Consider the following 67,821-nt stretch of genomic DNA (forward strand, 5'->3'; position numbering starts at 1 on the left):
AGCTGCTCTTTCTATATTCTAGAGATTCCCACAACGTAACAGTTTATTCCAACACGTTTCATTAAAAAATTAACTATGTTTTCACCTTAGGTAAGGTATAAACATTCACAGTTGAAAAGAGTTACCTTACAAATTCCACCTTGCCAGTTGTCAACAAATAGTTGAGGAAATATTCCCAGAACCCATATATATTAATTTACCACACAGAAGCATTCCTGTTCTGAGATCAGGGACGAAGATCTTTTAAGATGCATACTCCCCTTCCCTTTCTTAGCACTTAAAGCTATTTGAATAGCATAACAATGAAGTGTTTTGCCCACTGGAGAAAACCACTGATTTTAAAGTTTGTTTCACAATTGCAAGTTTAAAAAAAATTACATAACAGGATAATTAGACATACTTACAAGTTATAGTATTTCAGTTTCAGAATGTTGTTCTGAGGTTTGTACTGCCATGCACAATATAGGCAGTGCAAAAAGCTTCAATTTCTACGGTTTTCAGGTAAAAAAAAAAGGTTTCCGGATGAGTCTTGCAGTATATACACCCTAGTATTTGCTTTGTGAAAGCCAGCAATCCAAATATGGTGTAATTCAGAGCAGAAAACGGACCACCAGTGTACTTAAGAAAAGCCAAGCGAAACTTTTTCCCCTGCAAACAGACTTAATCAAGTTCTGAAGTGGCTTTACTTTTCAATTTTGCAATTGTCTAGCATTGGGAGATTGGCAGGAGGGCTCCTAAATCATGGTTTCCGCCCAAACAGTTAAGCTTGTATGTTAAGTCGTTGAATCTCCCCAAACTGCATTCAAAATTCATGTTAGCAGCCAGTTTCAGGCAGAATTTGCGATCACCTTTTTCCCTGTCTTCCCTCATGATCAGAAAACATTTTGCTAGAATAGTTCACTGCAGAAAAGTGAATTCAAGTAGACCAAAAAAAGGGACATACAAACTGCTTTTTTGCTTTGTACATGGTAGGCTAGTGATCTACTAGTACCAACATTATGAAGTTCTAGGTCAGTGTGGAGCAGGGCTAATTAAGGTAGTTTTAGCAAGCACCAATGATTAATTTCCAGAAAATGGCAGCCAAGTTTCTTCCTCACTTCCTCCCAGAGCAATGCAACCATTACAAGATTTGTTGCATGACTGAAACAACTGTCTTCATTGAAAATAATAATAATAATAATAAATTGGGGAAAACAGGGATAAAAGATGAGCAGAGATGGAGCAAATAAATTACCCCGAGGTACAGATCTAAGGTGGCTCAGAAATAATCCTGTCTTCAAGACAGCCAACATCCAATTAGCAGCAAGGCCTCTGCTCAGGGATCAGGCTGGGAAGGCGAGGGAGATGCTCACTGCCACTTGTAGATTTTCACCATCTTCTCGGTCAAAGTAGCAAGGAAGTTGTTGCGATTCACCTCAAAAGGACAGACATCCAGCACAGGAAGATCAGCTGGCAGTTTCTGGAGCAAAGTCCCGCTTCCTGCATCCCAGATCTTCAGGATGAAGAGAAAAAAGCCGTAATTCACCGCATGTCTCACTGGGCAAGACATGGTTCCACAAACTGCAATGCTTTACAGGAATTGCCACTTCCTAATAAAGCTACCCTCCTTTCCTGTCCCCTGATAAATGGTTTTTAGAAGAGTTCAGACTACAGCAATAAAGACCAAATAAAACAGAAAAAACTAGCAACTAGCCTCCCTCTCTTCTCACCTCTAATAAAGAGTCCTGCATGTGTGCCTCACAGCTGAGTTCATCCTTTTCCTCCCAGTCTCCTATCTCTAAGGAAATAAATACAGAGGACAGGCAGCTCCAGTCCCAGCTCAGGGTTCTGCTACACAAGAGGCTCTCTAGTGGCATGGATGTATGTTGTGGCAATTGCAACACACTTGTACCCTCGGCTCTATCACTCCATGCTTTTTGTGACTTACAGTTGTGGAAGAAGAAAAACAATCAATACCTAAGACTACCAGCAAAAGGCAAAGTTCCTATCCAAAATTAAGACCATACCATGGCAGACGTTGACGCTTCATCCCCCGCACACACAAGGATGCTGCCGTCATCTTCCGGACTTTGAAAAATGGCATTTTTGGTTAAGAGTTTGCACGTTGGACCAGCAATAAGAGTTTGAATGGGGTTGCACGAACAGACCATTTCATCATCTCTGTCTGTCAGCTGAGTAGATGTCAGCTCCATCACCACACACTGCAAACAGTTGTTGTTTCTGTCTGTGAAAGGACGAAATTGAAAAAAGTTACAAAGTCGGAAAGTATCCACACGCAACACTGCAGAAGCATTTAAATGAGATTCCTGGTTGATGGATGTTTTGACTTCCTTAAAATGCTGCTTGTCTGCACACTGAGATCATTGCTTTATTCTACTCTGAATGCCAAGGTGGGGCTTAATGCCTACTACACAAGTGGCGTTAGTAACATTCTCTGTAAGTTTGCTTGCAAAGCAGGATTCCAAACTGGGGCAAAAGCACAAAGCTCTGTCTCTACTGGAGCCATAATTCTTAACATTTCCAGGCAGTGAGAAAGACATGTTGACAGGGGATTCTGGGACTGTGAAGGATGCTATGTTGGAAGAGGAAGGGATTGTGGCTGTGTCTGAGGTGGAAGCAATGGCCATGCGGAGAAAAGGAGAGCCCAGGCACGTACATTAAAGGAACTCTGAAATGAGTCTCTCCTCCATCTTCAAATCTTTTTTAACTGACAAATAGGAGGCAGCCAGAATAGTGGCCAAAATGTACTACCAGCAATGCACTGCAGTCCAAAGTCACCCTCCTCTTTATAAGTAACAGAACCCACCATGAACAAGTACTGTAAAGAGAGGGGTTACACCATCTGGTTAAATGAAAAGGGAAAGGGAGAAAAACAGAACGCTCTCCTGGGGAGGATTCTGTGTCCTGATTCTATGCATCCGCTGGGCCAATCCTAGCCCTGAGCAAAAATATCCATGGATGACAACTTACTGGGCCTGAATGTTGCAAGGCAGTGCCGTGTGTTGGCTTCTGTCTGAAGGTTAATGCAACCTCCGGATTCAAGGAGGAGATCGTGAGGTCGGTAGGAATTGCTAGACTTCTGCTCCCAAAAACAGGCTCCTTCCAGCGTTCCAGACACCAGTCCACCATATGGTAGTGAGGTTGAAGCCATTCGAGGAAGATAAGATAAGGATACCACAGGACACCTGATGGGGCGTCAAAAAACCCCCAGCAAAATCAGTATTACCAGGCCATTCTCTCTGGTTCCCTACTCATCCTAAAATGAAAATCTTTATAGGAATGTTTAAAAATGATTTCAAAGAGGGATGAAAATTAGAAACCATCTGACTTAATACAAATGTTGTTAAGACTGAAATCCTCTGCTTACTTCAGATTAAGCATTACTAAACATTGTAGAGATAAGGGTGACTTGATTCACATGACTCACAACTGCTCAGAATTGCCACAAGGCGCATTAATGCAGAACTACTACAAGCAGGATAAATGTGCTCCCCAACTGTATCCTCACTGTATTCTTTCCAATTCCCTCCCATGAGAATGCTAATCTGTGCAGTGACTTAAGAAGTGGAAATGCATCTATGGCAAGATTACTTCTGACATTAGCTCGTCTGAGGCCCTTTGCTCTCATCAGTTGGGAGTTTATATCCAGTAAGGAGTTTATATCCTGTATCCAAGTCTTCCAAGCAATTCTTTGTCAACAAACATGTTCCTAGCCTACAGCATGAAGGGTTTTTCAAATAATACACAGCCTTAGAAATGAACTTATCACAGAGATATTTTAAAATCTTCCATGGTCTCAGTTTAGTGTTTGGAAAGTAAAGTTATCTTATGAAACCCCTACCTGGACCTCGGTGGAGCCAGTTCCTGGACGTGGGCGTTTGTGTCCCGCAGATCATAGACTAGGACAGATCCATTAGCCAGCCCAGCATAGACGTAGTTGGTGTCGTCAAGACACCAGCAGCAGGACCAGATGGGGCGGCTAGTAATATAGGTCTGTACAACAGTGTTTGTGGTTAAGCTGAGAGAAAAGGAGAGAAGAACGTCTCAGTATTCTGCGCCCATTCATACCCTGTGCCTCTTCCCTTGGCCCATTCCTATTCAACAGCAATAATGGCTACCACGCAGGCTAGGAGACCATTTCCCAAAAAAGACCACAGGCCAATTCTGAGCCATGCAGGGAAAAGCCTCTTCACTACCAGTAGAATCATAGGGCTGGAAGGGAGCCTGAAGGTCTTCTAGTCTAACCCCCTGCCCAAGATAGGAGTCCTTATACCAGCGATGGCGAACCTTTTAGAGACCGAGTGCCCAAACTGCAACCCAAAACCCACTTTTGCATCGTCGGGTGCCGGGTGGGTGTGGCCCATTGGCTGGGCGTGGCCAATTGGCTGGGTGTGGCCCATTGGGTGGGTGTGGCTGCAGTGGTAACGGCAGACCGGGTGGGGCTAAAAAGTTCAATCAATCAATTCCAACTTTGCAAGATCTTTTTTTTTCCCCATGAGAAGTTGAAATTGACTGATTGAACCTTTTTTTTTTTTTGCACACGGCGGCGGAGGCCTAAAGCGAAAAGGTTTTATAAAACCCAGCTGAAGGCCTAGGACTGGGGCGACGGTGCGCGTGCCCACAGAGAGGGCTCTGAGTGCCGCCTCTGGCACCCGTGCCATAGGTTCGCGACCACTGACTTATACTATCCTGGAGAAATGACTGCCCATTTTTTTCTTAAAAACCTCCATCGATGGAGCACCACAACTCCAGGAGGCAAGCGATTCCACTGATTAATTGTTCTCACTGCCAGGAAATTCCTCCTTATTTCCAGGTTGGGTCTCTCTCTGACGAGCATCCACCGTTTCTTTCTTGTCTTGCCCTCAGGTGCTGTGGAGAATAAATCAAGCCCCTCTTCCCCTGTGACCGCCCTCCACTATTAGAAGACGGCAATCAGGCTTCCCCTAAGCCTTCTCTACATTAAGCTAAGCGTACTTAGTTCATCATGATTTAGCCTCCAGACCTCTTATCATCTTTGTTGCTCTTCTCTGCACACTTTCTACAGTATCAGCATCTTTTTTTGTACTGTGGTAACCAAAACCGGACGCAGTATCCCAAGAGTGACTTCCCTAGTGCAGTATACTGCTATCACTTCACGCAGTCTTCAAACGATCCCTCCTTTGGTGCCGCCTAGGATCCCATTGGCTTTTTTGGCAGCTGCAGCACACTGCTGGCAAATACTTCACCTGTGACCCACCAGGACACCTAGCTATGCCTTTGGTTTTTCTTCCCTAAATGCAGGACCTTACCTTGCGGGTACCGCGTTTCCCCGAAAGTAAACCCTACTCAAAAAGTAAACCCCAGCAGATTTTCGAGGGATGGGCCTAATATAAGTCCTCCCCCAAAATTAAGCTCTAGCGCAGGGCGGGGCGAGTCGGTCCAGATCTTCCGTGCAACCGCCAGAGCGCCTCCCCCCCCGCCTGCCAGGGCCCTTCGCCAGCGGCTGCCGGTGGAACCCTCTCCGTCCCACCATCTGCTTGCCTGCGGCCGCAATGAACCAAATCCTTGACAAGCCCCGGCCTCCACCGCCCTGCCTAACTTCTTCAGATCTCACGAGAAACTAGAAAGTCTGATATTTTTTTTGCCCCACAAACACACAGCGAAGGCTGAGAAGCGAACGGAGAATCGCAATGCAGCTGAAAGGCAGGTTAGTAAAAAAAAAATGCTTGGGGAGGCTAGGGTGTCTGGGCAGGGGGTTTGGTTTGTTGTGGCCGCAGGCAAGCAGACGGTGGGACGGAGACGGTGGGGCCGGCGGTAGCCAGTTCCACCGGCGGCGGCTGGTGAAGGGCCCTGGCAGGCCGGCGGGGGGGGGGGTTGCTCTGGTGGTTGCACGGAATATCTGGGCTGACTAGCCTAGCGCCAGGCACGGCACCCTTTCCGCCGCCACCCACCACGGCCACACCAGTACCGTTCCTGGTCCGCCACCATGCTCTCGCCCCCACGCTGCTTCTCCACCCCGTGCATAGCCCCCGCCCTACCACCGCACGCTCGCGGCCTACTGGTGCCAATACCGGCAAAAAAGTAAGCCCTCCGCAAAAGTAAGACCTTTGGCTTATTTCAGCGCCCGAAAGACAGGGTCTTACCTTCGGGGAAACGCGGTACTCACCTTGTGAGCCTGAGCGAGTTGTCCAAAGAAGCAGATAAGAGCAAACCATCCGCCCGGTTGCTGAAGGCCAGGCTCCGGATCTGCTTGCTGTGGATGGGGACGTACTGGTTGCTCTTCAGGTTGACGGCGCTCATCATCTTAATTCCATAACCTCAGAAGAGAAAAGGCCAGTTAGCAGAATCCTCCCTTCCCTCACTTGGTTAAGGCAGCCGCCAGGCATTCCCACCCCTCTTTCTAGCCCCAAGGCCTCGCTTTAGCTACTGACTCACCGGGAAGGAGAGTCCTTTGCGGAGAGGGCTGCGAGATCACCAGGCAGCTCAGGGGGTCACAGTAGGCCATCACCCGGCAGTTGCCCATCTGAGAGACCAGGAAGGCTTTCTCAAAATGGTACTTGTGCTGACCCTGGCTGGAGGAGAGGCAGCCGGGAAAGCAAGAGCCAGCACTGCTGGACGGCTGAGAGGAGGAGCTGGCGCCGTGCCGGACCAGCAAAGCCTTCAGCTCCTGCAGAAGGGAAGGCAGAAGGGAGCGTTAAGTCGAGCCCAGAGAGACAGCTGCCTCTGCCTCAGTCTTCCTCAACCTTGCCCAACTTCAACCCCCAAATTCTCCAGCCAGCATTCTGGGAGCTGAAGTTCATACACCTTACGGGTGGCAAGGTTGAGAAACGCAGTTCTACATAAAGGGCATGGTTAGGCCATGAGAGGGCTAGCTAAGCCCCTCCAGACATTCTTAAGATCAATTCTCAGAAACCCCATCCACTTAATATAGACTAGGTTTGTGGAAATTGCAGCCCAGGGTTTCAAAGCACTCAATTTAACAAATCTTCCAAGTTCAGGGAAAAAAAAGAAGAGAATATTAGATTAAGGTTTAGAGTGAATGGACTGAAACAGATCACGTTTAAAGGAATCCATTCCCCCCCCCAGCTCAAATCCAACAAATCTAATATTATTCACTATGTGTCAGTGAACCATCCCCCCAACTAAACAATCGTTTGCCTAAATTCAACTTCTGAAAGAACGAAAGAGAAAACGCTTCCTTGCATTCCTCTGCCTTCTCCCCCTGACCCCAACTAAGATCAAGAATCCTCAAGCTTTCTGCATAGCTACGCTTTGTGAATTTCCAGATGGATCACTTCTCCCTATTTCCCCAACTTCCATTTAAAACATAGTTGCAAATTACCAATTTAAAACAGGCTTCTTTTTTTCCCCCAACAGTAAATCCCAGATAAGGGCAATATATTTTATACATCTCTTATTTTGTAATGATCCAACTTAAAGGAGGGTTGTTTTTTTTTGCCTAGTCAGGAAAACCCTAAACAAAGGAGAGTAATTTTGTTAAGTTGTAGATGAACTTTCTTCATTAGTTAGACTAATGTTTGGGGCCAGCAGTTATAAATGTTAATGGATCGTATTTATGACCATTGCTGTGTCCCAAGGTCGCCTTTTGTGACCTTCTGACAAGCAAAGACAATGGGGAGGATTCAGCTAACAACCCTGTTATTAACGTATTTAACTACAATGACTCAATTAACTGAGGCAAGAAAGGTCATAAAATGGGGCAAAGCCCACTTAACAACAGAAATTTTGGGCTCAGTTGTGGTCATTAGTCCAGGACTTCCTGAATGACTGCAGCTAATCTTACCTGTACTTGCTGCTTCAGTTTGCTACACTCCACCGTCATGACCTGCAGCTGAAGGCGACTCTGTGCTGATTCTAGTTCTACTTTCCTTCGTAGGACTTGTTCCTTTTCTAAAGAGCTACGACAAAAAAAGGGACAGATCTGGTTAGAATTTTGGATGGGAGATCCCCAAGAATTCCCAGACTGTAGACTGGATTGAAAAACTGAGAAAACATCACAGAAGGAGGCACTGACACATTATTTTCCTATGGATTCCAAGATGACAAAGTCCCAGATCTCAGGGCCTCAGGCATCCAAAGCCATTCGGTCTTGCCAGGGTTCAGTCAAAGCCTGGTATCCCCCATCTAGGCCCCTAAAGCCTCATTGAAACGCAAGGAAACAGTCTGAGGGAGGCTGCGCTGATCTATTCTGTGCACAATACATTTCAATAAAACATTCTTTTGGCCTGATCTTCGACCATAAATGTACGTACAGTTTCCCGTAGGAGATGAAGGTAAACTAGCATCCATACCTTTTCATGTTTTCCTGTTCAGTGGTGTCCAGTGCTTTCAGAGTACGGGCATAAAGGACAACAATATCTGCGCGTTTGGCTTTCTTATTGCACTAAAACAAAACACAAAATGAAAGTGAGTCACTTTCTGGCAAATAATCTATTGCTCAGTTATGGAGGTTTGGAGTAAGAACACAGAATCAAGTTGTATGTTTACTTATCATCAGGGTAGCAGTTCTATATTTTTCTTTACGTTCCTGGATGTCCTCCTGTGTGCTACTCATATAACATCCTTCAGAATGGAACTTTTGTTACTGTGCCAACTCTGCCTATTAGTGACTAATTGGTCACAGAATTCAGGCCTTGAGAGGGCTTGGGGATATGGCTGCCACCCCAATGCATTTTTTTTCTTTATTTGGGCTCTTCTGCTAGTGTCTGTGCACTTTTAAATGACTTTGTTAAATTTACCAAGAACCTTATGTTAACTTTGCTTGTCAAAAGATTGCAAAAAGTGATAACATGACCTTGGGACACAGGAATGGCCATAAATATAAACCAGTTGCCAAGCATCTGAATTTTGATCCCATGATCATGGGGATGCTACAAAGATTGTAACTGTGAAAAAAATGGTCATAAGTCACTTTTTCAGTGTAACTTTGAACGATCACTAAATGAACTGTTGTAAGTCGAGGACTACCTGTATTTAAATGTACCATGAAAAAAATAGCTGAAGCCAAAATATTCTAACACATTTAGAATGTACCAGTAGCTGAGCTAAGACTAAAATTGTTGTTTCACTTGGCAAAAGTCACTTAAAAACCCTGCAACTGCTCTCCTTAACTTTTTATTGCCAAGTCTTTCTTGCTAAAAGACTTTTACCTGGGGGCATTTGCCCACTTGGCCCTTCAGCCACCTCTGAATGCAGCTGTAGCCAAAGAGGTGCCCACAGCGCAGTGCAGCGAGACGATGCTCCCCAGCATTGGTCCACTCTTCGAAACAGATGGCACAAGTATCCCCACTTTCCTCTTCCAAAGGAACTAGAGAGGCCACCGGATTGCTTTTCTTTAATGGAGTTGTCTGGAAAAAAGAAAATATGGAAGGTAGCTCAGGTAAATGAAGGCCCAGGTATCCAACTTCACCTTCTCTCACCTTCTTTGGCTGGGAAGCAGTGACTCTAGAATCAGGATGCTCTATCTCATTAGAATTATCTCCAGGAGGCTCCATTTGATTTGAGACAATTACTAAAAGGAAAAACAAAGGAATACTTCACATAAGGAAAGCAAAACTTATCTATATGAAAGTGCAGCCCTACCAATAAGACATTTCAATTTTAAAGAAGAGACAAAAAGAATTAGCAAGTTATTTTCATATAATTCAAAACCACAAAAAACTCAGGCATAAGCATATAGAGTTCAAGACAGACTTAATCAGACTATTTTACATACAAGTTACATACAAATATACAAATTAGTAACAGATCATTACTGCACAGTAAAGGCAATGCCAGACCCAAAATAAACTGTCTTTGCCCAAGACTTTTAATCTTAGCTCAGCCAATTTCTTAGAATTCCTGGATACAAAATATGATCCATCCTATGCAACAGGAGACCTAAAGCAAGAGCGACGTTTATTAGGTTTGGTCAAAACAGTCAAGACGGCATCCACAGCAGACTAATCAAAGTTCTACCTGTTTTTAATGTGCAACGTGAGCAGAGCTTCAATTATGCCACTGCAGCCACCGTTGATTGTTTTGAGCACGTCCTGTGGACTGAATAAATAGACTGAAGCTCATGAAAATGTCACACCAATAAACAGATTACTCTGATCAATGATGGGCAAGGTGTCCGGAGTCATTTACGTATATTTAGATTTCCAAAGATGCACAAACAATGCAAACCTTCCAAGCCAATTAGAGGTATTTCCTCTAAGCTTCTTGCCGGTTCCTCCTCGTCCTCCGTGGGGTTGCTGCTGTCACCGCTGCTCTCAGAGTCACTCAGGACCACTGTTTCATCTGAGCTGCTGTCATTGTGGATTACTAGAAGTGACGGTTCTGTTGCTTGGGTCCTATTGACCTGGAAATAACTGTCCAATGATGCTGTGGATCTAATCAACACAATGCAAATGTGTGTATTAGGGTGATATCAGGCGCCTCTGCTCTTCGGATTCTAGCCCCCCTCGCAAAACGTGAGATAAAGCATCTCCCCTGATCTCAGCGACTGAGCCCTGCAGACTCCAACTCCCAGAATTCCCCAGCCAGCCCAGCAGCGGCCTTGACGCGCCTGGACTCCAACTCCCAGAATTCCCCACACCTTCAAATTGCCGAGATCGAGAAGGGCGACGAAGTATCAGTCCCATCCCAAAACCCAACTGCGGAATTGCGCGTTCAACCCCCCCGAGGTCACCCACGGAGCGTCCCCGGGGCTCGGCCTGCCGCTTCCTCCGGGGGCGTCTCCGTAGGCCCGGCTAGCCCGCCCAGGATCCGTCGGGTGGGGACGGGAAGGCCGCCGCCAGGCGGGGGGCAGTGCGCGGGGCCCGCTGCCGCTCACCTGGCGCGGGCTGCCCGTTGGGAGGAGGAGGACGACGAGGAGGCGGCGGCGGCGGCGGAGGAAGGCGCTGCCCGAGGCAGGCCGGCCAGGTTCCTCCGGGAGCGGCGCCGCCTTCGCGACTGCGCAACCAAGGCGTCCCGAGAGGAGCGGGCACCCGCCGGACGGCGCCCCGAGGCCCCGTCGCGATCGGCCGCTGCGGACGGCTCCCCCTCGGCGGCCTCGGCCACGGGCGGCAGGTCCACCTCCATGGCCTCCTGCGCCATCGGCCTCCCTCAGAGGAGCCCCGCCACGCACGCGCCGGCCAGCCGCTCAATCCCCCCGCCTCCCGCCCGCGGGGCCCCCATTGGCCCCTAGGAGGCGCGCGAAGGCACGGTTTGATTTCTATTGGATGATATCCTACAACACAGAGACGCTGCATTGGCTCCCTCGACCGCCACTCTTCTCGGTAGGCTGGGAGCGTAGAGGGGAAGGGGAAGGAAAGGGGGGCTTGGAGGACGCGCATGCGCATTTTCAAGGCCGGCCGGGAACCGCTCGGCGGCGGCTGCTGCGGTTAAAAAAAAAAAAAAAAAGTGGGTTTTTCAGCCTGAGGTGCGGGAGTCGCCCTTGCGCGATTCAGATCCTTTGGGCATGAAACGCACCGCTAGATTTTTTTTAAAAAAAAAAGACACTGGAAATAAGATAGCATTAGGGGGGGAAACCGCCTGTTTCAAACAGCAACATTGAATTATTAGGGCAGTGATAGCGAACCTTTTAGAGACCGAGTGTCCAAACTGCAACCCAAAACCCACTTATGCATCATCGGGTGCCAGGTGGGCGTGGCCCATTGGGTGGGCGTGGCCAGTTGGCTGGGTGTGGCCCATTGGGTGGGTGTGGCCTATTGGGTGGGCGTGGCTGCAATGGTAACGGCAGACAAGGTGGGACTAAAAAGTTCAATCAATCAATTCCAACTTTGCGAGATCATTTTTTTCCTGAGAAGTTGAAATTGACTGATTGAACCTTTTTTTTTTTTTTGCACATGGCGGCAGAGGCCTAAAGCAAAAAGGTTTTATAAAACCCAGCTAAAGGCCTAGGACTGGAGCGACGGCGCACGTGCCCACAGAGAGGGCTCTGAGTGCCGCCTCTGGCACCCGTGCCGTAGGTTCGCCACCACTGTATTAGGGCATTACAAGACAGAAGACAGAGAGCAACGTGTAACAAGAAAGGAACTGTTATTTTATAGTAGTGAAGGAAGACACACACACACACACACACCCCTCTGATAGAAGACATCTGGAGGAAGGAAGAAAATTTAATCACAACAGTTTAAATCTTTCCAAAGTAGAAATAAGCCCTCCCCCCCAAAAAAGAATTAATTAAATCACCAGTCCTTTTTAAATTAAAACAAACACTCTGTCGACTCTAGCTCATTTTCAGAACCCACAACCTCAAACAACCCAAGTGCAAACAAACAGCTACACAACTTGAACAAACATTGAAGATAAGCTTAACTACAGGAATGCAGGACCGCCTACCTGCAATTAAGACTGATAGGATTAGAACAGAAACACAGAAAAATACATAAAATTGTTTAAGTGTTGTAGAAACATTTGTGAAGATAAAAATATTTGAAGCTGCATTTTGGCTTTGCAGCAAGCTAAGTGTCGATTTCTTTTAACTGAAAGAGCATAAAAATAAATACCATGAGATGGGGCGTCTATTTGCTGACTGCCATTGGCAAAAGAGTATTGGGGAGGGGGTTTCAAGAAATTGTGGGGGGTTTGTCCAAATGTGACTGAATTGGGCAGTTACAAAGAGTTACGGAAAACAGAAGTCAGTCATTTTATTTCAGTCATTGACCAGCAAAACAAAACGAAAGAGGCACAATTGATTAGAGTAAAACAAGCCATAAAATCATCTATGTACTACTAAAACTCCCTTCTGTAACCTTTAGCTGGGTGAAACTGTGCATAAAGGCAAAACCTAACGAACCAGGTACCTCAAATGGACTAACTTATAGAATACATCCAAAATCTGGCAGGGCCATGATTCCTATGGAATTGAAATTTGGCAAATTTCATAAAATATTTGATGACATAAAACTTTCATAAAGCACATTGTGACCTAATACAAAATATCATAAGACGTTTCCTGTGGTCCACTGCTGACGTTTGACCCAGCTACACTGTTCAAGACGGGCTACTTTCAAAGCAGAGACACCTCTGAATGTTCCCCAACTTTTGCAGTGAAGGCAGGACATTAGAAATTCTGTCATTATTGCAGGCCTTGAGGAACCTGCTAAGGGAATATCTCTGAAAGGAGTTAGGATGACCCCAGGGTTGTCTAGTAGTGTAACAATACAAGTAAAATTGCCAGTTGAAGTTAGGAATTTGGGATGTATAAATTAATATAGTAATATATAATACAATTTATACCAGGCAACTAAATGGTTGTAATAGCAAAAAATGCCCATTTAAAATATAGAGAGCTGTTAAAATTAAAACCATGGAAAAGCTGTGATTAATTATATAACCAGAGAAAATGTAGTGATGTAAGGTATAATGAAGAATACATAAGGAATTGTTTTGGTTTCAAAACTAAAAGTTAGAGCCCAGTTATAGTATAGGGAGTCCCCAGTTGGGGACCATTTGAAGTTACCACAAACCCTCCAACTACTTACAATCTGATTTTGCAGTCCAAAAGCACAATCGCGCACACACACATACCATATGATCACATTTTTGATGCTTGACAATACATTTGTAGCCATTTGTAGTCTCCTGAGATCACGTGACTGCAGTTTCCAGCATTTATTTCGGGTTGACAACAAATGCTCATTAGGTATAATGGATTCATTTGCTTAACAACGGTCGCACAAAAAGTTGTAAAATCAGGCACAGTGACACGGTGACTCATTGAACAACCACCACAACTTACGACCTTGCTTCTAGGTTCATTTATGATCGTAGGTCGAGGACTATCTTTATAACGACTATATTGTGAAAGATTCTGGCAGCCAGTGACATTAAGACAAAAATAAGATTCAGTTGACAGTAAAGATATAAACCATTAAAGTAGAAACAAAATGGACAGCTGCATTTGAAATGTTTCCAAACACAAAATACTTGGGAGGTGTTTGAAGTCAAATTATGGCAAATGGTATAAAATATGGGACAATTTTTGGCTGTAATCATTGAAGGAGAATCTGATTGGTCTGACAGAAGCAATCTGAGCTAGAAAAATCAGCAATCAGGACATTTGGTGCTGAGCTGGGCTAGTAATTTCTGGGGAGGATCCACAAAGAGGGAGCAATGTGATACAGGGAGTCCTCGACTTACACACAATGGGAAGGGGACAAGGGAGGAAAATTAGCTAACAAAAGTCGGCGTGAACTCTCCGTTCTGGCTTTACACAAGTGCAATTCACTTGACTTCTAGTAAGCTACACCTTTCTCAACCAAAGGACTTAAGGAGCGGTTTTACTTAGAAGTCCAGGTTGAGGCAGGTCTGACATTGCCATTCAACATCTGGGGGAGAGGGTCTCCTTATTTGCTACCCCGAACCCACCACATTTTGCAGAGCCAATAGAAGGTTTGGGTTATTGGCCAAGCTGGCTAGTGGTTCAAAGATCAGACTGAGCCAAAGAATATTGAAACGTGGGGGAAAAAAGAGAAGGTTCAGGTGATAGAAGACGTCTTCCACGATCACTGACTTCCATTCATGAAATCATTGTTACTGCTGTCATCCTGGTCGATGAGGAGCTGGTTCACAATAACTGCAAGAAAATATATCAGTTTTCAGAAACATTCCTACCTCAGTTTTGTAGCTCAAACTTTGAAACACAGGGGCATTCGTCTGATTAATAAATGAGTATCAATTCCATCTTTGCTAGCGTCATGGCTGCCGTTCTGCTGAGCTACGCATCATATTTGTGATGGTTGCAGTGTCCCGGGTGTCACGTGATCACCTTTTGTGACCTTCTGACAAAACTCATTTCATAAATGTCTCACTTAGCAACAGAAATTTTGGGCTCAATTGTGGTCGTAAGTCAAGGACTACCTGTATACTTTTGGCTAAACATGGACCAGGAATCCTTCTTTTCTAACTGACCACGTTGGGACCGTTGACAGCTAGTGAGATAAGGAAGGGTGAGCATGGAGGAGTACTTATGTCTAGATTCATCTCTCTCCAAGTGCCCCAATATTGGTGCGCCATTTAGTGTTGTGTTATATATAAAACTAGCTATAAGTTATGCCTCAAACCATAGCTAAAAGCAAATGATGGCTTACTGAAATTTGTGAACCCAACCATGTAGCCAAACGCCTGATGCTTTCTCATACCTTCAGTAGTTGGGCGCTTGGAAGGGTCATAACTCCGACACTGGTTGATGATTTTCTGTAAATAGGGTGGACAATCTTCTCCTAAAGGCTCCTGTACCTTTTTCTTATAAACCTTCTTATAGATTTCTTGAGAGTTGCAACCTAGAATCCCAACCAGAGAGGTGACAAGAATTCACATAGACGTACGTACATATGGCTTGCCTCCAGAAATTGTGGGTGTTCCATCACTGGAGATTTTCAAGAAAAACCATGGGCCATGGTGGTCACTTTTGGGACAACCATGACTTGGATGATTGAGAATCTCCAGAGACATTTTACTGTTGCCTTCTACCCTTTCTACTTGGATTTTTCATTTCCAAGACTTCAGCAATGTCAGTAGATTTTGTTGGCCACACTGCAGAGATCTTTGTAAAGGTGAAATAATAGGGGGAGGGTGTGTGCTTAAGCAATGCCCGGCTGATCATCTTCTGCGATCATCCCTCCTAGGATGTGTTGAAAGATGGATCTTTCCTGACTGTTGCAAAGATGGGCCAGACCTGCCCAAGAGGAAAAAGAGCAGCAGATGTGGAAGAGAAACAAGCAGGAAAGCAATGAATCACCCCAAACTGTAGCTAGCTGGTCTTTGTCTCCTCAGATGAAAAGGAAGTTCTAGGATCCTCTGTGCAGATTCACAAAATCCAACTTCCTCAACCCAAGATCTGGGAAGGTCCTTGACCCAGGTTTCACTTCTATAGGCTGTTGATTCAAAACGCCTCCATTTTAGGAACCTCCAACGCAGCCAATCTGAGCTGCTCTGGAACCGATGCCATGTCCCTGGACCTCTGCTTGTGCTCAGTCTCCAACCGCTGAGCTGGGCTAAGACCACAGCAAGAGGAAGGGTCTCAGTGTTCCTTATCAGCCTTGACCAGGGCTGGGGGCAAGGGAGCTGCTTCCCTTTAGCAAGACCCCTTATCTCATCCTGCCTGCAAGCCACTCTGCTTTCCTTCTTCCCTGCTGATGGGGAAGTAGGCCACAGCACGGAGGCTTCCACTGGTCGTCAGAAAGACCAATCTTGAGTACTGCTCAAAGGGTGAGGCAGCTTAAGAGGCTTCAGAGCAGAGTTTCTCAAGCTGAGCAACTTCAGTTACCCCCACATTTCAACTTTAAGCAGGATGGACCTCACGTATGGCTGGAGAATTCTGGGAACTAAAGTCAACCCCTGTCTTAAAGTTGTCAAGGTTAAGAAACACTGCTTTGTGGGAATGCCATGAGAAACAGCCCCGACATTAGAGAAGGATTGGTCTTTCTGACGACCAGATAACTGTCTTCCAGTATTTGAGGGACTGTCACAGAGAAGAGGAGATTGATTTATTCTCCAAAGCATCTGAGGGCAGGACAAGAAGTAAGGGGTGGAAGATCATTAGATAGAGATCCAACCTAGAATTAAGGAGGAACTTCCGGACTATGGAAGCAATTAAACAATAGAACAGCTTGCCTCCCAACATTGGGTGCTCCATCACTGGAGGTTTTCAAGAAAATATTGGACTACCATTTGTCCAGGATGCTAGTATAAGGGCTCTTGCCTTAGGCAGGGGGCTCGACTAGAAGACCTCCAAGATCCCTTCCATCCTCACAATTCTATGTTTTTCACAGAGGTTGTGCCACAGATGAAACAGGAAGACCCCTAGGCCCTTTCTACCTGCAGCATCTTCCCCCGTAGAAGAGAACCCAGACCTTCCCCAGAGAAGACCCCAGCCCTCACCTGTAAAGGGCAGCTTCCCAGTTGCGATCTCCCACAGCACGATCCCGAAGCTGGAAGAAAGGAATGCAGCAGCTGTCACACAAGGAGGGAGAGAGCTGGCAGCTCCTTCCCCACCATTATCAGGAATGGGGATGGTCCATCTGAGTATGCCCTGCTGGGCTGAGGACACCTTGGCCAGATTCGCACAATACTATTCAGTCTCCAACCAAACAAGCCACATCATGATTCTACTGAAGGCTTTTATGGTTTTCACATTTTGCAAAGCTAGCTAGCAGTGGCTTTTTCAATAAACCATGGCTAAGCAAACTGCTAATGTGTTGCGTAGATGGAGCCACTGTGGGATTCGTGGCCCGTGGCCCCACCTTGAACGACACCAAGGGTACGTCATGGCATTTTGTCCTCTATGACTTATGAACTATGACCTATTATTTGCTGTTTGTATGTACACTGTGAGCTTATGCACTGCAGATACATTCCTTGTGTGTCCAATCACACTTGGCCAATGAAGAATTCTATCCTATCCTATCCTATGTTGTGCATACACAGTTATTGGAATTTAGCCAAGTCATGGTTAAAGAAATTTAGTAGGACATCTGAACTCTGCCACTTCCTCCTTTCATAGTTGCTCACTTAAGGGAATCTCCAGAAAGGAAACTGGGGGAGATTTGATGCCACAGAAATTACAGACATTCGGCTTCTCTTCTCAAAGGGGTCCCTGGAGAGATGTGCCTCAGCAGGGAGGGGCACATGTTGCCATAGATCCCTGACTGTGTGCTTCCTGGCTGTCTGCGCACACACTTAACCTTGATACTGAATTAACCCATTTTCACAATACTGTGAATTCCAAACAAATGGAAAAGGCTAACCCGCATAGAAACATGCATACGCCGGCAATCCTAATCCACTTTAAAATTAATCAAGTTTAACAGGACCTAGAAAGGCAGAATTCGGTCTGAAACTGACCCCGTTACACCTAGGCCATTCTGAGCTCCAGACAACAATGTGTTGACCCAGCACAACTCTTCATAGCTGCGAAGAGGCAGAGAGGTGGTGGCCCAGCAGGACACATACCTGTATATTTCGCTAGCCAAGTTGTATGGATGATGTAAAGAGGCCAGGCCCTCTGGGCAGATGTAGGCTAAAGAAGAGACCTCCCTGGAGACTTTGTCCTTGCTTTTTCGACTGATGGACGATTCTGTTTGGTCCAGTTTAAATCCTGACAACTGAATGGAATGGAGAGAAGGTGAGTTCTCTGCAGCCTGTTTGGAAGTGCATCGACAGCGAATGGAGTTGTGTTAACAGGGAGTCCCTGTAATTCTGACATTCACCCCCCCTAGAGATTCTTTCAAAATCATCCCCATTCTTATACCTCCCCACAATAGTACAACGAGGGCTTAGTTCACTTCAGTGATGGCTGGGTAATGCTAGGAAGATACTGACTCCCTCAAACACAACACAACCTCCTAAGGGCAGGTTTACGTAGGTTTTACTCCCATTTTCTCCAACATAATCTCACTGAAGAGAAATACGAGCCTGCTCTTACAGTTCCACAACAATTAGGCTTTTGTGGTCGTTGCCTTTAAGACACAGTTTAAGTGAATCACTATAGTCGTTTAGTCAGTAACCCAGTTGTTAAGTGAACCTGTTTTCCCCATTGACTTTGCACGTCAGAAGATCGCAAAAGGGGATCACATGACCCAGGGACACTGCGACCCTCATAAATGTGAGTCAGTTGCCAAGCGTCCGAATTTTGATCACGTGACCACGGGAATGCTGCAACGGTTGTAAATGTGAAAACCATCATAAGTCACCTTTTTCAGTGCTGTTGTAACTTTCAAACGGTCATTAAATGAACTGTTGTAACTCAAGGACTACCTTTATAGCATAGAAACGCTACATGCAGACCTCACCTTTACGCAGTAGCCCTTGGCAACCAAGAATTTGGAACTGTTGATGCAATGATGCAGTTGGCATTTGTCTCCTGTCTGGTGCAACCTGCAGCCAACAAAAAGGAAGAGCTTCATCCGGTTCTTACGTACAGTTTATAGCAATAGCAACAGCACTTAGACTTATATGCCACTTCACAGTGTTTGCAGCCCTCTTTAAGCGGTTTACAGAGTCAGCATAATTGTCCCCAACAATCTGGGTCCTCATTTGACCGACCTCGGAAGGATGGAAGGCTGAGTCAACCTTGAGCCAGTCAGCATTGAACTCCTGGCAGTCGGCAGAGTCAGCCTGCAATACTGCATTCTAACCACTGCGCCACCATGGCTCTTAGGGGCAAGACTGGCGGGGTCCAAGAAAAGAGCCTTTCCTGCTGTGGCCCCCACCTCTGGAACATTCTCCCATCAGAGATGAGATCTGCCCCCACATTCCTGGCCTTCCAGAAGAGCCTAAAAACATGGCCCCACAACAAGGGCCTCCTGCAGTGGGCCTGGCTGACAGGGCAGAGAAGATGCACATCGTCTTGGTTCTTAATGTTTAATCTTTTTATTCTAATTTTAATTGTTTTTAAAGCACTTTTTAACTTTTTGTTATATTGTAAACTGCCCAGAGTTGCTGTATTAGTGAGATGGGCAACACTGAATTTTAATAAATAACTTAATTTAGTAAATTTAATAAATAAATAATATTTCTCCCCGCCAGCCACACACACCTGTACAGCCCAGCGGCCGCATCCGAAGCCATGTCGCTGCGAACCTTCCAGGGCAGGTCTTGTTCCTTTCTCAACACTTCCCTCAGGGTGCCTTTTTCACAGAACTCGGTGACGATGGAGAACTGGGGGACCAGCCCTGAAGGAACAATGATCCTCCATGAGTGGATGCTACCCCTGGGAATCTTTCCCACTTAGCTCTCCTGGCCCGGATACTTCATCCCTCAATCTATGAGATTCTCAGTCATCCAGGTCATGCTTGTCCCAAAGATGCTTCTTCACGAGGCAACTGGTTGTAAGTCGAGGATTACATAGCTGGCTGGGGAATTCTGGGAGATGAAGTCCACCCATCTTCAAGTTGCTAACTCGGAAAAACATCAAGTTGGAATGAAAAATACACACATCTTGCTGATGCGCAAGAACAGGTTTTGTGCAAAAAACTATCTGTGGCTGTGTTAACCTCCTTGCTGGAAGAGCTGAGGCTAAACGGCGGTGCCTGTAAGAGCCTGCCCCTTGCGTTCGGACCCCCGCCCAGGGCTTTCCACAATCTGTTGAAGAGCTGGGTCTGAAAAGCCGGCAATAAACCTTGCAATTCTGCCAATAGGGATTGATGGCACCATTATTACAGCCTCTCCTCACGTCCCCTTTTCTGCAGAAAATCCCTCCCCTTCCTCTGCACAAAGAGACTTCATGACTTGGTTGCATCAGTCCTCGGCATATATCCATTCGTTTAGCGACTGAAGTCACAACGGTGCTGGAAAAGGTGACTTATTATGACCATTTTTCACACCTATGACCATTGCAGCATCCCCACGGTCAGGTGATTTACATTGGGACGCTTGACAACTGGCTCATATTTATGATGGTTGCTGTGTCCCTTGGGGTCACGTGATCGCCTTTTGCGACCTTCTGACAAGCAAAGCCAACGGGGGGGGGGAGCCAGGCCCACTTAGCAACTGGCAAAAAGGTGGTAAAATCCAGCATGGCTCACTTAAAAAAGCCATGGAAATTCTGGCCCCCTAAGCCAAGGACGACCTGAATCCATCCCGCTTAGCCGCTTCTCAAAATCCAAGGCCAGCCCCCACAGGCCTTACCGCTTTCGTCAATGCAGATCCCGTACAAGCGCACGATGTAGGAGGACTCCAGCCTCTTCAGCGTCCTGATCTCCTCCTCAAAGATCTGCCTCACCTTCCTGGGAGAAAGCGAGCACGGTCAGTTTTCGGCAGGAGCCGCTGGCCTGGCCCCCAAGCCCCACCCAAGGAGAGGGAAGGATTTGCAACGGTGAGGTAGAGATATACCAGGGGTAGGCCACCTTGGCTCTTTGATGACTGGTGGACTTCAACTCCCAGAATTCCTGAGCCAGCCACGCTGAGGGGAAAGGGAGAGGTTGCCAAGCTGAGCCATGCTGGCTCAGGAATTCTGGGAGTTGAAGTCCATGAGTCATCAAAGAGCCCAGGTTGCCTACCCTTGAGATACACTTTTAATTCAGAGTTGTAATGGACCACAGCAGAGTTATTATGATGGCTAGCTGAGCTTTCATTCCACCACCACCACCCCGCTCCTCTTGATTTCTAAAAGCAAGGAGAAGCATAGTAAAGGAGAAGAGAAAATGGCTGCATTTTCATCAGTTGTCAAGGTGGGAGCATCCAATGTTAGTAGCGTTGACATTAACCACCTCAAATTGACTGTTCAGAAAGACAGCCTTCCCCAACTTCAATGGACCAAGGATAAAAGGGGGAGGTGGGAACAGGAGGGATAAATGACGTGAAAAGAAGAAAGTGGACATAGCAGCTGGAGGAAAAAGTTGGCTGAATGTTTTGACCTGAATAGAAGGTTCTCCCACCATCCCCACCATCATCCTTCACTCACTTTGTGTTGATGGTCACGGGGTTTTTGAAGACTTTGACGGCCACCGGACTTCTGTAATATTCTCCTTTGTACAGGATGTGATCTTTCATCTCCAACAGAAAGGTCATCTTTGTTAAAAAGTGCTTGTTTATCTCTGTGATTTCTGTATGAGCTCCTTCCTGCTGCCCTGGAAACAGGATTGAACAGAACAAAAAGAGAGAAAAAAATGAGGCTAACATCTTACATTTTTCAGTCACAAAAATAAAAACAGCCGAAGGGAGAGAGGGACTTTCCAGCAGCCTCTGAAGAATGAGGAAAAAGAGGTCAAAATGGCGGCTGAGACAGGATGACCGAATATCTGCATGTTTTTATGTGCATTGCATTATCCAATTGTAAGCCACTCAGAGTCACCTTGAGCCGCAAAATGGGTGGCAAAAATGTCTGGAGGGTGGACGTGGCAGTACCTGGAGACAGCAGAAAAGAAGAGAAAGAACTGGAGAAGATAACAAAATACAAAGACCTGCAAATAGAAATAGCACAACTGTGGTGAAAGCAAGCAAAGGTAGCACCAATAGTAATAGGTGCCTTGGATGCAATCCCAAAACATTTGGAGCCCCCTTGAGCACCATCGGTACTGACAAAACCAGTCAACTGCGAAAGGGTTTTGCTTGGAACAGCTGACACCCTGTAAGGATACCTCTAACATCATCAAACATCCATTTCAGACTATCCCAGGTCCCTGGGAAGGACTCGGTCGGTGGACAAAACGCCAAATCCAGTCTGAACATCTGGTTGCCTGTGCAACAAACCATAATAATAACCCAATTACACACCTATCTGGATACCGCTGTAAAAACTGGAAGGAAAAAGGCAAGACGCAGAGGTGTTTTCTTTCAAAAGGCAACCGGACTTTCTTGTTTTGCTTGAAGGTGTTTCGCTTCTCATCCAAGGAGCTTCTTCAGTTCTGACCAAATGGTGGAGAATGGAAGGATTTATGTGCCTTGCAGTCATCTGATCGTTAGTACTCTTTCTGAGAGCTGTTGAGGCCATTTGGACGTTTATCTGTGTCCTCGGGGTCACCTGACTCCTGTGGTCTATGATTTTTTTCTGGAAATCCATCTGAAGGGTGCTTATCCCAAAATGCATCGCTAAATGTTATGAAGATTCTCGGTCATCCAAGGTCCTGAGTGTCCCAAAGGTGCTTTTTCAGGAGGCAACTGGGCTTTCTTTGTTTTTGCTTGAAGACGTTTGGCCTCTCATCCAAGAAGCTTCTTCCGTGCTAACGACCAGGTGACTGCAAGGAATATAAATCCTTCCATCCTCCCCCATTCAGTCAGAACTGAAGAACTGGATAAGAAGCAAAATGTCTTCAAGCAAAACAAAGAAAGTCCAGCTGCATTTTGAAAAGCACCTTTGGGACAACCATGACCTTGGATGACCGAGAATCTCCCTAGAAAAGAAAAGGGCAAGGCAGAATTTTTCTACCTGACACTATTTTTATTGGGAAATGATGCAAAATACCTTCTGTCGTTCTTCTTTTAGATTTCCTCTTGTAGGTTTTGGTGTGCTGGGTTGTCTCTGTGGAGAGGTTCCATCCATCCATAGTGCTAGATTTAAAAAAAAAGTCTTTCCTTTTCCCTTCCAGTTTTCGTAGCAGCATCTATACGTGTTTGTGTGATTGGCAGCCAGTGGCCTAATAGCGGCAATATTCATGTTCTGCATGTTGAATGCAGTCACGCAGTTCTGGCCTGGGTCATCCTCTCTCCATGGTAGGGAATCGTGATGGCCTCTTTTGAAGACAGAGAGAAGCTGCTAAGATCTCAAAATACCAGGAAATGATACTGCTGACTGTTGTCGTGATGCAACAATCTGAATACAAAGGTTGGAAGGTCATGAAAATAGGGGGCCTTCTCCAACTTTAATTTGTGGCCCCAAAAGCATATTTAGATGTGTAAGACTGGAGGCTTTTAAGAAGAGACTAGAGTAGACAGTCACATCTGAGACGGCATAGGTCCTCCTGCTTGAGCAGGGGGCTGGACTAGAAGACCTCCAAGGTTCTCTTCTATTCTCTTCTCTTCTCTTCTATTCTTATTCCTTTCCATATTCTATTCTATTCTATTCTATTCTCTTCTCTTCTAATTCCTTTCCATATTCTATTCTTATTCCTTTCCATATTCTATTCTTATTCCTTTCCATATTCTATTCTATTCTATTCTATTCTATTCTATTCTATTCTATTCTATTCTATTCTATTCTATTCTATTCTATTCTACTGGCATTTCCAGAAGAAGACAAAACATAGGGCAGCTTTCCCTGGTGAGAATCCCACAGAGGAACCAAACTCCAGAATTCCCACTCTGCATGAGTTAGCATCTTATCTCCCATTGAAGATGCCTCCCCAAACCCTTTATGTAGCTGGGATGCTTTTCCTGACTCTAATTGCTTAGAAACATTTGGAACTTATTAGAGAGAGCGAGAGAGAGCACCCATCCCATTTTTCAAAGGAAGGATATTTCAACAAAAGACAGCCCTACCTTTGGCCATCTCCTTCCAACAAACTTTGTCTTCCGCTAGATCTTGGCAGCATTCCTTGCTCACCACACACTTCTCAAAGCTTACTAGCACCTTCTGCTCCACCTGCAGCTGCAGCAAAAGTCCTTGACCCATGTCACCAAAGCGCTCGTTCAGATCTGCAAACTCTTCCAGCATCTCACCAGCCTTCATAAACCTCTCCAGCATGTTATGGCTATTGTGCTTCTCAAAAAGCTCCTGGGCTTCAAGCAAAAGGTCCAACATGTTCTGCAGCATCCATTTCAGACTGGAGGACAGTTTGCTGATGGACTGAGCCTGGAGGAGCTCAATAGGTCTCAGGAGGGTCTCCATGCGCTTGACAAGGCGCTCTTTCTGCTTCTTGCAGTACTTCATCTGCTGATATTGACCATAGATGATTTTCGCAACGGCTAGAATGCGCTCCATGATGTCCATGGCTGCAAGGACAACCCCATGAACAAAGCATGACTCAACTAGAATGGGTCCTTCATCTAACTCTGTTACAGTAGACAACTTGCAACAGACCACAAGTTGTTTCTTGAAGCCTGTCCCATTTCGTTATTGGAAATCCTAACTAACAAACCATGAGAATTGTAGTTCTACAATTTAGGGAGGAGGCCCTCAGGCCCTCCATGGAATTACACTGAGCAAGCTTCTTTGGCAAGAGTAAACCGCCATCACCATTGAGATTCCCAGTCATCCAGGTCATGGTTGGACACGTTTGCACTACTCAGGTGACCTTGAGGACACAGGTAAACCTCCAAGTGGCCTCAAGGACTAAAGAAAGCAAATGACCAAGCTGTCTGCAAGGAATATAAATCCTTCCATTCCCCACCTTCCAGTCAGAGCTGAAGAAGCTTCTTGGATGAGAAGCAAAACGTCTTCAAAGGAAAAACAGGAAAGTCCAGTTGCCTCCTGAAAAAGCACCTTTGGGACAGCCATGACCTGGGTGACTGAGAATCTCGGTAGACATGTAACCATTTGGTTTTAGTAAAGGCATTCTTTTCACTACAAATGGAGTTGAGAGTCCTGCTTTCCTAGAAGACCAAGCTGGGGCAAGGCTGCCATCCATATTAATGCCAAGAAAACTTCAGACTGGAAGAAGATAGTAAGAACTGAAGTCAGCTCGAAGTAAAGCCTACTTTGGCATAGCATGGGATGCAAGGATAGCATTATATCTTGGGGCAAGTGGCTTCCATGAAAAGTCTAATGCAGGATGTGAGCAGGTCCTCTCCAGCTCTTCTCCACTCAGTTCCTCCCCAACTAACAATTTTTGTAAGTTCAACCTGGCCTCAACAAGTTAAAACTGTGTGAGACGTCTCCCTCGCGGGTCCCCTCTTCCCTAGAAGCATCATCATCTTTCTTTCTTTCTCCCTCCACCTCCTCCAGCTTACCTCGTGTCTCTAAGGTGGCTTCTCCTCGTCTGGGTTCAAAAGATGCTTTCAAACCTTCAGCAAAAGTCCTGCAGTTCCTCTTTTCCAGATGTTGGCCTCTACTTCCTGGCAAAGAGTGACGAAAGGGGTTGTGCAAGTTGGGAAACCCCCTGTGCTGCTTAAGCTGTAAAAAGAGTTTCAGTTTCTGAAAATACTCCAAGCTCAGAGGAAGGCTTGTTAAAAATCTGGGCTGAATGATTAAATTTTCATCCTGCTTTTATTACTTGATAAGAGTTGCAAACATGCCTAATATTCCTTCCTCCGGCTATTTTGACCCACAATAACAATCCTGTGAGGTAGATTGGGCTGAGAGAGAGACTGGTTCAAAATCACCCACCTGGTTTTCTTAGCTAAGAAGGGATTAGTACCTTCACCACTACACCCAAATGGCTCCCATTTATGGTTTGTCACACAGCCAGATGTTTAAATTGGATTTAACATTTTTTATCCATCTACCTATCAAGTCCTTCCTAAGGATCTGGAATAGGCAAATGTCGTTTGATGGTGTTAAAGGTATCACAGGATGTAAACTGTTTCCAGTAAAGCTGCCTTTTGCAATTGACAGGTGACTTTGTCAACGTTGATGGTATTCAAGTGGTGCTCCAGATGTTTTAGAATTGCAGTCAAGGTGCCTATCACTTTTGATACTGTCTTTGCTTTCTTTTGCCAAAGTCATTCTACGTCTATTGTCTCTGTATTTTGTTCTCTTCTCTAGTTCATTCTCTTCTCTTCTGCTGTCTCCAGGTAGTGCCATGTCCACTATCCAGATTTTTTGTGTCTTTCATATCGATAATTGTTAAATCTGGAGTGTTATTTTTATTGCCTTAAAATGCCAGAACCTGCTACTGCTGGTTAGTAGCAGGTTAGTGACAATGAGGCTATACACAGACGTTGGAAGCTGTTTAATAAATATTTCAGAATGTGCACGCTGACATGGGTTTGTCAAGAACAGATCATGCCAAACAAATATTATTTCATTCTTTGACAAAGTAACTAAATTGATGGATCCGCAAAATGCTGTGGACATAGTATACTTGGATGTCAGTAAGGCATTCGACAAAGTAGACCACAACCTACTTCTTAGTAAGTTAGAAAAATGTGGGATAGACATCACCCCCAGATGGGTTTGTAACTGGCTGACAAATTGCACTCAACGGATAATCCTTAATGGAACAACATCTGTACGGAGGTTCCCATCTCCCTCCAGCTGATGATCTTCTGTACCTCAGTCAATTTTCAGATCAACTGAGAAACTCCTTAACCAATCAATAACGCTAGAATTTTTGGATCCAGCAGCAGTGATGCTTGGTAGGAGGAGGAACAAAACCGGGGGAACCATCAGTCCTTTGAGTTAGGCTATTTCAGACATGGCAAGGATTACAGGAGTGCCACTTTACTATTATGGAGTATAATAACAGGATCTTGAAAGCCTAAAAGAGTTTTTCTCTGCCTCCTCTTATACCCAACAGAATCAAGAATCAATTCTGAGGGGATTTTTTTCCTACACTTTCCATATACCCAGGACTCATTTGTTATTTTTTTCTCCCTTCTTAGCTCCTGTATTCCTTCATCAAGCTTATTGCACTTTCCTTCCCAGAAATTCATCAATTTTCTTCCTTAAATGTTCTTGCATTAAAACGGGACAAATAGGATGATTCACTGCTTTGTTCTTTAGGCAGAGGAGAATCCGGTGGAGCTGAATTCAGGGGCAGGGGAGATTTAAAAGGGGATGGGGCATCCACCATCTAGGTGGCTTTTTTAAACCCCTTCCCTCCATCCCCTGTGGGATGTCCTTGGTAGAATTTATGCACTTTTATGACAATTCAAGGACTGGAAGATGGCAGGCTTAGCATGAATGTCCACAAGTTATAGTCAAAAGGCCAAGATGGAGACCGGAACGGTGTGTTGAAAGCTCCAGCCATGTTTTATGTCCCTCACAAGCACATATTGTGAATTCACAATTGTAAATTCTTCCTCTCTGCTCCCCCAGAGGACCAGAATCATAGAATCTTAGGACTAGAGGTGATTTTGGAGGTCTTCTATGCAAGTCACTGTCCAAGGTAGGAGAGTTTATACTATGGATGTCAAACTCAATTGCGTCACGTGAAGTATCGTGACGTTTTTTGCCTTTGCAGAGTTGGGGTGGGCACGACGCATCCGGCCTGCAGGCCACCAGTATGACACCATTTCAGACAAGAGGCTGCCCAGTCTCTTCTTAAACACCTCCAGCGATGGAGCACCCACAGCTTCTGAAGGCAAAGCAGTCCCACTGATTGATTGTTCTTACTGTCAAGAAATGTCTTAGTTCTAGCATAGATCTCTCCTTGACACATTTCCATCCATTACTTCTTTTCCTGCCCTCAAGTGCTTTGGAGAATAAGTTGTCCACCCTCTTCTCTGTGACAGCCCCTCAAGTACTGGGAGACAGATATTATGTCCCCCGAATCCTTTATTTATCCCCGTATATCTTCATAAATGATTTAGATGAGGGAATAGAAGGGGAACTCATCAAATTTTCAGATGACACCAAGTTGGCAGGAATTGCCAACATCCCAGAAGAAAGGCTCAAGATTCAGATGGATCTTGACATACTTCAAGACTGGGCCCTATCCAACAAAATGAAAAATTTTAAAAAATAGGGTTTTAGGGGGGGAAACCCCCAAATGTACAGGTACAGATTAAGTAAAACCTGGGTCAATAGAAGTAAATCTGAGAGGGATCTTGGAGACCTAGTGGACAATCACTTAGTATAAGCCAATCGTGTGCGGCAGCAGCCAAAAAAGCCAATGCAGTCCTAAGTTGCATTAACAGAGGGATAGAATCAAGATCACGTGATAGAATCAAGATCACGTGATACTGCTTTATAAAGCTTTAGTAAGACCAAACTTGGAATACTGCATCCAATTTTGGTCACATTATTAAAAAAAGGCTCTGGAAGTAGTGCAGAGAAGAGCAACTAAGATGGTTAGGGACCTGGAGACTAAAACATATGATGAACAGTTGCAGGCATTGGGTATGGTTAATCTAGTGAAAAGAAGTGAAAAGAAGGACCAGGGGTGACATGATAGCAGTCTTCCAATATTTGAAGGGCTGCCCCAAAGAAGAGGGAGTCAAGCTATTCTCCAAAGCACCTGAAGGCAGGACAAGAAACAACGGATGGAAACTTATCAAGGAGAGAAGCAACCTGGAACTAAGGAGAAACTTCCTGACAGATAGAACCATTAATCTTTGTGGGTGCTCCATCACCGGAGGCTTTTAAGAAGAGACCGGACAGTCACCTGTCTGAAATAGTATAGCCGGGAGTTGGACTAGAAGACCTTCAAAGTCCCTTCCAACTTTGTTATTCTGTTCCTTTCCAACACAAATCTTTACTCCAGGGCTATCAGCATCCTGTTTATGATTAAACAAAAATGTGTGCCTCTTAGGCTGCCTTAGAGTCCGGTGGTGATAGTGATAGTTTGAAGAAAAGCCCTGATTAAATGCTTATCAGTCTTAAGACAAAGAACAGTCAGAGGGAGGGGCCAGTGACGCTCCTTAACTCTCTCTGTACACTAGCGCCCCTTCGTGGTCAGACAGGTCAGTCGATTTGTACATTTATGAAAGAAATCGATCCACACAATTGCCTTCACAATTGAAGTTTTTTTTAACAGGAATTTTATTAAAAATCGCGCCTAGCACAATAAAACCAACACAGACTAAACTAAAAAGGGAAAGAAATTGGAAGTGCAGCCAAAAGGAAGTAGGAAAGAAAAAAAAGAGAAAAGAAAATGAAAAAAAAAAGAAAACAAATACATAAAGAAATGACTTCCCTTTCATCACAACTGTTGTTTCACGAGTTAGGCAGTGACAAGGTTTCATCTCAGGGATAGGGAGAGTGGGAAGAGGAGAAGTGCTCAGAGAATCCCGGCCTTCTGATCTGGAGATGCTCCAAAGAAGCAATCTATTTCAGGGATCACCAATCTTGACCACTTTAAGACGTGTGGACTTCAATTCCCAGAATTCCCCAGCCAGCTTTGCTGGCTGGGGAATTCTGGGAATTGAAGTCCACACGTCTTAAAGTGGTCAAGGTTGGTGATCCCTGATCCTGGGGAAGAGGGACCAGCCCATGCTCCCCACTGTAAATTGGCGGGTTTGTTTTGAAAGAAACCGTTGTTTGCTTCTTTCCCCATCACTGCCCTCTCCAGCATTTTGGCCCCAACTCCACCCACCCACAAGCACAAGCTTCAAAGGGTTCTTTATTGTCAAAATATACATCATCTATGTACAAGTATCTCGTGACTATAGTTTGTATACCACCATCCTTCTTTTTCTAAAATATGTATGCGGTCGACATTAGAAGAAGGAGAAGGCAGAAGGCAGAAAGAAGAGGAACTCAACAGCATCTTTGCAACGGCTTTCATTGTAGATGAGGGATTTCAGAAAAAAACATAGAACTGTTTGTTTCCCAGATGAGGTCAGGGTAGTTAAAGTCCCTTGGCTCTGTTATGACTGGTGGACTTCAACTCCCAGAATTCCTGAGCCAGCCATGCTGAGGGGAAAGGGAGAGGCTTCCAAGCTGAGCCAGGCTGGCTCAGGAATTCTGGGAGTTGAAGTCCACGAGTCATAAAAGAGCCAAGGTTGCCCACCCCTGGGTTAGACAGAGTTCCTCTTTTTCTAACATCCTTCCTTTCACCCACAAAATCCAGCACCAGGAACCAGAACATCTAAGATCCAGGAGTCCGTGGCGAGTCATGTTCTCCCACAAGATCTGGTTCGATGTTACATGGATAAATTCATTCATTTATGTTACAAATAAATTTGGGTGCTTTGAAAGGNGGTTGCCCACCCCTGGGTTAGACAGAGTTCCTCTTTTTCTAACATCCTTCCTTTCACCCACAAAATCCAGCACCAGGAACCAGAACATCTAAGATCCAGGAGTCCGTGGCGAGTCATGTTCTCCCACAAGATCTGGTTCGATGTTACATGGATAAATTCATTCATTTATGTTACAAATAAATTTGGGTGCTTTGAAAGGGAACTGAGTGGTAGGTACAAACGTGGAAAGATTTGGCATTATCCATAATGAGGGAATAGCTGGTGAAGATGATGGAACTTGCTGAGATGGCTAAATTGATTTCCTCAATCAGAGAAAAGACATTATCTGTTTATTGCTAACTGGAAAGTCCTTACAGCCTTTTTGTGTAAAATAGAAAAAAACTGAACTTACGATTTATGGCGTTGATGATTAGGATACATTATAGAAAAAAAGAGTTATGTTGTAACCATAGAATAAATTTTATAACCATGCTTATAACTGCTGTAAAATAGATCAGAAACTACTTCTTTGTATCTTTTTTCCTTTTCTATTTTTATTTTACTTTTTCCCTTTTCCTGCACTTTTAGCTTTCTCTTTGATTTCTTCGTTGGTCTTTTTCTCACTCTATATTAGTTTGAATTAGCTTTCACGTTCTTTCTTTCAAGAAAAATATTTAATAAAATTATAGCTAAGTAAAAGGAAATAAAGCTGAGCAGGATTTCTGCTCTGACATCTGTCTCTGACTATGACGCTAAGACACAATTGGCCCTCTCCCCACTATTTGCTTCTTCACAGCTCCGGGGTGTCTTCAGGCACTCCTCACCCCTCACACCCCCCACCCCAGAACCCCCAAAATAAGGCCACAAAAAGCAGCAGGAAAAGGAGACTCGGTTCTCTCCCCAGTCCAAGTCCGAGGGCTGTTCCAGGCCCTGCAAAGTTCCACCAAAAACAGCCGCCGGGACTCTCCTTGCAGCACAAGGGGCCAGGCAGGAACAATGGACGCTAATCGCGCTTTTCATTTTCTTCTGGAATCAGCGTGTGGAAGGGATGGTCCCAGAATCGGCTAGAAATCCCAAAACCTGCAGGGTGCAGAGGGTGAAAAAAGAACATGTGGGATAATACAGAATAACAAGAGTTGGACCTTGGAGATCTTCTAGTCCAACCACCTGTTCTAGCAGGAAACCCTATACCATTTCAGACAAACGGCTGTCCAGTCTCTTCTTAAAAACTTCCAGCGCTGGAGCATTCCCAACTTCAGGAGGCAGGTTGTTCCACTGGTTAATTGTCCTAACTGCCAGGAAGTTTCTCCTTTACAGTTGTAAAGTGAAAGGATCCGTTGTAAGTCACTTTTTTCAATGCCATTGTAACATCAAATGGTCACTAAATGAATAGTTGTAAGCTGAGGATTACTTATATGCCTTAGACTGTGGCTGGCCAAACCACGATGAGTTTTGAGGCCAAGAACTGCCAACTTTGGGGAACAGCGTGGGAAAAACGTTTCCAGCATAGAGCTCAGAACATGGTAGCAAAGTAGAAGATGCCCCATGTCTAAAAACATGACATCCTTGACTTATGACCAGAAATGAAATTTCCACTGCTAGGAAAGACAGTTGTTAAGTGAATTTTGCCCCATTTTACGACCTTCCTTGCCACATTTGTTAAGTGAACACTGCGGGTGTTAAGTTAGTAACACGGTTGTTAAGTGGAACTGGCTTCCCCGTTGACCTGGCTTGTCAGGAGGTCGCCAAAGGGGATCACATGACCCCGGGACACTGCAAATGTCATAGATACGAGCCAGTTGCCAAACGTCTGAATTTTGATCACGTGACCATGGAGATGTTGCAAAGGTCGCTAAGTGTGAAAAATGGTCATAAGTCCCCTTTTTCCCCATGTCGTAACTTCGAACAGTCACTAAACGAATGATTGTTAAGTTGAGAGCTCTCTGTACTGACTCAGCTTGGCTTCTGGAAGCTCAGATGCTTGAAAGCAAAGGAAGAGAGCCCAACGGCCGGCTGCCTCCTTCAACCCCTCCCCTCCCCTCCCCTCCCCAGTGCCCATCCTCACCTGCTTTCTGGTGTTCAAAGTGGTGCTTGATGTGATAGATCTTCAGACCGTGGAGGTAGGTGCCTTCCTTGGGCGAGCCGTAGTGCAAGTAATAATGCATCATGTCGTAAATAACGTAGCCAAGGATTCCTCCACACAGGATGGAGTGCCCAAATTCTCTAGGGGGAGCCAAACCAACAAGAAAGTAGAAGAAGAAGACGACCAGGGACGCTGGCACAGGTGGGAAGACCAGGCGGGAGCTGTCGAACGGGGACTGCAAGGGAGGACAGGGGGAGAAAATGAGACCTCAGCAGAGAGAACTGTGGGCTTCTCAGCCTCTGCAGCTTGAAGCTGTGTGGACTTCAACTCCCAGAATTCCCCCAGCCAGCCATTCTGAGAGTTGGTCAGAATAACAGAGTTGGAAGGGACCTTGGAGGTCTTCTAGTCCAACCCCCTGCTCAAGCAGGAGACTGTAGTCTATACCATTCAGACAGGTGGCTGTCCAGTCTCTTCTTAAAAACTTCCAGTGATGGAGCACCCACAACTTCTGAAGGCAATGCTCATTAATTGTTCTCCCTGTCAGGAAATTCCTCCTTAGTTCTAGCTTGTTTCTCTCCGTGATTAGTTTCCATCCATTTGCTTCTTGTCCTGCCTTCTGGTGCTTTGGAGAATAGCTTGACTCCCTCTTCTTTGGGGCAGCCCCTGAGATACTGGAAGACTGCTATCACCCCTTCTTTTCCTTAAACTAGACATCCCCAATTCCAGCAACCGTTCTTTATATGTTTTAGCCTCCAGCCCCCTAATCATCTTTGTTGCTCTTTTTTTTAAATGTTTTATTGATTTTCTAATTTTACATTTAAGTATTTAAAAAGCAACGTGGCGGCTGAGTTAATCGATAATTCAATGACATACAGATATCTTTAGTACGAGTCTCAAACTACCACATTAAATATTTCCTCTCTTTTCCCCTTAGTATTTACTGTCTCATGTTTAAACTAATACAATTCTTATTATATCAATTAAATAAAAATAACATTCTTAAATTTATCAATAATTTTTAGCTTATACATATCCTGGTTATTTTAACATTCAGCCTTTAAAGACAATCAATGTCCTAATTAGTTTTTCCCAATTTTTAGTTTCCCATTCATATTTACATTTAACATTTAATATTTATACTTTCCAAGTTTTAAGTAACCAAAGTTCCCTTTATCCTGCAAGCCAACATCTTGACTTTCTTGACACCCCCCCAGTGAACATTCCGGCACTCGTCTCTAATAACCTTGCATTGGGGGTTCTATCTGAAGCCAAAACTGTGACAAATAGGACTTCTTTTTGGGTGGAAATGGAAATGGGTCCTTTGTTGCCCTCTTCCCACCCAGCTTAGGCCTCTGGATAAAATAGATGGGTGGAAAAGGTGCTGGCAGGTAGCACCTGCTACCAGGTGCTAGGAGGGAGGGGTACGCCCTGAAAAGAACAGCAAGTCCTGTAGATACCTACCCCCCCCCAGGGGCTACGCGGTGTACCTTGCTCTCCCCATACAGGTAGAGAGGCAATTAACGGGAACAGTGACCCAGCCTTACTCTGCCAAACCCAGGTGCTAGGAGGGAGGGGTGCACCCTGAAAAGAACAGCAAGTCCTGTAGACACCTACCCCCCCCCAGGGGCTACACGGTGTACCTTGCTTTCCATATACAGGTAGAGAGGCAATTAACGGGAACAGTGACCCAGCCTCTGCCAAACCCAGCCTTAAGTAATCTGAAGTAAACCTCAGGAACAGATTGGGAGAGAACAAACTGATTCTGTTGGGCAGAATTAATTGGGCAGAACTTTAATCGGGCACAGAACATCTTGAGATTCATCAAGTTGGCCGTGACTTTTCCACAGCTGGCAGTTTTACAGTTTTGGAAGTCCTCTCCAATGCGCAACGCTGCCGGGCTAAGCCTCCCTTGGGGCTGCTGCCGAGCTGGGTTGCCCCACCAGATGTTGGGTCACCCCAAGCTGCCCCCACCCCAGTTGTCCAGCCCCCACCCCCTCCCTACCTTATGATGCTGGCCGTGCAACAGAAAATGCAAGGTAATCAGGTAGTACTTGCTGGCTGGATTCATGTGGAAGAGGAAGCGATGAATGAAATACTCCAGCAGGGACCAGATGAATACGCCCAGGAGGAAGAGCAGTGGGAACCAGGACTTGTGAACGGGAACGGCATAGGCTACGCAGAGGGCAGAAAACAGGCAACGGGTGAGAGCGGGAACGGCCCCCTGAAGCAGAGCACAAATCAGTGAAGACCTATCCAGCCAGGCAGGGGTCTTGTCTAGGAAGTCCAGAAACAGGACATGAATGCAATGCTCTGCTTGCCCCAGCCTCCGGTAGCCAGAGGTAGACTGCTCATAGAGAGGGAGGTTCAACTGAGCTACCACATGCCTCAAAGCAGGGGAGACACCCCTCTCTGCTTTGGCTCTGCTTCTAAACTCCAATCAGAGCCATTTGGTCTTCAAGGGGGCCTGACTGGGTTCTCCTTCAGCCTTAGGATTGTGTTGTGGCTCCGTCCTGTGGGTCCCTCTCATCGGAGGAGGAAGGCTCTGAACATGAAGGAGAGGAGATGGCCAGGCCTCCCTCTCCAGGACCTTCCCCTCTGGTGTGGCCTTCGGTGCCTTCCGACGGAGAGGAGATTGGCCAGGAGCCAGGTGCTTCTGGGATTGGCCAGGAGCCAGGTGTATGGACTCCGAGGAGGATACGTCTTGGCTGGATCCACGCCAGCGTCGGAGGGACAAGCGTGCGCAGCAGCTAAAACGCCGTGCCAGAGATTTCAGCTGAGTCACTGGGCCACACCCCACAGGCTATATAAGCAAGGGGTGTGCCGTTTGAAACTCTTGTGACGAACAATTTTGCTGAATCTTATGTTGCAGCACTCCGGCAATTATCCTGGACTTGTCTTGTGTTTGTATTGTGTTATCAGTAAAGGTCTTGGCAGGCAGCCACGGAGTTGCTGCCAAGTGTTTATCTGTATTTGGCAGTGCTGAGCAGTCTTTTAGCCCTCGGCTGACTGGTTGGGGTGTGTGAGTCGGACGGGGACAGAACAGATTGAGTCCCACCATGCAAGCTCTACTGGGCCTTGTTCCATTCCCAGGATGAGAACGAATAATGCTGCTAAATGTTTTTTTGCTGCTGGGGATCAGAAAAGGCTGGTGTTTGGGGGCTTGGGAATCTGGACCTTCGTCAAGCAGAGGAAAGGGAGGTGGGTGGCCCTCCTGACCCCTTCTTTGCTCTCCTGTAGGGGGCAGCAGGGTGGAAGGCAGAGAGCAAAACCTTTGATTCTCAATGTGGGAAATCAGGCAGGGCAACATAGAACATAGAGTAATAGATTGGAAGAGACCTTGGGGGTCTTCTAATCCAACCCTTGATCAAGAATGGAGACAGCAGAGGGCCTGGGAAGTAGCTCAACGTGCTCTCCTCCTTACTCCAACCACTCTCGCCCAGTTAAGTTTTGGAATCCCTATTTGCAAATACCTGGGAGCCCGATGGTGCTGGATGCAGTTGGGAGTAGGCAAACAGCCAGTTTGGTCTAATGGTGAAGTCGTTAGGCAGGAAACGGGGAGACGGTGAGTTCTAGTCCCGCCTTAGCCATGAAAGCTGGCTGAGTGACTTTGGGCCAATCGCCCAACTGCATCCAGCACCATCGGGCTCCTAGATATTTGCAAACAGGGATTCCAAAACTTACCATGTCTCCATTCTTGGTCCGCCAAGTGTGGAGGGAGTTTTGTGTGGAAAAGGTGCTGGCCAGCACAGAAGCCTCACCTGATGTGGAGAACAGCTGGGTTTCCCCTTGGGCCAGAGTGGTGTAGCAGTGCCAGCTGAGGAAGAATATTACCGGTAGCCAGACTAGGCAGACAATGTACCTGGAAGAAAAACAAGGGTCAGACTAGTTTTGGATTTGGGACGCATCCTGTGATACAATGAGGCTGACGCAGCTTTTTCAGATTCTACACTGAATCTGTACACAGAGAAACTGGCAGGACGACTTCTCTGAGTTTCTTCAGGGGGAGGAGACAGTCATGCACGATTTCTCCAGGAGAAGATTTCCCCCCAACAAGACCACCATGACTGAAAAGGCCAAACGCAAAGCCTTCTCTCCTGGCTGTGGGATTTTTCTGGAAGCCAAGGGGGCCGTTCACTACAGGAGCCGCCAGGTTGGCTGTTCAAAGAGTCCTGGAGCTCCACTTCCTCCTTTGGAAGGAAAACCCACTTACAGCTGCTTGAAAAAAAAGTGGGAGAAAAAAGGCGGGAAAGTTTCTCTGCCCAGATCAGCTGTTGCTTTCCAGGCTTTGGGCCCCACCACTGTGAAAGATCTTGGGGTTTTTTTTTTCCCCTCCCCTTCAATCACGTCTGATTCTCAGAGACTGCCCAGACAAGTCCCTGCAATTTTCTTGGCAAGATTTTTCAGAAGTGATTTGACTCAAGGTCATCCAGCTGGCTTTGTGCCCAGAACAGGATTAGGAAGTCAGAACGGTCACAGAAGGCGGCAGCACCAAGCCACCCTCAGCTGATCTTGGAAACGCTAAACAGATTCAGAGCTTGAAGGGGAGACCAACAGGAGATGTCAAGACAACAAACAGGATTAGGAAGTAGGAAAAAAGCAGCCTGATGGGGTCCATGCAGTCCACAGAACCGAGCTTGACTCTGCTCTCCCTATATCAGGGGTGGGGAACAATGGCCTCTTTATGACTTGTAGACTTCAGCTTCCTGGCTGGCTCAGGAATTCTGGGAGTTCAAATCCACAAGTCATAAAAAGGCCATTGTTCCCCACCCCTGCCCTAAATGAAGCTAGCCCTTCCACCCTGAACCAGGACCAGTCTCTGTGCCGGAAGAACTTTTCCTGTACAATTCATCCCCAATCCAAACCATTACTAGGCCCTACTCAACAGCTAGGACTTGCTTTAAGAAACAACACCTGCAATTCCAAATGTGTGGCTGTAACACCTTTGATCTGATCCTCAAATCTGGGGCTTGGAGGGCACCAGAGGGCTGGGCTGGGGGCTGCTCTAAAAGACAGGGGGGCTTAGCCCTCCTGAACACAGCTTGGGACCCTGCAAGCTCTTTCACAATTGCCCTGGAAGTTGTCATTTTTAATGAGGCACGAAGGGGGTGACTGTACAAAAGACGGGGTGGTCTCACACAAACCAAACTTCACTGAAAGTCAACTTTAACTAGACCCTGATCTCCAGTGATTTGCCACAATCAGGGCAACAGGATCAAAGTGACTGGTCTTCTTCTGGCTTTTTAAAAACTTCTGAGTTCTGGTGGTCCTCATCCAGATACCAGCCAAGGCCAAGTCTGCTTGGCAATTGAGATCAGCCATGGCCAGCTCAGTAGCCAAAAATGAGACGGTTTACAGAGCCAGCCTATGGCCCCCAACCATCTGGGTCCTCATTTTACTGACCTTAGAAGGACGGAAGGCTGAGTCAACCTTGAGCTGGTCAGGATCGAACTCCAGTGGGCAGTGAGTTTGCCTGCAATGCTGCATTCTCACCACTGCGTCACCAAGCTCTTTATCTTGGCCAGGCCTACTTTTTATTCCACTTCTGCTTTCTCGGGACACTGTTTGCACCACTGTGTCTTTGGCCTGCACCCACTGCACACTCCTGCCCCACCTTTGGCCCCTTACCACGTTGTCCTGGAGAGGGACTCCATGATGTCCGACTGGAAGAGGCGAATGGGTCGATCCACCGGCTGGTGCACCCATTCATTGTACTTCTCGCGCAGGTGGCCCACCTGCCAAAGGAGAGGCTTTTCCCAGTCCACCAAGTCCTGGAAGGAGAGATGTCGCAGCAAGATCTTTACAAGTGCATCGTCTCAACAGTCAGAGTTATTCTGACAAGGTCTCATGTCAGAAAATTTGAGGAATGGCACCGCAAAAAAGCAGAACTGGTGGGATGCTAAATTCAGGTTTTGGAAGAGCTTCTAAAAATCCCATTTTGGTAGAAATGGTATACAGATTTTCTAACAGTTAGACAGTAAAGAGTGGATTTCCCCCCCTTTACTTATTATTTATTTGCTAAATTTATTTGCTCCCATTTTGCTGTGGGGCTACTCTGGGTGGCTTGATTATATAAGCACTTGAACCCTGAGAATCTCAGCTTAAGGAAACTGGATTTTATTTAAATGGGTTTGCGGGCAAACATAAATTACACAATCTAACAATATATGATCACTCTCTGTTACTCACACATATAAATGCATATAATTAGCTTTGATAACCACCCCAAGTTTTTAAGGCATTGAACTGCAAACCACTGATGGCTGCCAAAGTGAGTTCTGTTTCCACGACGGGGTGTATCCAGAGGGCCCAACACATAATTTTTATTTCATTCTGCCTACAAATTAAGACAACCCAGATAAAGAAAGCACCTTTTATAGTTGCTTGATAAGTATCTTCAGAATTAAACTAGATCATCCTATTACAGCCCACAAAGAAACCAACCTGTGAATAAGCTGGAATGTTTTGGGCTGTACACAGCAAAACCAGAACTATTCTAGATTATGTATTCGTGCCAGGCAGAAGATTCCACAGTAAACTGTGCGAAGCATCATATTTGGGCTTCAAAAACCCGGATCACCACCGAATGGCAGCAGGAAGCTGGGAAAGTCTTCCATCCGTCTTTCTGAATTCTGGATGGCTGAAAGATGGTGGCTGTCACCCTTGCACCACAATTCAGTGGTTAAAATTAGCCTCGGCTCCAGTACAGGGAAGGAAGACTGTTTACCACATCCATTCCTTCGTTATTTCAGGGACAAAATTACCAGAAATCATATTTACTAAACTTTCCTGTTATCAGATCATACGAACATGTCATAACATACCTACATTAAAAGGAGCTGGGCTTCAACTGCATAATATTATCTTTACTTTTACATCCAACCTCCCACGGATGCCGCCTAAAATAACTAAAAGTTCAAGATACGGAATTGGCAGAGAAGGAAATCTGATCCCTGCCAGTTGTCACTCCGTTGTGCATGAACTGGGCAAACTGGGCAAAGGTTGTTGTTGTTTTTTTTTCCCCTCTCTCTTTTTCTGCAGATCCCAGCCCACTTTCCAGCTCCATTGTCTTTTGCTGACTTCTTCTGTCCATCACCTCCTTTGCACAGTTGTGGTTAGATGGAGTCCCTAGCTAGCCCCTTCTTCCTGACATTGCACTGGGGTAGAAAGGCCAACAAGGTTAAGCAAAGTGGAAAGAGCCAGCAATTCCTTGCAACTGCTGAAGAGCAGCCGCGGCTCCCATTGCCAGGGGAAGGAAGAGGAGGGAGCTGTCAGCAGCCTCTGAGCCCTTTGGGGTACCTTGGGGGAAACGTTTTGGAGGTGTTCTCCTGATAATGGATGGACAGAGAGACAGACAGTCTGGAGGCCCTCGGCTTAATTCCTTCCCAACATTCTGTATGCATTGCATTCCACATGCAAGGTAGCTACATTCATTACAACTAATATGATGATGATAATAATAGTAATAGTAATAATAATAATAATAGTGGTGATGATGATGATGATGATGATGATAAAGTTGGAAGGGACCTTGGAGGTCATCTAGTCCAACCCCCTGCTCAGGCAGGAAACCCTATACCATTTCGGACAAATGGCTGTCCAGTCTCTTCTTAAAAACTTCCAGTGTTGGTGCATTCACCGCTTCTGGAGGCAGGTTGTTCCACTGGTTAATTGTTCTCACTGTCAGGAAGTTTCTCCTTAGTTCCAGGTTGCTTCTCTCCTTGGTGAGTTTCCATCCGTTGCTTCTTGTCCTGCCCTCAGGCGCTTTGGAGAATAGCTTGACTCCCTCTTCTTTGGGGCGGCCCCTGAGATACTGGAAGGCTGCTATCCTGTCCACCCTCGTCCTTCTCTTTGTTAAACTAGACTAGAGAATTCTGTGTCAGCAGCATAACAAAGACCTATAAAAGCTTTTATTGCTTTTATGTATTTATTATGTTTATATGCTGCCCATCTCAGCATATAAAGTTCAGCAACTGAGGCATTCAAGACTCCTGCAATCTCACCATCTGTTTGCCAACTCTGGAGAAACGGCCAGTGAGGTGCCCGTGAAGTCACCAAGAATGGAATTTCTCCTCGTGGGAAACTTTCCCTTCCCCAGCTAAAATGAGATTTATTCCACATTGCACATAAATGAAATAAAATTCCTAATTTGCAAGAAACTACAACTTAATGTAATGGAAAACACGTTGTTATTTGATCAAAAGGTGGTTTTTTTGTGTGTGCGGGTGTCCTTCCTGCCTGTCGTTAGATTTGTACTTGGAAATCCCCTCCATCTGACTTACCCAAGAAAAATAGCAGAACTAACTTTATCAACTTTGCAGATCAAGTGACAGGGATGATCTGCACAGGCCCAGCCCTGGGGCATTTGCTGGCTGAATCAGGATTGATCAGCTGAATCAGGATTGATCCTCCCTGTTTATGTACACTTGCCTCCTATTTAAATGGTGTGTCATTACTGTAAACTTTCCGGCGTGCCCTGCAAAACGTACCTTGTGTCAGAGTTCGTTTTAAAGAGCAGAGTTGAGGTGGCTGTTTGCACACACACGACATATCGAGTGAGAAAGGGCTCATCTCATCCTCGTAAGATGCCATGCCCAGCTAAAGCTCCCACTTCATCGGCACAGGAACCTAACACAAAACTAGTTTCTCAATCCAGAGTGATAAAAATTGGTGACTGCCAGATCTCTCCCCCGCTGCTTCTGGGACAGATGCTGTAAGAACCGTGCCATCAATAGGATCTGTGCTTTCTTCTGCCAACTCAAACTCACCCTCCTCCTCCGAATTTGTGTCCAGAGAGAGGTTGGATCCAGGACAATTTGGCTGCTGTAATCTGTTTGAAGGCGGCTGCAGAATTCCAGGACCTGCCTCTCCTCCGTTCCCCTCCCACACCTGTCTCATGGTGGCAGTTTTACTGACCACTCTGCCTTGGGGTGGAGCAGTGGCGGGATTCAGTCGGTTGCACCACTTCGGCAGAACCGGTAGCTAAACTTTTTGTTGCCCAGGCCCAGAATGGACTTCTGGAAGTGGCATCCACACAGAGAACTGGTTGTTCCCATATTTGAATCCCACCACTGGGGTGGCGGCTCAAATGGGTGGGAGGGAGGGAGGGGCTCAAATGGGTGGGAGGGAGGGAGGGAAGGAAGATTGCAGTTTTGTTAAGCAGCCTGCTCTTCCACACTCACTAACCACAATAGTGGAAAAAACTACTCCCACTCAGTTCCTTGGCTTTTCTTCTCTCTCCCTCTCTTTCTCTCTCTCTCATACACACACACACACACATCATTCCAAATTTGATAATATGCAAAATGGAAATGTATCCTAGGACAAAGGCATGATATGCATCTCCACTGATCCACAGCTACTGCTTGAGCACCGGGTGTCATCTGTGCCAAGAGATCTTTGCCCAGACACATCTGGTGGGCCTTCTGAATTGTCGCTCCCACTTTGGTTGTCTCATGGGTGGACTATTACAATGTGTTCTGCATGGAACTGCCTTTGAAGACCACTCAGAAGCTCTGGTTGAGCCAGGATGGAACGGCCCAGCAGTTCAGTTATGGGCCTGCCGCATGCCTCATTATGCCCATCTCCACTTGGCAGCTGCAGTAGTTCCCAGTGAGACTTCTGAATGCACCTAGGATGGTGCTTGTTGCCATTTAGAGGCCCTTCATGGCAGAAGGCCCAGGCACTGCCTCTCTCCCATACTGCTGGCCCATCCTGTTTGGTCTGCCAGAACCGGCACAGTCCAAGTCCCGTCAACAAAGCAAGGGGATTTGGGAAGCAGGCATTTTCTGTTACCCCCCTTATTTTCTGAAGCAGCATCTGAGGGCTCCTTGGTGCTCTCTGAGCTTGCTTGTTTTCTTGCAGATGTTTCATTACCCAAACGAGGTAACATCATCAGGGCTAGTAAGGATGTGGTTTGCTGTCAGTTTATATTCTATGGCTTCTCCTGTCAATGTTGGGCAGGCCAATAGAATATAAACTGACAGCAAACAGCACTCCTTACTAGCACTGATGACCTTGCCTAGTTTAGGTAATGAAAATCTGATTACACATTAGGGCCTTGAAAGAAATGACCCCAAAAGAGGAACGATTAGGCAGTAAACGGAGAGGAGCTGTGGCTGGCAGCCGTGCAAAAACAGGCACCCTCTGCTTAGACTTTCTGCCCAACCTATTTAACACAGTCCTGTTTTCCATTTTGCATTAAAGCATCGGGTCGTGATGTTAGAGGGAGCCTCTTTACCCAACGCCCGTCAGTTGCTCTCTCCCGTCTCCTGAATATTCTGCTCCTGACATCCCGTTTTGGGTAAAAGGCTTTGTATGGATTTCTAATGAGCAGCTTGGATCACCCAGAGTGGCCCCGAGCAATCTTTCTGGAGCTAAAAGCCACGCTTGCTATTTTCAGGCCGACCTATGGGAAGAAGCACACCAATAGGGGTGCCCACAGATGGGCAGAATGATGAAACCACCATCCCACTGTTGTGATGCAAGCTCTCTGTTTCTGTGGCTTTGCATATTGCCATAAACAGGCTTTTGACTCAGTCAAATACGAAAGGCCTGAGGCTGGCTTTCCGGTATGTCATCACCCACAAAGAGGAATGCTAGCTCCATCCTAGCCGTTCTTCTGTTATCTTGCTGCAGAGATTAAAAGAAGATGGAGTGCCTTCAAGTAATGGCTTAGAGTAGGAAGGGAAGGTCTCTGATTTGGCCAGGTAACGCTCTCCAGTCTGAAGTTCCTGCTCCTCTTTCTCCATGACCTTCCTTCCTGTAGGCTAGTCTATAATATGGCCAGTCTAGAGAAAAGAAGGACTAGGGGGGACATGACAAGAGTGTTTCAGTATTTGAGGGGCTGCCACAAAGAAGAGGGGGGTCAACTTGTTTTCCAAAGCACTTGAAAGAAGGACAAGAAAAAATGGATGGAAACTAATCGAGGAGAGAAGCAACCTGGAATGAAGGAGAAAGTTCCTAACAGGGAGGACAATTGATCAGTGGAAAGGCTTGCGATCAGAAGTTGTAGGAGCTCCATCACTGGAGGTTTTTAAGAAGAGACTGGACAGCCACTTGTCTGGAATGATAAAGGGTCTCCTGCTTGAGCAGGGGAATAACAACAACAACAACAACAACTGAAATCAAGAAAAAGATTAGAGGTGAATACATCAAGAGAGTGAAGAAGATATTAAAGTCCAAACTCAATGGAGGAAATACCCTGAAGGCACCTTAAATCTTTCTCACACCTTGAGATCGTGTTAGCAGCTTGGTTTTCCGTCAACAATGGCATCCCACCTTTATCTTTCTATCAAGTGTCTTACCTTCTCTACGTTGACTGATGCCAATCTAGGCTCCCCGGACATGACAGGACCTGAGGCGTCTGACGTGGGGGAGTCCGGTGTCTTCGGACAAGTCTGCAAGAAAAAGCGTAGGAGAAACGGTTCAGGGGAAAGTCTACTTCCTGGGAACCCATTCAGTCCATTTCTGTGGCTGGCAACTTCAATCTGTGATAGGACAACAGGCGTCACAGATTCCAGGCTGCCCAGTTCTATGTGCTTGGTCTCAAAAAAAAAAAAAAAAAAGCCTCGGACTCCCAAAGGTGCTTTTTTCAAGAGGCAACTGGACTTCCTTTGTTTTTCCTCGAAGACGTTTCGCTTCTCATCCAAGAAGCTTCCTCGGTTCTGCTGAAGAAGCTTCTTGGTTCGGAAGCGAAACGTCTTCAAGGAAAACCGTGACCCGGATGACGGAGAGTCTCCGTAGCATCGGAGTCCGAAACTTTTTCTCTTCAGCTGATTCTTTTAAATTAAATTAAATTAAAAGTCTTTGTTATCTACGAAGAAAGGCTGCAGCGCAATTCAGTGGGTATCTCAGCCGCATCCAGAAACAAACCAGTGTACAGATTCATTAACCTGGTCTACGGAATGGTTTGCACAGATCTGAAGGCCAGTCATTCCACCAGTTGACTGTCCTCCCTGTTAGGAACTTTCTCCTTAATTCCAGGTTGCTTCTCTCCTGGATTAGTTTCCATCCGTTGTTTCTTGCCTTGCCTGCTGGTGCTTTGGAAAAGGGGTTGACCCCCACCCCTCTTCTTTGTGGCAGCCGCTCCAATACTGGACTGCTGCTATCCCTGGTCCTTCTTTTCTCCAGATAGTGTTAAAGTCTAAAGGTGGTGTTAGTTTTGGTTTCCTGCTCTGGACTACCTTGAAGGGCTGACAAAGTGGATAGAGTTTTCCAGAGAGAAGGAGCATCTGAAGGAGTCCCTGTACTGAGAGGGAGAGTAATAACAAGACAGACCACCTGGCAGCCTTGCCCAGAAGGAAACAGAGATGTTCCTCAACACCCTGGCCTTTCTACATTGTTCAGATTCTTCACCTTCAGCACTTTGACCTTGAGGAGGAAGTGAATCCCTCAAAAGGTTTCATTCCACGTTTACGAGATGCCCCAAGGCAACCGTCAGAAAAGACGGACATCAGATTTTCTTGGTTGGCAATGTAAGAAATGTGAGGATTCCTTGACCCAAATGATTTGGTTTTCTTTGTTATTGATTTTTAAAATATTATAATATTCTATGGTACGTAAGTATATTCATGGGTAAATGTTTTCATGTTAAAGGTGTGAATTATTTTCAAAACTATGGAATTTGACCTTTTTCTAAGGAACTTTGTGTGTGGTGAAGTTATATTGAGAAACTAGAAATATCCAAACATCAAGGACTGGATTCAATAAAGATATAATTTACCGACGTTTGAAAAGGCCTTTTTTAAACCAATCAAAAAATGATATGGATGTCATGATTATTTTACAAGAATAAACATATGTTCATGATTAATATATTTTGTCATTAAATATCTAAGCTATATTTAGATGACATATAGCTAATATATTATTATTATTATTATTATTATTATTATTATTATTATTATTATTATTATTATTATTATTATTATTATTATTATTATTATTATTATTGAGTTGGAAGGGACTTTGGAGGTCATCAAGTCCAACCCCCTGCTCAGACAGGAAACCCTATACCATTTTGGACAAATGGCTTTCCAGTTTCTTCTTAAAAACTTCCAGTGTTGGAGCATTCTGGAGGCAGGTTGTTCCACTGGTTAATTGTTCTAACTGTCAGGAACCCTCTTGTTGAACAAGAGCCCAGAGATTCAGAGCTGAGCGGAAGACGCATCTGAGAAAGTGCTCCATTTCATTTACTCAAAATATGGAAGAATAGGCAGTTGCAGATGTCTTGCATCTATTAGAGACTTAATCCCATTAAGTCTGCAGAACGCTCCCTGATTGCCAGGCAGAAATGCAAATCCAAGGCAGACTCTGGGACTCCTGAGGGTGTCAAATTACACCTTCTGAATTCTGCCCGTTTTACATGCAGAATATCCCATATTCATTCATAGGCAGGGTTAGGAATGTTTCTGGTCCAAAATCCTCACAGTCAGCAAGGCACTTTAAGAATGAGATAATGGTCTAACTCAGGGGTAGGCAACCTTGGTTCTTTTATGACTTGTGGACTTCAACTCCCAGAATTCGTATCAGGACTGTTTTGCCATTGCCGGCAATGGGGTGGGCGTGGCGGCTTCCGCGTGACCCGTCCGGCCTGTGGGCCGGCAGTTTAACACCCCTGCACTACAGCAAACTGTACTTTCACAGTACAAGTAGTCCTTGACTTACAACAGGTCATTTAGTGACTGTTCAAAATTACAATGTTACACTGAAAAAAGTGAATTATGACCATTTTTCACACTTACGATGGTTGCAGTATCCCCGTGATCACATGATCAAAATTTGGATGCTTGGCAACTGGTTCACATTTATGACGGTTGCGGTACCTGGGATCTTGTGATCCGCTTTTGTGACCTTCTGTCAAGCAAAAACAATGGGGAAGCCAGATTCACTTAACAACCAGGTTACTAACTTAACAAGTGCAGCGATTCACTTAATAACTGTGGCAAGAAAGGTCGTAAAATGAGGCGAAACTCACTTAGCGGATTTTGGGCCCAATTGTGGACGTACGTCGAGGATTACCTGTACTCTGGGCTGGTCTTAAATGAGACTGGAGCATTTGAGGCTGAATGTACGGTAGGAACTCAACAATGTTGGGAGAACTAGGTCAACATTTTAAGCCATCAGAGGGCTCATTTGCTTGACTGTGGACCTCAGCAACTATGGTTTATTAACCTGGCTTTATTATGCAACAGAAATTCAGTCAGCATTTACGCAGAGGAAGAAAACAATGCCCCGTTGATTGTGGCTGATTCTGCGAATTGCAAAAGCAATGACAAAGGACTAAGGCAAGCATTTCTTCCTGATCCTACATAGATGAGTGAGAGGGAGGGGACCTGGCACCCATAACAACAATTAGGCCTTCAGTGTTCGGGAGGGCAGCCTTTGAATTTCAGGTCAGTACATTTCAGTCTCCCCATGCATGCTACCGCAAGGTCTGGCTTCTTCCTTAAATGTCTCATCTGGCAATGAAATGCCTAGGGAGAGACCGTCGGCCACCTCCCTCCTCACTTCATTATGGATCCCCAGGAAATAATCTGAGTAACATGTGGAACCTCCTCCCCACCCCACTCCGAGGGATTTTCAAAGGGAGGGTGATTCCCCAGTCGCTCCCTGGAGGGCTGTTTGGATCTACTTTGCATCTCTGCGGAATTTTAACTGAGAGGAGGGAAAGATCTCCTGGCCTTTTGATCGTGAAGGAAAAGAAGGAGGCTGTTTGCATTTTTCAGCAGGCCAGGCCAGAAACTGGTGGGCCTCAGCAAGGCTAGAGCAACTGATTCCTGAAAAGAAAGCGGAAGGGAATTGACACCTCTGGGTCTGGCCGTTAGCCTAAGGAAAAGAAAAAACAGGGGTGATGGCAGTATTCCAGTATTTGAGGGCTGCCACAAAGAACAGGGCATCCTCCAAAGCGCCTGAAGGCAGGACGAGAAACAACTGGTCAAAGAGAGAAGCAACCTGGAATTAAGGAGAAACTTCCTAACAGTGAGGACAATCAACCAGTGGAACCGCTTGCCTCCAGAAATTGTGGGCGCTCCATCACTGGAGGATTTTAAGAAGAGGCTAGCCCAGGGGTAGGCACCCTTGGCTCTTTTATGACTCGTGGACTTCAACTCCCAGAATTCCTGAGCCAGCATGGCTCAGCTTGGAAACCTCTCCCTTTCCCCTCAGCGTGGCTGCCTCAGGAATTCTGGGAGTTGAAATCTACCAGTCATAAAAGAGCCAAGGTTGCCTACCCATGGGCTAGACAGTCACTTGTCTAAAATGATATGGGTTCTCCTGCTTGAGTGGGGGCTGGACTAGAAGACCTCCAAGGTCCCTTCCAGCTCCTATTCTATATTCTATATTCTATATTCTATATTCTATATTCTATATTCTATATTCTATATTCTATATTCTATATTCTATATTCTATATTCTATATTCTATATTCTATATTCTATATTCTATATTCTATATTCTATATTCTATATTCTATATTCTATATTCTATTCTATTCTCACTGGGAGATGAGAAGGACTCAGAGAGACATCCAGATGTGTATAAGCAAGATGCCTCCGAGAAGCCAACCATTCCCAGAGTTAAAACTGTCCTCTCACTTTGATCCCCATGTTCACAAATCTCATGGCTGTCATCTGGGGCTGCCAATTTTCAGTATTCCAGCTCTGGCTCCAAATCCCTGGATTGTGGTTGCCTCAGTCCAAGGATGGTTCCATGCCAGCTTCATAGCATCGCGTGGCACTTTAACTAACACCCATCCTTGGGACCGTCCCTTCAAAGCCTTAATGGGGCGGAAAGTTAAAAGTGATCGAATATGGAGAACAATGGATCTGATCTCAGTCTAATTTAACTATTGTCTTGCCCTGCACCCCAGCATCCCACTCAGAACCCAGATTTTTAGTCCAGGAAATTTGGGTACCCATCAACGAAGCTCTCAAGTATGATGGATTCATGAGAGATTCCAAATCAAAGCAAACCTTTGCAGGAAGCTAAGCAAACCTGAACCAAGTTAAGAAGCTGGGTGCACTTCATGGTTTGGAAACCACAAAAACTAGGTTCAGACATCATGTTGGGTCAGAATTTGACAAGTGACATTTTGGCTAAATCCAGTGTATGAATCCAGCCCTGGCATCTGCACCCAACGTCCCTGACCAGCTTCTCAAAAGACCACAGAAGACACCTGTCCCCCTCTTTAGAAAGAGAAGGCTGAATGTGCCAGCCCAGCCAAGTTCAATGGCGCATTTGCACAGCACATTTAATCTAGCTATTGCATCAGTCGATTCCCTGTTTCATATCATACCATGTCCCAAATACTGTAAGTGGCCCAAATGGGGTCGATTTGCAGAAGACATTAGATCATCATCACAAACATCACCTACTGTGGGTAACCTTAATCACCCAGAAATTACAATTGCTATGTGGACTGAACCACGGAATAGTCATTTCTGAATACATTTTTACTTTTTATCTGACTTCTGAAACTGTTTTTTATTTTTTCAAAGTGTGGCTAGGCAATGGAAAGCAATCAGAAATGCATAACCATGCATTAAAACTCAACTGATTATTATTCAGCCCTGTTACCTTCCTCTAGTCTAGTAGCAAACACTGGTTAATTGTGAGGACAATTAACCAGTGGAACAGCATGCCTTCAGGCGTTGTGGGTGCTTCATCACTGGAGGTTTTTAAGAAGAGACTGGACAGCCACTTGTCTGAAATGGTATAGGGCAGGGGTAGGCAACCTTGGTTCTTTTATGACTCGTGGACTTCAACTCCCAGAATTCCTGATCCAGCATCGCTCAGCTTGGAAAACTTTCCCCTCAGCATGGCTGGCTCAGCAATTCTGGGAGTTGAAGTCCATGAGTCATGAAAGAGCCAAGGTTGCCTACCCCTGGTATAGGGTCTCCTGCTTGAGCAGGGGGTTGGACTAGAAGACCTCCAAGGTCCCTTCCAGCGCTAGGATTCTATGATTTTTGCTGTTTTAAATTTGGGGACTGGTTCTGCAGTCTTTTAAATTTGAAAGTTTTTGGGGGAGGGAGGGGGGGTAATTTTGAAACAATTTAACTGGTCCTTAAGAGCCTGACAGCTCTAGCTGTTAAGGCACTCGATCAGAAATATGAGCCTGGTTTCTCGCCGTTATCTTATGCACGGGAGTCAGCTGCCCGACTCTGGGCCAAAGAAGGTCACAATGAGAATCCCACTCCCAAAAGACTCCCAAGAAAACCACAGGGACCCGTCCAGGCAGCTCAGTGCTTCTCAAGCGTGGCAGCTTAAGAGATGGGTGGGCTTCAACTCCCAGAATTCCAGCATAGCTGAGAATGCTGGGAATTGAAATCCACCCATCTTCAAGTTGCCAAGCTTGAGAAACAGCGGTGTAGCTGTTAGGAGCTCTGTCCCAACCCTCTATGCTGACCACCGCGTTGGTCAGCCTCTGCCAAGGGCAGGAGAAAGTCAGCCTCCAAGAAGGAAACAAACGCAAGCACAACAGTGAGGAGCAGCAGCTTGTGCTGGAGGCAGACAAGCCGCCCCTTTGGTGCCAGGCGGCAATTGTGCGCTTGAGATGCCTCGTCAACTGGCTCTAGATTTGCAGCACCGCTGGCATTTCAAAGGAAGGAGAATAAAAACCCGTTTGTTGAGTTCAGCCGGTTGCTGGGAACTGGCTGGACTTGTTCTGCCACAGCAGGGACAGGGGGAGATGGGGGATTCCAGAGAGGGCACAGAGAGGAAGAAGAAGAAGAGGAGGGGAAAGGTGATGGCCACGCACAGGTAGTGTGGCCAAGTACGTGAAAAGTGGCACTCACTGACAAGCAGGGTCCCCGGCACCTTCACCAGGAGAGCAGGCGATGGGAGGCTCATAGCAGTCTCCTGAACACAGAGTATCAGAGTTGGAAGGGACCTTGGGGGTCTTCTAGCCCCCCCCCTTTGGGCACCAGGGACCGGTGCCATGGAGAAAGGTTTTTCCATGGACCAGAGGGGGTGTGGTTTTGAATACTGCCTGCATCCTGAGGATGGAGCTTTGCTTGTTTGTGCGGCCCGCTTGCTGGCATGCTGTGGACCAGTGCCCTCCACGGACTGGGGGTCGGGGACCCGTTCTAGCCTAACCCCCTGCACAAGCAGGAGACCCTATACCATGCCTAATAAATGGTTGTCCACTGAAAACCTCCAGTGATGAAGCACCCACAACTTCTGGAGGCAAGCCATTCCACTGGTTAATTGTTCTCACTGCCAAGATTTTTCTCCTTAGTTCTAGGTGGTGTCTCCCTCTGAGCTTCCACCTGTTACTTCTTTTCCTGCCCGCTGGTGCTTTGGAGAATTTGTGGCAGCCCCTCAAATATTGGAAGACGGCTATCATGTCCCCCCTAATCCTTCTCTTTGTTAGACTAGGGCAGGGGTAGGCAACCTTGGCTCTTTTATGACTCATGGACTTCAACTCCCAGAATTCCTGAGCCAGCCATGCTGAGGGGAAAGGGAGAGGCTTCCAAGCTGAGCCAGGCTGGCTCAGGAGTTCTGGGAGTTGAAGTCCACAAATCATAAAAGAGCCAAAGTTGCCCACCCCTGGACTAGATATACTGAATTGGCCAAGGGCCCCAGGATGGCCCCACATAACTGCAACCATCTTGAGTTATTCAATTCCAGATGTTGCTCCTCTTCCTCCTTCTCCTCTTCCTCCACCACCACCACCTCCTCCTCCTCCTCCTCCTTCCACACCTCAGCTCATTTCTGGCAGCATGCCTGCTGTTCACCCAGAAAAGCAGCTCCACAATCAAGAGCACTCTAGATATGTGGCAGCCACAATTCCAAAGATGTTGAGCCAGATCGAGTTCTTTAGGAGGAGGTCAGGTTAATTAACAGGAAATGCCAACCACACAAACTGGTCTTTCTCCATGGAAAGCTGGAGAACCCATCACGGAAACCTGCCTTGGCCTGCTCTTGGTTTTACTACATAACCACCTGTGAGGACAAGAAGTTGTGTCACAGGACAAGAAGTTACAGTTGCTGAAGCTCAGATGGAGACACCACAGCCCAACAGTCAGCAACCATTGGAAAGTTACCCAATCTGCTGGGAACTCACCTCTGGGAGAGGGAGAGCCAGGTGTGTCATTTTCAGTTTTACATAGTAAGGCAAGGTATAAACCCAGCAAGGGAATGAACAAGCTGCTTTCCCGTGGTGGTGCAGTGATTAGAATGCAGTGATGTGCGGCTAGCTCACTGTTCACTGCCACGAGTTCGAGCCTGACCGGCTCAAGGTGGACTCAGCCTTCCATCCTTCCCAGGTTGGTAAGAATGAGGACCCAGATTGTTCAGGGCAGTCTGCTAACTCTATAAACCACTTAGAGAGGGCTGCAGAGCACTGTGAAGTGGTACAGTATATAAGTCTGTCAGTGCTAGCTCACCGATTTTAGCCCTGATCTTGACCATTAGACCACATAGGGATTATATCACTGTGACGTGTGCCAAACCTCTGTGGCAATGTGGTTCTTTCAACCCAGAATCTCACTCTTCCTGGCATGCTGCTTTTCCCTTCCTACCACGCAAGATTAATCCTAACTGCAGAGGAGGAGGAGGAAGGCACAGAAAAGCCATCCAGCAGCCGTGTCCAACTTCCACCAGCCTGAAGCCTCCCCGTTACCTTTGGGGAAAGTCTCAACTGGGCCTGATGTCACCGTCTTTCCTAAATGAAAGTTATTGTAAAAATCTGTCACTGTTCCTGTGCCAATGGGAGCTGATGGAACAGGAAAAAAATAACACAGCATTCCTAGTACAGGTCAACATCTAGGCCAGGGGTAGGCAACTTTGGCTCTTTTATGACTCGTGGACTTCAACTCCCAGAATTCCTGAGCCAGCATGAGGGAAACTTTGGCCCCGTCATGACTCGTGGACTTCAACTCCCAGAATTCCTGAGCCAGCATGAGGGAAACTTTGGCCCCGTCATGACTCGTGGACTTCAACTCCCAGAATTCCTGAGCCAGCATGGCTCAGCTTGGAAACCTCTCCCTTTCCCCTCAGCATGGCTGGCTCAGGAATTCTGGGAGTTGAAGTCCACGAGTCATAAAAGAGCCAAGGTTGCCTACCCCTGATCTAGGCAATATAATTATATCCATGAAGCTCTCTAAGGGTTCCTCTTTGTTGGTCATCTTTGGGTGGGGGTCTCCAAAGGTTGCATGAGCCCCTCCCAGCTGGCTTGTTTAAAGTTAGCTGCATTGGCCATTATCCTGAATATGCCCTTTGCTGCCCTCAACTCATCAGATTGTTTGCTAAAAAAAGAGCTGTCTCTTCCTGAACTCAATCAAATCCTACTACTGTTTGGTTGGGCCGTGAAGAGAGCCAGGCTGCGGTCCCCATGACTGGAAAATCATGGTTTATCAGCTAGCAGAGGTGGGCTCAACAAATCTCAAAAAAAAAAAACCTGAGAGCCCGTTTGGTCCAGTGGTTAAGGCACCAGCTAGAAACAAGGAGACCATGAGTTCTAGTCACACCTTAGGCATGAATACCAGCTGGGTGACTTTGGGCCAATCACCAGGAGACGGTGAGTTCTAGTCCTGCCTTAGGCTTGAAAGCCAGCTGACTAACCCCACAGGGTTGGTGTTGTGGGGCAAGGAGGAGGAGGAAGGTATATGGGATATATTCGCCATCTTGAATTATTTGTATAAATAATGAAGGCAAGATATACATATATATATACATATATATACATACATACATATATATATTTGTTTTTTTCCGTAGATTTTCACGGGTACAGGTATGCAGGTCTTGGCGTATTCGGGTCTTTTCCCGTGTAAGATTGAGAGTATCTTGGCGATGTTTCGACGAGGTCCCACTCGTCATCTTCAGGCTGGGGTCTTCGGCTTCGTGCTTGTGCGAGCAAAGTGTGATCGGAGCTGCCGTCTCTCTATAAATACTGGTGGGGGGTGGTGCTGGCTTAGTTGCTGTAGGTGGATTGGTTGGCTGTGTGGGAGCCATTGTTTGTGGATTGTTTGGCTGTTTCATAACATCCTGAGTAGTTGAGGTGCTGGCTGTGTGACCATTAGTCTTTTGTGTTATAACGACCTGGGTAATGGGCTGTGTGATTACATCCTGAGATCTACTGTAGTGACATCCTGAGTTTTGTGTTGCAACATCCTGGGTGGTTGGCTAGCCATCAGTGGGGTAGCTGTTTTTATAGGAACGGTGCCTTTTGCACCCAGCTCCTAGATCTCGTAGTTTTTAACCTCCTGGTGGTCTCACAGTTTGTGACCCTTCGAACATGAATTTACCCAGGAGTCATCCTCCAATTTTTAGAATTTTAAAGGATATATATATATATATAAGTGTGTGTGTGTGTAGGTCTTTGGTTATTCGGGTTTTCTCCCGCGTAAAACTGGAAGTGTCTTGGCGACGTTTCGACGAAGTCCCATTCGTCATCTTCAGGCTGGTGTCTTCAGCTTCGTGCCCGAATGACCAAACCCGAATGACCAAAGACCTACATACAAACACCCAAGCAATTGCAGAGGAAGAAGGCAGACGCAAGGGGCAGAAAAAAAAACACATCATAAGGCAGGAGAGCTAAGAGCTGGCAAGGGAGGCAGCGAGAAAGCTAATCATTAGTAAACCAAGTTTGCCGATTGCTGTCGGTATCACGCACCACCCTTTCCATATTTGCTCTAGCATAGATCGGCCTCCATTCCACCCAGGCTTACCTTTTACCTGAACCCTTAAGAAATCAACTCTGAACTAAATAGATACACGATCAACTCCGATACGTCCCTCAGCCTGAAGCAGGAGCACATATTATTGTGGCCGTGCCTGTGTGATACATGCAGGTGAGACAGCCAAGTCAAAAGAGCATGTCAGGAGAAGCCACAGACAGCCACGTGCATGATGCCACCACCAAGACAATGGCAAAAATGCACTAAGAATCACAGTGAAGGTAATTTTGCTTTTTTTCCCCTATTGTGCCATGTTTCATCCTCTCAAAAATGATTCCAGCACTAACTTTCATGGACTACACCCATGCAACAGTTAAGTAAAATGTCGCTCTGGGAAATATTTGCTGCTCTACCTATCTACTGATGGATCTATCCTTGATATTGTGGCTTGAGAGCGTGTGTGGCCATGCATAAAACAAGCCTTGGGTACAATGCTCATATTCTTTCACTGACATGCAACGTGATAAGAATTGCAGATTTTGCAAGGGCCGTTTTTGGTTGTTCTTCTGTCATCATAATCTTTCACTGCTTTTACTGCAACTTTCTTTCTATCTTCTCTCTCTTTTGCAACTGAGGAAGGAGCAGAAAAGTCACCACCAGCAACTCCAAATAAACTGGAGTTTTCTTTCATCCCAGCCTTCTGACTAGCAGAAGCCTCCAGCACAAGCTTCATGGGCAAAACTGGCTCAGTGCCCAATGAAGCTCCCCAGAAAATAGAAACCCTGGGGGGGGGCACCCCAGTGCATCAGCTGAGCCCGTTTAGGAAAAAACCAGAACTTAACAGCTGTAGTTGCCTGGACCACTTTGAACGGCTGCAGGGACTGAAATGGAGAACCCTTGAAATAAACAGGTGTCCACGCTCACCTACTATGGCCCTCAGGACAAGCTCTCCAAATTGTACAGGTATCACACCCAGCACCCATCGTGCACAGCCAATCCTAACTGCTGACTCAGTAAAGCGGTATATAAGTCTAAGGGCTGTTGCAATTGCTTCCAGGCTATCATTCCCGAGAGAGAGCAGCTATTCAGGCATCTGCTTTGGTTAATTATGGCTCTGAGTTCAAGAAGCAGCCTAGACGTGTTGGAGGGAGCATGGGACCCACCCCCCAAGCGGGTAGCGCCTGCCAGCCGTGGACTTCAACTCCCAGAATTCCCCGGGCATCTTGGCCCCCTCAGAGAAGGCCGCCAGATGAAGTCCGAGCGCCCACAAGGGCCCGCCTGGGAAAGACCGAAGCGGCGGCTCGGGAGCGGGATGCGGGCTCAGCGACCCGCCGTCGCCACCGGCCTCGGGCTGGGCGATGGAGAGGCAGCGGGGACAGAGGGGCGAGGCAGCCCGGCTCTTTCGGCCGCGCGTCTTCCCCCGCTCGCGGCCGTTTTCAGCTTCCGCGCCTTCCAGGCTCGGCCTTGCGTTGGCCCCGCGGAAGGAGAGCCCGCCGCCTCGCCCTCGGCCGAGCATCCCGCCGGGAGGCTGCAGCCGCCCCGGGGGAGCCCGCGCGTGGCCCTCGCCCGCCGCCCCTTACCTGCTCGGCTTCCCCGTCGGGCTCCAGCTCGCCCAGGTAGTACTGCTGGAGCCAGCGGCGCGCGTTGGCCGAGTGCCGGTGCGGCGGGCCGTCCAGCGCCTCGCTCACGTCGGTGCCGGCCCGCTCCAGCAGCAAGCGCGGCCCGCCCGGGTGGAGGGGCGCGAAGGCGCTGAGGTCGTAGAGGCGGCGGCCGGTCAGCACCAGGCAGGCGCCCTGGGCGCAGCGGGCGCGCAGCTCAGCGCGGCTGAAGGAGCCGGTCGTCGTCGGGGCAGCCATCGCGGAGCGTCTGGCGGGGCTGGGCGCGCTGGACGGGCACCTGCCGGCCTCATGCAGGCCAACCCGCCCNAGCGGAGCGTCCCCGCAGACGCGCCGGGTCTCCTTCGCACCACCCGCGCGCGGCTGGCCGGCTCGGGCAGAGGGACGAGGCGGCGTAGCGGACCCGCCAAGCGGGCGGGAAGCCCCGGCCTCGGCGGGCCTGCGACTGCCCCGGTGCAGCGAGGGGGGGGAAGGCCCGGCTCTTGGGACGGGGCGGGCGGGCGGACGGCCGCGGCACAGCGAGGAGCGGTCCGCAGAGCGCCGGGAGCCTCCCGCCTCGTAACCCTCCCGGCGCGAAAATCTGGCTTGCCCGGGAAGGTGTCCTGCGCCTCTCCCCCCCCCGCCCCGCTCAGCGGAGCCTGAGAACCAGCCCGGTCCAGCGGGAGGACACGGGACTAGGAGCCTCGATTTACAACGGTTCATTTAGTGACCGCTCAAAGTTACACAACGGCACTGGAAAAAGTGACATGCCTGTTTTTCACACTTATGACCATTATTAAAACCAGTACATACTAAAATAGTAAAACAACGGATAACAATTATAATAAAGTTTTGCCAGAAATTGGCAAAAAAACCATTGCCAATTGCAGTCATGTGACCCCAGGAGTCAGAAGTGGATGGTTTGTGCTTTACTGACTGTTAACGGTGGTTAAATTACCAGTCATAAGTCAAGGACTTCTTATACTCAAGAATGGGCAAAGAGGTACAGGTAGTCCTCGACTTACAACAGTTCATTTAGTGACCATTCATTACAACAGCAGTGAAGAAAGTGACTTATGACCATTTTCCACACTTACGACCATTGCAGCCTCCCCATGGGCACATATTCAAAAGTCAGATGCTTGGCAACTGACTCATATTTATGACGGTCGCAGTGTCCTGGGGGTCATGTGATCCCGTTTTGTGACCTGACAAGCAAAGTCAATGGGGGAAGCCAGATCCACTTAACGACCATGTTACTAATTTAACAACTGCACTGATTCACTTAACAACCGGGGCAAGAAAAGTTGTAAAATGGGGCAAACTCGCTTAACAAATGTTTCACTTACCAACTTAAATTTTGGGCTCCATTGTGGTCGTAAGTCAAGGTCTACTTGTACTCCCCAATGGTGTTGTGGTTAGGGGACAAAGGAGGAGGGACCACTCTCTCTGCTTCCTTGAGATCCTGAATAAAAAACAAGCTACGTTTATATCTAATAAACAAACTTTGCCAGCCAAAAGGTAGAGGAGGGAATGAAATGGTTGAGGACAGAGGTCTTCAAACTTGGCCCTTTTATGACTTGTGGACTTCAACTCCCAGAATTCCTCAGCCAGGCACTCTCTTCTCCCCATTACCTGGGAAGTAATGGCCAATTTCATGCTGGTCTTCTTGTCTGCTGAAATAATGGCCCTCAAGAGAGGGAAAGTGCCAGGATGGTGGGGTCCTGCCCGCTTTTCGGTGGGGGAAATTAAAACTGTCAGGATAGTAACCTCAGTTGCAACAATCCAAACAGCATCCCCTTTTTACGTGCAATGCAAGTAACGATGCTATGAACAAATGTTGTCCAAAAAACGCTAACAAAAGGAATGACAGATCAGATGTAGAGCAGACTTTGTTTGAGATAAGTACTATCTATCTATCTATCTATCTATCTATCTATCTATCTATCTATCTATCTATCTATCACCTATCTATCTATCTCCCTCCCCACCCCAGTGCAGACCTTGCTTCAGGTTTCCTGGTGGGCTTGGAAGAGACCTCCGGAGGCTGCCCCAGCCACGCCAGGTTCAAACACATCCTGCATCGTCCTTTTTACTTCTGTCCCAAGCAGCAGAAAGGAATGGAATGTTCCTAAAGCAAATCAGATCCAAACCTGTTTTATGATGGCCTGATGTGATATCCTGATTCCCACATCAGGTTTATAGCAATGGCCACCTTCTCAAGCATGCCTGACCAACCTTTTTTTATCTTCATCTAAAGTTCTGCGCACTCCATAGCAATCAATTGTGATAAGTTGTGAGCTCGACTGTAATTAATACTTTTATGCACACCACCCAGTGTCCATTTCTGCCCCTCCTTGCCCCATATTTTACAGAACTGGTATTTCATTTGTGGGACAAATTGTGGTCATCAGTAGGATTCAAGATAGGGAGACATGCATAGCAGTTGGGAACACCCCATTCAGCCTGCCCCACCTTTCCAGAGCAAAAGGCAGAAATGCTACAGGGGGCTGTGGGAAACCAGGAAAAGATACCGCAGGACCTCCTGATCGTGGTTAAATTGTGCTTTTGATGTGGACTTGCTCACAATGCAGAAAGAGGCGACGCACAGCTCATTATGTTTGCCAAGTTGTAGATGTTTTAGAATGAGACCCGTGTCCACGAAAGTTGACACCTTTTAAGAAAGCTTGTTAATCGAACAGATACCGCCAGACTCCTTCATTTCTCAAAACCAACTCTGGAGGGCAGTCATGACTTGGTCTGTAAACACTGATCAACAATACGCTGCCTCATTTTGTGTAAAATGATGTGGTCCAAATAGGGTTTTCCGATGCAAAGTTTAAAAACAGAGGTTTGTTGTCTAACAATTAAGAAATGTGGGTGTGATTTTCACATACATACCTTTGATAAGGAAAAAGAGATGTTTCTGGGATTGGCTTCATCTGGAATTCACAGTCCAAGAGAATAATAGAGTCGGAAGGGACCTTGGAGGTCTTCTAGTCCAGCCCCCTGCTCAAGCAGGAGACAAGATACGTAGCTGGGCATTTTCCAGGATTTTTATTGGTGTTGCATTTTTCCTCCCTGCCAATTCTTCATTTTTTTTAAGGAGATGGAGAAAATTATCTTAAATTCAGGGCTGTCCTCCTTTTGGAGTAATACAATATATGAAAGTCCTAAATCAAGTGTACAAACTTCACCTATCTATACAGGTAGGCCTCAACTTACGACCACAATTGAGCCCAAAAATTCTGTTTCTAAGTGAGACATTTGGAATTGGGTATGTCAGCTATTTTCCAAAGCGCCTGAAGGCAGGACAAGAAGCAACGGATGGAAACTAACCAAAGAGAGAAGCAACCTAGAACTAAGGAGAAACTTCCTGACAGTTAGAACAATTAACCTGTGGAACAACCTGCCTCCAGAAGCGGTGAATGCTCCAACACTGGAAGTTTTTAAGAAGAGACTGAACAGCCATTTTTCTGAAATGATATAGGGTTTCCTGCCTGAGCAGGGGGTTGGACTCGATGACCTCCAAGGTCCCTTCCCACATTATTATTATTATTATTATTATGGATCATCGCACAGTCAGCCAGATGTTCAGACTGGATTTGGCATTTTGTCTACCTATCGAGTCCTTACCCAGGACCTGGGATAGGCATTATTGTTATTATTATTATTATTATTATTATTATTATTATTATTATTATTATTATTATTATTATTATTATTATTATTATTATTAGTTGTTAACTGAATCACTGCAGTTTTTAAGTTAGTAACACAGTTGTTAAATGAAGCAGGTATGTCTATTGACTTTGTCTGAAGGTGACAATTTAACAAAAGGCAAAAGGCAACTGGACTTTCTTTTGAAAACATTTCTCTTCTCATCCAAGAAGCTTCTTCAGTTTTAACTAACTGGTGGGGAATGGAAGGATTTGCGTTCTTTTCAGTCATCTGGTTGTTAGTACTCGAAAAGTCTGAATGACAATCTTCATAAACATCCTTCCATCACAGTACAATAAAATATGACCCACCCTGTCAGGATCAATACTATTACAGGGATAAAATCTTTGAGAAATTGGATTTTTTTTTAAAAAAAAAAAATCATATGCAGGCAGTCCTTGACTTACAATCGTTCATTTAGCAAGTGTTCAAAGTGACAACACCACTGAAAAATAGTTACTTATGACCGGTCCTCACACTTAACCAATGTCATAGCATGTCCACAGTGATAACGATCAAAATTCGGTGCTAGATAATGTATTTATGACGGTTGCAACATTCCAGGTCATGAGATGGTCATTTGCCATCTTCTCGGCCAGCTTCCAACCTGAAAAGTCAGTAGCTGGAAGCCAGATTCGCTTAATGACCACATGCAATTCACATAACAATTGCAGTAATTGGTTTATCAATTGTGTCCCAAAATTTATAAAATTGGTTGTGACTCCATTCACAATAATAATAATAATAATGATAAAGTTGGAAGGGACCTTGGAGGTCATCTAGTCCAACCTCCTGCTCAAGCAAAAGACCGTATGCCATTCCAGACCACTGGCTGTCCAGTCTCTTCTTAAAAACGTCCAGTGTTGGAGCATTCACCGCTTCTGGAGGCAGGTTGTTCCACTGGTTAATTGTTCTAACTGTCAGGAAGTTTCTCCTTAGTTCTAGGTTGCTTCTCTCTCTGGTTAGTTTCACTTAATAACTGCCTTGGGATCAGAATTTTGATCGTAAGTTGAGGATTACCTGTGGCATATTTGATGGCAACATATTTATCTGGGTTTTGGTAAGGCCATTGTGTATTCACTTAAATATAAGCTTTTCAAATATTTAGGGCGTTGAAAAAAAGTATCTATACTACAGTTAATTCCAAAAGTTAGAGATGTTTACAATGCTTTGGATTTGTAATTCCTGAGGATAATTCCTGAGTTGAATCACCCCATATTTTTTGTTTGAAGAAATGCTAACAATATGTTCCTGGGGATTAAATAATCAAGATCAGTGTCAAGCTGACTCTTTTAAGGCACGTCTTTAATATGTCTTTAAGCCACATATTTATAGAGGATGTTCTTGAGATTTCCTTCCTTGGGGTTAAAAGCAAATATTTCTAACCAAAATTTAATAACGCTTAACCAAGCCTTTGTTAATAACTGTGCTGCTCTATTTCAGAGTTGGCAGCTGTGCTACAGTATATTATTATTATTATTAACAAATGTTAAAACAAATGTTCCTCAAGGTAAAAGTTTAAATTTTCATGTAAAGGTTTTTGCATAAAGTTTTCCCAGCACTGATAGTAAACTAACTGGTGTATAACTTTCTGTACAGGTAATCCTTGACGTACGACCACAATTGACCCCAAAATTTCCATTGCTAAGTGAGACAGTTGTAAAGTGAGTTTTATCCCATTTTATTGCCACAGTTGCTAAGTGAATCACTGTAGTTGTTAAGTTAGTAACATGGTTGTTAAGTGAAACTGGCTTCCTCCGTTGACTTTGCTTGTCAGAACCCAGGACATTGCTGCCGTCATAAATAGATGCCAGTTGGCAAGCATCCAAATTTTGATCACATGACCATGGGGATGCTGCAACGGTCCTAAGTGTGTCATAAGTCACATTTTTCAATGTCCTTGTAACTTCAAATGGTCACTAAACAAATGGTTGTAAGTCAAGAACTCCATATATCTCCCTTCTTGTATAGGGGGACCGTTATGGCCCTGTTCCAACTGCAGAGCATTAAACCAGAATTATGTATCTGTTTCAGGACTGCTAATAGAGCTGCACCAATCTAGATTTTTATTGAAGGAGTTTATTGAGTATATCACCTGGCCAGGAGCCTTGCCAGATTTTACTTCGGATATCAGGTCAACAATCTCTTCTTCTAAAACTGGTTCTTACTTTGCAAAATAAGTACCTTTAATATTGTTTTCCATGGTAGCGACAGGATGTCCCTGCTCCATGAAAATTGATTTAAAATATTTTTCCCCAGGTCCTGGATGGTATATACAGCAATGTAGGCCTGAAATTAATTTTCCAAAAGTTTGGGGGTCTTTATTCAAAGAATAAATTGTGCATCAGCCAATGGGGCATCAAGCGTGCAAGCAAACCCACAGACTAGCTTGAGAGCCATCAGGGGGAAAAATTAACCGAGCAAATCAAGCAACAAACTGTAATGTTTGCTTCTGACTTGGGAGCAAATGGCACCGCAAGAGGAAAAGATTGCAAAATAAATCTAACATTGAACCTGCTTCAGATCTGCCAGCAGTGGGGGAAGAGTTTTGGCAACCCAGAGAAAGGTCCAGGTTAAGAAACTTCCCGTAGCTGCTGTGCTCGTGGATCACTTGTAATTTTTGTGTGTGTGGGGGGGGGGGTGTTGCCCCAGATTCAAAAGAGTGGTAGTTGTTTTTACCAGAAGGACAAGCTGCTTTTTCCGCTTCGCACGACTGCAGCACAAGAGCCGAGTAGCCCATTATCCGCCTTTCAGCCTGAGGTCTTGTTAACGGAGCGTCTCATGTTTTGGTGAACGGATGCTTGTGGGGTGGGGGCCTCTCAGAATGACGGCAGCCCAGAATGGAGGGAAGTCATCCTCGCCCCTAAATCTACATCTAAAAAAGGGAAAACAGACGGACACACCTTCCCCCTTCTATTAATTTGTAGAACTTCCAATTCAGAAGTCCCCACACCCAAAAAAACAAACCCAGCCCGATGCTTTGCGTGACACAGAACTGATTGCATTTGAAACTGGAGCCTAGAGCTGAAAATGGCTCCTGAGACCTGCCTCTCTTCCACCTTTGTTCTTTCTCTTCCTCCGTTGGCCTGAAAGACCCCTTGCCTGCCGGGTTGCTCGGAATTGATTAATTAATGATGGAAGCCCATCATTAATTCATATTCCCCCCCCCCCTGAGTAATCCGAGCCAGCCTAGGTGGCCAAAGACCCATCTTGCAGAAACCTGAGGAAGGAAGAAATCACTGGGAAGGGAGAGCAGGAAGGGGGGAGGACAGCAGCGCAGAGCGGTTAGATCCTCTTTGGATCCGTTGCGCAGGGCTGGTGTCAGCCTATAAATTGGGACGGCGGATTCTCCCGAGGCTTCAGTTATCAACCAACAGAACCAACCCTTCGGATCTCTCCTGCGACAAGGGGAAATGGCCACATTTGTCCCGGTAGGAAACTACTTTTTTTTTTTTTTAACCTTCGTTTGAATTGTATTTCTTACCCGTCTTTCTCCATCAGTGGAACGTGGCCAAAGATTTCTGCCATTTGTCCCCTAGGTTAGCCTTCCCCCCTTTATTTTTAAAATGCACCAAGAGAGCCCTCCAGGATCTGGGGACCTGCCTATGTACTCTTCTCGTGGCTAGGATCCAAGAATTTGGTCAATGCGTGCAGACAAACAATTGTCCCTTTAAATGTATAAATGTGTCCCTAGCCCTCTGTTGTGTGGAAATGCAAAATTACAGGTGATAGGACTAATGAACTTTGAAAATTTAAGTTTTCCACCATCCTAATATGGACAATGAATGAAAACCATTGAACTTCAATTGGATGCTGCCTATTTATAAGGGAAACTGGAAGGCGCTTGGGAGAGGCTGTCAAAAAGAGACTTTTGGAGCTTGGCCCAGAGCAAGAATCCTAGAGCTTGAAGGGGCCTCCAAGGTCTTCTACTACAACTCACTGGTCAAGGCAGGAGAACTTGTATCATCCTGGATAAAACTTGGGCAATACAGCTGCCTTTCAGGGGTCTGGGTAGTGCAGCCTTCCAATTCCAGTTGGGACTGCAGCTCCTTGATTCCTCCAAAGGGCTAACATATTGGAGAAAAGGTTAAAGGAGGGCAGTTTTGCAGACTCAGCCCCCCCTCCCCAGTGGCCCCCTGGTGCTGAGAAATTAGGGAACAGGGGTGAATAAAAAAATGCAACAGCTTCAGCTGTACTCCTTGGTCACTAAATAAACTGTTGTAAGTTAAGGACTACCTGTACACTTTAAAAGTGTTCTTAGGAGGAACAACGTTCTCTACACTTTAAAAGTGTGCTTAGAAAAAAACCCCACTCTTTTAGATGTAGTTATTTGCAAAAGCTGTATATTGGGTAAGAGTGCAAAAACCCTTGTTTTGAGCTGCATGCATCAAATTTAAAAGAAAACCAGGTGCACTCACAGAAATGAGGAATGGAAAAGCAACCATTTGGAATCCACAAATGTGAATTAGAGGCAACAAAAAGCTGGCAGATTCCCCCAGCTCTAACCTGAAGTTCCTCTGGCTTTCTCGCGGGGTGCGCAGTATGCCTCCTGCTACAAGAACAAGCAAGCGGTGCGGCTGCTGGACAGAAACAGTTACCTCTCCCTCCTGGCCAATCTTCCGTGCCTGATCAGCCATCGCCAGCAGCTGGTGCGCCGGGCTCCAGAAATGACGCTACGGCAGATCAACCAGTTGATTCGCATCTTAAGGCAGCTGAACCTGCGGGATGCCAAGAAGAAGCAACTGCCTGGTCAACAAAGGTAAGCCCCCCGAAAGAAAGGGGGAGCACAGGCGGGCTCTGGCCGGAATGGGACATTACCGCTGCCAACTCACCACAGTCAACTCATCATGGCCAACTTGCCACGGGACAACCCGCTACAGGCCCGTTCAACAATTCAATTATTTAAAATAATTTAGAAAAATATTTTAGCTCTTGCCATTCACATTCCACTCTGCCCCTCCTTTTGCATTCTTTAACGATTCTATTCCGCTGCATTTCTTTGACATTTGCGTTAACTCTTGTCCCGCGGCAGGTTGGCTGTGGCGGATTGTCCTGCAGTGAATTGGCTGCAGCAAGTTAGCCATGAAGAGCTGTCATCGACCCATCTCTGCCCCCACAGTCCAAGAGGAAGTTATTGATGTTTCTTCCTCCAGTTTTAAAGCCACAGCCATCGGCTTCCAGTCCAGTTTCCCTTAATATATTTCCTGCAGATAGACCAAATAAATAATGAGAGCGTTTGCAGATTTGCCACACTCCATTGTCAACATGGAACCATTGTGTTTCAGCATGTTCTGTCCCTATTGGGGTTTCTGACATACGTAAATGTTTCATGAGGACAATACGATGGTCTGGAATTCCCATTGTTCTTTCCACACTGTCAACTCTACGATTGATGTCACTGACACAGTCAAAGCTATACGTAAAATCAACTAAACACATGTTCTTCTTGGTAGCCTTTGGCTTTCTCAATTGTCAAATAACGTCTTGTGTTCCTCAACCTTTTCTGAAGCCAGCTTGAACATCTGACATGTCTTTTTCCATATGGGGCTCTAAGTCTGCACTGGGTGATCTTAAGCATTATTTTTGTTACCGTATGAAATTAGAATATTGTATGGTATAGTCTGCACACTCTGTTAAGTCTCCTTTTTTGGTACTGGAATGTAGGTTTTCCTCTTCCAACATGTTGGCTGCCATGCTGTTCTCCAGGTTTGCTGGCACTGCTTGGTTAGAACTGATTCTTCTGAATGATTCGCCATATTTTAGTGGATGCTTCATCAGTTCTTATAGCCTTCTGATTTGGTAAATATCAGAATGCTAATCTGACTTCATCTTATACGGAATACAGAGCATCAGAGTTGGAAGGGACCTTGGAGACCCTGTAACATTCTTGACAAAAGGCTGTCCAATCTCTTGTTAAAAATCTCCAGGGATGGAGCTCTCACAACTTCTGAAGGAAAAGCCTTTCCACTGATTGATTGTTCTTGCTGTCAGGAAATTCCTCCTTAATTCTAGGTTAGATCTCTCTTTAATAAGCTTCTACCCAGTACTTCTTGTCTTGCTCTCAAGTGATTTGCAGAATAGGGTGAACCCCCTCTTGTCTGTGGCAGCCCCTCAAATATTGGAAGACTATCGTGTCACTTCTAGTCCTTCTCTTCATTCAACTAGACATACCCAGTTCTTGCAACCGTTCATCGTATGGTTTACTCTCTAGACCACTAATCATGTTTGTTGCTCTTCTCTGCACTCTTTCTAGAGTTTCAACGTCTTTTTTTTTTGTATTGTGGTGACAGAAACTGCATGTAGTATTTCAAATGTGGCCTGACCAGTGCACTAAAAAGCAGTACTATCACTTCTCATAATTTTGATGCATACCAGATTTCTGTCTGGGATGGAGAAAGGCCTGCAGCCCAGAGTGGACTCTGTCAGGTTTCTTACCCCATAGAGACTGTCTGATTATCTGATGACTTGATTATCTTGGCACCCCTCTCCCCTTTTATCTCCTAGGAGTCGCTCAGGCAGTTCTTCCACAGAATCCCAGAAATCCCAAACGTCGGACCAGCAGTGCCTCTTCTGCTTCCAGCTGAGACGTACTTCTGATTCTCCCGGCGTTGGATGAAGCACCAGGAAGCCAAGAGGCCCACCAGAAAGAGCTGAACATGGTCCCCGTTCCCCCTTTCTGGCTCCACCCCGGTTCCCCCTCCGTTTCCCCTCCCCATTTCAGGGAAGACCAGGAAAAGGCCTAACCACCAGCACTGCCCTTCCCCAACCAGGTGCCCTCCAATGCATTGGACCGGATTTGGGCAGCTGAAGTCTTAGAACAAGAGATTTAAACAAATTCTGCCAGGCATTCAGAAATGGGGTGGGGTCTCCATTCCATATGGCTAGCGTGATTAGCTTTCACTGTTTGGGATTGAGCTCCACTTCTTTTCTAAATTTTACAGGGTGACTGAGAGCGTCCCACCCCCTCTTCAATTTTTTTAAAAGTTAAGAAACCCCTTAAAAGCCCAGGAATGACTGAGAAAGAGACCTTTCCTGTTCTTTAAGTGTGCTGGGCTTCTTAAAGGGACTCTATCTGGGCTGAAGGTAGTAAATTTTCCAGCGGATTTTTCAGAAATTCCAAGAAATGTTTGACAGATTGGGGGGGAGGGGGGGAAACAGGCAAGCAAATGAAATAACTGCTGCCTAATAACCTGGGGATTTCAAACTGTGGGCCAGAATCACCCTGAACGTTGTGAGCAATTTAGAAGAGAGTCCCACTTAACAAAAGACTAAAAAAAAAAAAACTTGACCGATTTTCATAGGCAGAGGGGGAGCCTTATCTGCATTTACCCCGTCCTCTTAGTTTGATAAGCCTTGCAAAAGAGACTCAGATTTGTGAAGAAAAAACGATGACTGGCTGTGACGACCTTCGCCGTGCTATTAAAAAGGAGGCCTCTTGGAGCTTATTTGATGTCTTATTTTGGCATTTAAAGAAAACGAGAGAATTTACTGACTTTTGGAGGATGCATATTAAACACACACCCACGCACCCACACCACACTTGATTTACATCACTGAATCAGCCCAAAACTCTTCAGATTGGATTCCCATGAAAATTCATCCCAAATGCATGGGAAATGTCTCCAAAACTCTCTTCTCCGTGAAAAGCTCTTTTCTGTTATGAAAACTGTGCAGGGGACATTCTTTGCCAGCTGATTCTGGGAGCTGAAGCCACAAGTCTTAATGTTGCCAAGGTTGGACGCCTCTGGAACAAGGTCTCCTGCTTTGAGCAGGGGGGTGGGCTACAAGACTTCCCAGGTCCTTTCCAACTGCTATTCTGTATTGGGGAAAGGAAGAACAATAAAATAACAGAATTGGAAGGGACCTTGGAGGTCTTCTAGTCCAACCCCCTGCTCAAGCAGGAGACCCTGTTGGTGTAAACCCCGTTCTTAGGATCCTGTTTTGGGGCTTCACTTAGCAGCATGATCCACTTTTAGCTCTGCAAATAAGACACTTTAATTTCACCAGCTCCAAACCTGTCACAAAGAAGAGGGAGTCAAGCTCTTCTCCAAAGCGCCTGAAGGCAGGACAAAAAGCAACAAAAAGCAATTTTATCTTCTATTAAAATCTTTAATAAAAATTCTACGGGAGAGAAACAACCTAGGACTAAGGAGAAACTTCCTGACAGTTAGAACAATTAACCAGTGGAACCACCTGCCTCCAGAAGCGGTGAATGCTCCAACACTGGAAGTTTTTAAGAAGAGACTGGACAGCCATTTGTCTGAAATGGTATAGGGTTTCCTGCCTGAGCAGGGGGTTGGACTAGATGACCTCCAAGATCCCTTCCAACTTTATTATTATTACTATTACTATTATTATTATTAAGTGTAACACCAGGGCTGTATCATCTGAACCACTCCAGAACAGATTTTGTTTGCGTATCTTTCAGAGCAGAGGCTACCTTTTTGCTAATGACTTTAAATTAAACCAGCTTCCTTCCCATACTCCTTTTGCACAGGGCCGTGGCCTATTCAGAATTGGGCCGCATGAGTGGCTGGCTAGAGTGGGCACGGGTGCGCGCACTCAACTTGTATGAGCAGCGGGTCAGGAGGCATTCGAGCGCATGCACGCCGGCCTGCCACCCACGCAAGGGCTGCCATGTTCCCCTCTCCCC

General features: G+C 46.0%; 3 protein-coding genes across 3 annotated transcripts; all 3 read right to left on the reverse strand.

The window, feature by feature from the left end:
• Nucleotides 1-8: 8 nt before the first annotated feature.
• On the reverse strand, nucleotides 9-11,079 carry RFWD3 (ring finger and WD repeat domain 3). The gene is made up of 12 exons (XM_029284125.1): nucleotides 10,817-11,079; nucleotides 10,159-10,373; nucleotides 9,420-9,511; nucleotides 9,150-9,347; nucleotides 8,292-8,383; nucleotides 7,784-7,898; nucleotides 6,415-6,646; nucleotides 6,146-6,296; nucleotides 3,842-4,018; nucleotides 2,971-3,185; nucleotides 2,007-2,224; nucleotides 9-1,492 (listed from the first exon to the last, which is right to left on the reverse strand). Exons 1-12 carry the CDS (start codon nucleotides 11,077-11,079, stop codon nucleotides 1,349-1,351), a joined length of 2,112 nt encoding a protein of 703 aa, XP_029139958.1. The 3' UTR covers nucleotides 9-1,348.
• A 2,683-nt stretch (nucleotides 11,080-13,762) lies between these two features.
• Nucleotides 13,763-25,336, reverse strand: MLKL (mixed lineage kinase domain like pseudokinase). The gene is made up of 10 exons (XM_015815870.1): nucleotides 25,318-25,336; nucleotides 23,908-24,360; nucleotides 21,395-21,560; nucleotides 20,620-20,717; nucleotides 19,529-19,664; nucleotides 18,783-18,867; nucleotides 17,944-18,095; nucleotides 16,873-16,922; nucleotides 15,132-15,272; nucleotides 13,763-14,566 (listed from the first exon to the last, which is right to left on the reverse strand). The coding sequence occupies exons 2-10, from the start codon at nucleotides 24,356-24,358 to the stop codon at nucleotides 14,496-14,498; spliced, it is 1,350 nt and encodes a 449-aa protein (XP_015671356.1). The 5' UTR covers nucleotides 24,359-24,360; nucleotides 25,318-25,336; the 3' UTR covers nucleotides 13,763-14,495.
• Nucleotides 25,337-31,153: 5,817 nt separating this feature from the next.
• FA2H (fatty acid 2-hydroxylase) lies at nucleotides 31,154-55,709 on the reverse strand. Its single transcript, XM_029284121.1, has 7 exons — nucleotides 55,434-55,709; nucleotides 43,537-43,629; nucleotides 37,859-38,001; nucleotides 35,992-36,092; nucleotides 34,236-34,405; nucleotides 32,216-32,468; nucleotides 31,154-31,230 (listed from the first exon to the last, which is right to left on the reverse strand). Exons 1-7 carry the CDS (start codon nucleotides 55,707-55,709, stop codon nucleotides 31,154-31,156), a joined length of 1,113 nt encoding a protein of 370 aa, XP_029139954.1.
• Between the last annotated feature and the right edge of the window lie 12,112 nt (nucleotides 55,710-67,821).

Source organism: Protobothrops mucrosquamatus, unplaced genomic scaffold (assembly GCF_001527695.2).
Source record: "Protobothrops mucrosquamatus isolate PMUCROS unplaced genomic scaffold, P.Mucros_1.0 scaffold381, whole genome shotgun sequence".
In the NCBI taxonomy this organism is placed as follows: Eukaryota; Metazoa; Chordata; class Lepidosauria; order Squamata; family Viperidae; genus Protobothrops; species Protobothrops mucrosquamatus.

Excerpts from the sequence above, each read along its gene's own strand:
- RFWD3 (XM_029284125.1), bottom strand. The coding sequence starts at position 11,079 with ATGGCGCAGGAGGCCATGGAGGTGGACCTGCCGCCCGTGGCCGAGGCC. Across the intron at positions 6,297-6,414 it reads GCAAAGGACTCTCCTTCCCG|GTTATGGAATTAAGATGATG; the intron begins GTGAGTCAGTAG and ends TTCTCTTCTGAG. Across the intron at positions 2,225-2,970 it reads CCTTGCAACATTCAGGCCCA|ACAGAAACAACAACTGTTTG; the intron begins GTAAGTTGTCAT and ends GTCCTTTCACAG.
- MLKL (XM_015815870.1), bottom strand. The coding sequence starts at position 24,358 with ATGGACATCATGGAGCGCATTCTAGCCGTTGCGAAAATCATCTATGGT. Across the intron at positions 19,665-20,619 it reads GATCTGCATTGACGAAAGCG|GGCTGGTCCCCCAGTTCTCC; the intron begins GTAAGGCCTGTG and ends TTGTTCCTTCAG. Across the intron at positions 15,273-16,872 it reads TGGGAAGCTGCCCTTTACAG|GTTGCAACTCTCAAGAAATC; the intron begins GTGAGGGCTGGG and ends TTGGGATTCTAG.
- FA2H (XM_029284121.1), bottom strand. The coding sequence starts at position 55,709 with ATGGCTGCCCCGACGACGACCGGCTCCTTCAGCCGCGCTGAGCTGCGC. Across the intron at positions 32,469-34,235 it reads TGCACGGCCAGCATCATAAG|TCCCCGTTCGACAGCTCCCG; the intron begins GTAGGGAGGGGG and ends CCTCCCTTGCAG. Across the intron at positions 31,231-32,215 it reads CTTTGAACACCAGAAAGCAG|GTTTTGGGATTTCTAGCCGA; the intron begins GTGAGGATGGGC and ends TGCACCCTGCAG.